Source organism: Oncorhynchus keta, chromosome 28, assembly GCF_023373465.1.
Source record: "Oncorhynchus keta strain PuntledgeMale-10-30-2019 chromosome 28, Oket_V2, whole genome shotgun sequence".
NCBI classification, from domain to species: Eukaryota; Metazoa; Chordata; class Actinopteri; order Salmoniformes; family Salmonidae; genus Oncorhynchus; species Oncorhynchus keta.
The window spans coordinates 33189646-33250670 of NC_068448.1; the positions used below are offsets into that span (position 1 = coordinate 33189646).

At 41.4% G+C, this 61025-nt stretch overlaps 2 protein-coding genes, 1 long non-coding RNA gene and 2 pseudogenes across 5 annotated transcripts; 1 reads left to right on the forward strand and 4 right to left on the reverse strand.

Moving 5' to 3' along the window:
• Positions 1 to 227: 227 nt before the first annotated feature.
• Positions 228 to 31576, forward strand: LOC118360581 (H(+)/Cl(-) exchange transporter 6-like; annotated as a pseudogene).
• LOC127912787 (uncharacterized) lies at positions 8389 to 13196 on the reverse strand. Its single transcript, XR_008083423.1, has 2 exons — positions 13017 to 13196; positions 8389 to 10409 (listed from the first exon to the last, which is right to left on the reverse strand). It is a non-coding gene; the product is annotated as an uncharacterized LOC127912787 (long non-coding RNA).
• Positions 31577 to 34583: 3007 nt separating the features above from the next.
• Positions 34584 to 35369, reverse strand: LOC127913025 (natriuretic peptides A-like; annotated as a pseudogene).
• A 1642-nt stretch (positions 35370 to 37011) lies between these two features.
• Positions 37012 to 38025, reverse strand: LOC118361068 (brain natriuretic peptide-like). Of its 2 annotated transcripts, none has more exons than XM_035740808.2 (3): positions 37846 to 38025; positions 37395 to 37689; positions 37012 to 37217 (listed from the first exon to the last, which is right to left on the reverse strand). In XM_035740808.2, exons 1-3 carry the CDS (start codon positions 37960 to 37962, stop codon positions 37201 to 37203), a joined length of 429 nt encoding a protein of 142 aa, XP_035596701.1. In that variant the 5' UTR covers positions 37963 to 38025; the 3' UTR covers positions 37012 to 37200. The 2 variants fall into 2 exon arrangements, with proteins under 2 accessions (XP_035596701.1, XP_052338798.1); XM_052482838.1 differs by having other exon boundaries at positions 37380 to 37689.
• Positions 38026 to 43362: 5337 nt separating this feature from the next.
• LOC118361066 (ventricular natriuretic peptide-like) lies at positions 43363 to 44724 on the reverse strand. Of its 2 annotated transcripts, none has more exons than XM_052482837.1 (3): positions 44504 to 44724; positions 44144 to 44287; positions 43363 to 43589 (listed from the first exon to the last, which is right to left on the reverse strand). In XM_052482837.1, exons 1-3 carry the CDS (start codon positions 44612 to 44614, stop codon positions 43377 to 43379), a joined length of 468 nt encoding a protein of 155 aa, XP_052338797.1. In that variant the 5' UTR covers positions 44615 to 44724; the 3' UTR covers positions 43363 to 43376. The 2 variants fall into 2 exon arrangements, with proteins under 2 accessions (XP_052338797.1, XP_035596700.1); XM_035740807.2 differs by having other exon boundaries at positions 43981 to 44287; positions 44504 to 44720.
• Positions 44725 to 61025: the final 16301 nt, after the last annotated feature.

Here is a 61025-nt window from a genome sequence, read left to right on the forward strand (position 1 = left end):
TTACTTGTGTCATGCACAAAGTAGATGTCCTAACCGACTTGCCAAAACTATAGTTTGTTAACAATACATTTGTGGAGTGGTTGAAAAACAAGTTTTAATGTATGTAAACTTCCAACTTCATCTGTACTTTCAATGTGTTTTCCCCAGAAGGTGCGTAAACTGTCGTGGGAAAAAAATTAAGATTTAATTGATTGGATACGGGAGCTATATGTTTTTGACAGTTTGTGATGGAACGCATGAAGAAAATGCATGTAGCGTACTTTCAGAATTGCTTGGTGAGCTACGCACAGGTAGGCTGTGAGCTACTGGTAACTCACAAACTACCTTTTGGACCTCTCGTGTAGATGAAGGGGAGGAGACAGGTTAAAGAAGGATGTTTAAGCCTTGGGATAATTGAGACATGGATTGTGTGTGTGTGCCATTCAGAGGGTGAATGGGCAAGACAAAAGATTTAAGTGCCTTTGAATGGGGTATGGTAGTAGGTGCCAGGCGCACCGGAGTGCGTTAAAAACTGCAACACTGCTGGGCTTTTCACAATTAAAAGTTTCCTGTGTGTATCAAGAATGGTCCACCACCCAAAGGACATCAAGCCAACTTGACACAACTGTGGGAAGCATTGGAGTCAACATGGCCCAGCATCCCTGTGGAACGCTTTCGACACCTTGTAGAGTCCATGCCCCGAGGAATTGAGGATTTTCTGAGGGCAAAAGAGGGTGCAACTCAATATTAGGAATTAGTTCCTTATGTTTGGTACTTTACTGTGATGTCTGTGATATTTTAACTAGTGTATTTTACTGTGATTACTGTCTTGAACCTCTCTAGGGGACCTTCTTCAATTACATCAAGAGGCTGGACAAGTACCACATGTGACATGTCCACCCCAAGGCCAAGTTTGTCAGGTAACTGCTGGGAAACACACCGTACCATACAAAAGCATGAACACACACCTTGTTATGCTCCTATGTCGTTGTAGTGTAAGTTGCTGCAGTTGTTGAAAATATTTTTTCCGAATTATTAATATGAAACGTATATATGTCGTGTAGTTTTCTACTTTTAGCCTAATTATCAAATAATTTCAGTCAATCAACATTCCCATCTGAGTGGAAAGGCATTTGTCTGAGTGGAACGGCATTCGTTTCAAAAAGGTTGTCATTTACCTTTCATCTCTAATTCTTCCTCTACTCCCTCTCTAGGGTCCTGGAGAGCCTGCTGGTCGCCATGGTGACGACGGTGGGGATATTCGTGGCGTCCATAACGTTGGCGAACGTCGCGACTTGGCCTCCCCCACAACCAACAACAACAGTACAGCGCCGGTACGTTTGGTAGAGCTGAACTTCGTTTAAAAAAAAAAAGTGAAGCATATAAAAAAGCAAGTTATAAACAAACACAAAACGATGTCATAATCATCCTGAAACAAGCACTGAAAGCATATTGGAACACAGCATGATCATAAAAACAACCTAGAATCAAACAAAAGCCATCCGTAAAAAGTTTGTCTTGTGTGTTTTCTATTGTCTCTCTGACATCTTTCGGCAGTTTAGTCGCCTGTTGTTGAATGACTTAAAATGTCATTGATCCCAACCCTGCTAACAAGGGGGGCGGTTCAGGAGGGTGCATTGTTTCAAACCAATGTAATTGTCTGTCATGTAGAATAGAGAATCCGGTTAGCTCGGCTCATTACATTTCTATCTGCAACGTCACTGAACATACCCGTTTCAACATTGAACATACCCAGTACCACTGCTCAGTTGGTTGAGCTGTGTAGCAACTTGCCTAGTGTAAATAAACCAATTCATCTGGCAGAACACACTCCCACTCCAGTATTACACAGTCACTGTGTTAATATTTCACGTTTCAACACTTTGGCTGTGATCTTTGGTATATTCCTTACCAGTCTCTCCAGGCCTCCAGTCTAGTGTACACTCAGGTCCTTCAGAAGTGGAATTTAGCATTTTTAATGGCTCCCACACTGGACAGATATTTTGCAGTGCATACATGTAAGAATAGATAGTTAATAGTTATTCTGTCCCAACAAGACGTACAACGACATGGCCACTCTGTTCTTCAACTCTCAGGAGGTGGCCATCCACCAACTTTTCCACCAGGACGGTGAGACAGGACCTGACCTAGGATCAGTTTGACATTTTAGATCAGGGTGTCCCAATAGGCGGCCTGCGGGCCAAATTCGTCCCATCGCTGAATGTAATTGGGGACCAATATTTTAGGTCATAACAAATGAGATTATGGACAAGCTCCCATTTGATCTGAAGGGCAAAACTTATCCCACTCCTGTACTAAACAGCATGCTCAATGAAGAATCTCCATGTAAAAGTACTTCTTAGTTCCAGGACCAGGCTTGATCTGTGTTTTCTTTGAACAAGGCTGTCTCTATTGGGTGCGTGTGCGTGCATTACATTGTTTATGGGCCTAATAATAAAGATGTAATCTAACCTTTTAATGTGGCAGTAACACAACCAGTCATGATGTTTTCAAAAAGTAGGCTACCTGTGCATGTTCGTCCACTCCAAAATAATTCCCGTGTCCAAACTGTCACTGCATGTACACTCTGATGAATGGAAATAGATATCTGTTTATAATTATTATTTTTTAAGTGGGCCTAATGCCTCCATTGATTAGGCCTCCATTGATTAGGCCTCCATTAATTGATGCGTCTTGTTGACAAATTGACCTTTTTTGTACCCTGAAAAGTCAGGACACCTGAAATGGGGCTAAAACAGGGATGGCCACCCTAACACACTCATGGTCAATTTACTAGACGAGGCTACAATGTGAATTACCATGAACCTGAAATAGGCCTACCAGTAGTCAGTGATGTAGTAGTAAAAAACACTAGGTGGGTAAACTCTGATTGCTGGTCGCGGTGAAAAAAGTAACTCTCCCTATACTTTCAATGCATTTTTCAGAAAAAGGTGGTCAACCTGCGTTTACCCACCACCAGTGCCAGTAGCCTACCCTCTTAGCCGATTAGGCAATTTTACACACATGAGCACACGCAGAACAGGTACAGAACCTACATTCAATTTAATAGACCTACATGAGATGAATCAAAACATGTGTACACCCTAGTTCATGAGTTGAATGCTTGGAATCTTCACATATGTGACGTAAAACTCTACCTTTCCTTACAGTGATGACATTTATGACTGTGTTATTTGTCATTATTAAGCATTTAACAATTTAATTAGAACATTGAACTTAAACCCTGTGTGAATCCTGGATCTTGGAGGTCTCAGAAAGTGCACTGTAAGTGTAACTATGCCTACACAATAGTTAATTGTGCTTTGCAATGAAAACTGTTGTCAAGGTTACACATATACAAAATAATGTAGGACTATGCCATTGCAAAATCGAATGCTTCTAACCCGAAAGTCAACTACTGTCATTAACATATACTTGTTGAATGGATTGGATGTGCATTGGTGTCGAGCTGAAGGCTAGTTGTCTAGTGTTATTGTAGACCATGATCAGCTGAGCCAGGAAAGAAAATATTAAATGATCTACTTCTTCTTGCCACGGACGGCACGGAGAACACGAATACCAGAAATACAAAGCAATGAGCGCTCTAAACAGCCGACTGACAAAAGCAAACAATTATAAGTCAACGGATAAATCTAATGCATTGGAATAAAGGCTATTTTATCAAGGACACATGGCAAACAAATGGCGCAAATGAGGAAGTGCAAAGGAAAATCTATGCGTTTTTAAAGGAGCTCAGCTGAGGCTGAAATTCAGCAATACTGAGTGGACAGTGCCACTGTCGAGCCAGCTATAGAATTATACAGTACCAGTCATGGACAGGGAGACAGTTTGTGCAGCCACGTAGAAATAAATCATTTAAACCATGACAGAGAAGTGGGGGTGTTCGTTTCATTTGAAAGCTTTTATTTTCATATTTACCACTGTAAGACATATTTATCCCTGGATCGTAAACACATAGGAGAATGGTTCAATTAGCGTTATTTAGAGACCACCCCAAAGTTTGACTTTTGTTGCATTAAGGGGAGCTAATGTCTCATTCAGGGGAGCTCCCGGGTAATTCGCACCCCGGCCCCTGGTCTCACTCCCTATACATATACAAACTGAAAGATATAAATGTGCTTGTTTCAATGTGATGGCTAGACTTTAGTCAATCATTATACTGAACATAATGAACACCTCTGTGGCCTGCTATATATTTATCCTCAGGAGCGAACAACTCTGCAGTTCTGCTAGCTTTTTTCTTCTTCTCCCTGGCACTTCCTGTTACTGCTGTGGTTGTTTTACGAGGTAGAACATCAGCAGGACTGAGGCCCCTGAGGACTCGGCTGGAGTTGTGCAGACCCCTGCTGTATTGACCCTCCTTGTCATGTGACGTGTCATTTACTGTGTTTCCGGTCTGCCTCTGTAGGTACTTTCAGCCCCGTGACGCTGACAGTGTTCTTTGTGCTGTGCTTCCTCTTAGCGTGCTGGACGTATGTCCAGTGGCCTCTTTGTGCCCTCACTGCTCTGTGGTGGCGCTTTCGGACACCTGGTGGCCAACCTTCTCAATATGTAAGGACAACGTTTTGATAATGTTCTAGAAATGCTAGGCCAACGTTCTCACAATCAAATGTTCTCGAAATGTAAACCCAGCATTCAGATAATCTGTATTCAAATACGGAAGGCCAACCGTCTCATAGCAAAAGGTCCATGAATGGTGATGGTGTATATCAGAGTCATATACATGTATAGACATGTAGCTATATACTGCTCTGGTTTATATGATTTGAAATCTGTTGGTTTGGAAATCTCTCACCTAGTTTCCCAACGCCAGTATTTATAAAGTATAGTTTTGGCTCTTCTCATGGAGTTTCTATCTCTTGGAAAGTGAAAAATGCTTACTAATGCAACTTTTTAGAGATGACATCCTCTGAGAGGGAATCTGCTGACCGGACATGTTCTCTCAGCGCCTCTCTCTCCCGCTCTATGAGTTTCTCTCTCTTCAGCCCACTTCTACTTCTTCCTCGGCTTTGTCAGACTTGGGTATTTTCAGTTATGCTCAACTGAGGGTAATGACTGCTATGTGTCACACTAGGATGTCTGTGGGAGAGTTATCTTAACTGGCTGCTTATTCCAAAAAGGTTATCTTTATAGTTATTGGTTAATGGATTAGTTTTGTGTTTTCTAGGAACAAGAAGATAATGTAATTTGAGTCGACACTGCTAGAAGTAAGCCTGAGAGTCTTCTGCATGCTTTTATGCTCACTTCCTGACACTGCTCTTCCTGATTGGCTTCTTTGGCTGTCCTGTTGCCACAGCAACCTGGGGATAGACATCTACTCCGGGACCTTTGCTCTACTTGGAGCAGCTGCCTTCCTGGGAGGCGTGGTCTGGATGACCATCAGCTTGACTGTCATTCTCATCGAATCAACCAATGAGATCACCTACAGCTTGCCCATTATGACAACCCTCATGGTAAAGTACACTTCATTGATTTGAACTTGCATTCACAATTTAGTGCACTTGTGTCAGTGTTGGTGCTTACAGGATGGCGTGTGTGCTCAGGTGGCCAAGTGGACAGGGGATTTCTGCAATAACGGCATCTATGACGTCCACATTCATCTGAGAAGAGTGCCAATGCTGGAGTGGGAAATGGAGATGGACAAGTAAGAAACACATACTACATTTATGATAGTAAAGATCAGTAGTCATTAAACAAGACACTTGTATCCAAATGAACTTCAAGCTAACACGTTTTTCTTCAGTATACACATACAGTATGCTGCGTGGCCCTTTTACAACTTTGGCCAACTGTGTAATCTGCTGCTGTGTTAAATTCCATTTCAAATCACTCATTTCAGGAAGGGATAAAAAAATATATATAAATAGCTTCTGCTTTTCAGTTTCTTGAAGACCTTGAAAATAGATTACCTTTTTTTCAATTAATGAATTTGGACCCTAACACGGGCACACGGGTATGTGTCTCTCGTTTGTCTCCCAGACGGACAGCCAGTGGCATCATGGAACCCAACCCGACGTACGTGTACCCCTACACGCACATCCAGTCCCTGGTGAGCATCCTGCGCACCACTGTCTACCACGTTTTCCCCGTGGTTACCGAGAACAGGGACAACGAGCACAAGTTCATGAAGGGCAACATCCTCATCAGCAACAACATTCGCTTCAAGGTAGGAGCCAGGGCCACGTGCAGATAGAAATGTCATGAATAGAGCCGACATGATTTCTTATTCTAGATGTTAGAGGTATTTTTGTTCCACTTGTTTCTATCTGAACCTTTCACAAAGTTTTGTCCTGGGCTGTAATCATAGTCGCAGACCGTAGCAAAATGTTTGGCCTTTTGCAAAAAACTCATTGCAATGGAAACCGTTTACTGAACCAAACGGAAGCAAATGGTGGGGGGGAACTACCTGAATTTGTCCAAAATAAACTAGTTTTCGTTGCAAAACGTTTTCCATTGTTCCCGTTTTTGCAACAGACCAAATGTTTTTGTTACTGTCTGCAACTAATGAACCCCCTTACTGAAGGTGCCCTAGCCATACCACAAGCTGCCACCAGGGGGAGTAAGAGCTCTGTTATACTGTATAATGCATGTATTGGTGCCATCTACAGTACCTTAAATATTCATACCTCTTGACTTATTCCACATTTTTTGTATTACAGCCTGAATTCACCATGGATTAGATGTTTTTTCTCTCACCCATCTACATACACAATACCCCATTTTGACAAAGTGACATGTTTTTTTTTATTTTTATGTTTGCAAATATATTGAAAATTAAATACAGACATGTAATTTACATAAGTATTCACACCCCTGAGTCAATACTTTGCAGAAGCACCTTTGGCGGCGATTACAGCTTTGAGTCATCTTTGGTATGTCTGTATCAGCTTTGCACATCTGGAATTGGGGATTTTCTCCCATTTTTCCTTGCAGATTTTCATTGTTCCCTCTATCCTTACCTGTCTCCCAGTCCCTGCCGCAGAAGATAAGATATTTCAAATCAAATCAAATTTATTTATATAGCCCTTCGTACATCAGCTGATATCTCAAAGTGCTGTACAGAAACTCAGCCAAAAACCCCAAACAGCAAGCAATGCAGGTGTAGAAGCACGGTGGCTAGGAAAAACTCCCTATTTCTGTATTTTATTTTCAATACATTTGCAAACATTTCTAAAAACATATTTTCACTCTGTCATGGGGTATTGTGTGTAGATGGGTGAGAAAAATATATTTGATACATTTTGAATTCAGACTGTAACACAAGAAAATGTGGAATAAGTCAAGGGGTGTGAATACTTTCTGAAGGCAGAGTATAAGCCTGTTAATTTGGCCCTATTTGTAGGTTATCGTTCCTTTCCTTCTTGTAGTGTTGTTACTGTAAAGCACGGTGTGACGTGTTGTTGATTTTAAAGGGCTGTGTAAATCACATGGGATTTACTGATTTGACACGATTGGATAGGCAACAACAAACATTCTATTTCTATGTCAGGGCAGTGGTTATATCAAGGGAATGTAGGAAACAGGGATGCACAGACAGTGAGGTGTTCATGGTCTCTTGCTGTAAGAACCTTTACACTAAAGGAACAGGAATGTGTGTGTGTGTGTGTGTGTGTGTGTGTGTGTGTGTGTGTATATACACGGGAGCTTAGTGGTTAGAGCATTGGTCCAGTAACCGAAAGGTCACTAGTTTAAATCCCCGAGCCGACAAGGTGAAATATGTTGACGTGTCCACGAGCAAGGCACTTAACCCTAATTGCTCCAGGGTCGCTGTTGATAATGGCTGACCCTGGCCATGACCCCACTGCCCAAGGATGTCTCGGGGAGAGTTGGGATATGCATAGAACACATTTCCATGTCACAAATGTGTATAATACACACTTGTACATGTGTGAAAAAGGACAAATATAAGCATCCACCAAATAATGTTTTATTATTTTCTATGCACACGTGTGTAACCCTGTCCCCCCCTCTCAGAACGCGAGCGTGCTGACGCGGGCAGGGGAACAGTGGCGGCGCTGCCAGTCCATGAAGCCGTATCCGTCCAGCGAGCTGCGCAAAGTGTGTGACGACCAAGCGGTGGCCGTGGTGCCTGTCGCGTAGGAGGGCCAGGACATGCTGCAGCAGATGCTGGAGAGGAGGTGAGACCCACATACACTCATACACACCCGTACGCACACACACCTTCATTCCCACCATCCCATATTTTACAATATCAACCATGTGACCATCCCTGTAACTTTGACTTGAATCAAATGTGGATTTTGAGTCCCTCATTCTTCTGAACTGTATTAGAATAAACATTGCACACATTGTAATCAATAGATTCAGTGTGCAGGATTCTGAGTTGTCATGGTAATGTAGATATTGAGAACAAACAACACGCTTGAATCCAATTCAAGGCTTTAATTAACGGCATACACGTAGCATACAATGTCAACATACATGAGTCTCAACCAGCCTTTTATACTTTCCACTTACATAACATTTGCATTCTCATTGGTCAGTAGAAAAACATCAGTTATATGATCAGCTTGGCTGCGTTTACACTGGCAGCCCAATACAAATATTTTTTTCCACCAATTGGTCTTTTGACCAATCACATGATCTTTTTCAGGGCTGATCTAATTGGAACAGAAGACCAATTAGTGAAAAAGATCAGAATTGGTCTGCCTGTGTAAACGCAGCCTTTGGAAACATATGTGGCCAATATGGAAACATATGGGGGCCTATTACAACCATCGATTAAAGTCGCAGTAGGTAGCTTTTGGGGCAACCTGGGCAAAGTCACGTAGAAATGTGAGTTAAAAGAAAGTCTGAGAAGCGGTATATCTGTTCTATGTGTGCTATTTATATTCATACTTTTTAATTATATTATGTGAGATACATGGATGACTGCTTCTTCTGGGGAGTGCCAATATGGCCCACTGGTGGCTTCAAAGCCTCTCATTGGACAATAGATAGTATCAGCGTTCCAGGGTTTATACATATCATTGGTAAACACAGTGGTATGTGCGAAGTTCAGCCTTTTTGTTGTAATGGACCCATAGCTTCTAGGTCTTAATATAGGTCAGGGTTCCCCAACTGGCAGCGATTGGTTTTATTTGGCCCTCAACGTTTTCTGAGCAAAAACAAAAAACATGTTTTATTTTTCAGTCTTTTTTTCCCCTTGTGGGACATAAAAGATGATGATAACCAGGAAATCACCTCCAAGTGATTTTTAATGTTGTAAATCTGTTCCCAAGTATTCCCACACATAATAGAGAGATGTTATCATTTACAAATGGTAGGTTTGAAATGATTGTTTTAGCCCAAAATACACGGAGTATACCAAACATTAAGAACATTTTCTGAATATTGAGTTACACCACCCCCTTTTGTTCTCAGAAAACCTTAAAATTGTCGGGCATTTACTCTACAAGGTGTCGAAAGCATTCTACAGGGATGCTGGCCCATGTTGACCCCAATGCTTCCCACAGTTGTCAAGTTGGCTGGATGTCCTTTGGGTGGTGAACCAATCTTGATACATATGGGTAACTGTTGAGGATGAAAAACCCAGCAGCCTTACTACCATACCCCATTCAAAGGCACTTAAATCTTTTGTCTTGTCCATTCACCCTCTGAATGGCACACATACACAATCCATGTCTGAATTGTCTCAAGGCTTAAACATCCTTCTTTAACCTGTCTCCTCCATGATCCCTGATGTAGGGCTTCAAATCAAATCAAATGTTATTGGTCACATACACATTTAGCAATGTTATTGCGGGTGTAGCGAAATGCTTGTGTTCCTAGCTCCAACAGTGCAGTATTATCTAACAATACACAACAACACACACATCTAAAAGTAAAAGATTGGAATGAAGAAATATATAAATATTAGGATGAGCAATGTCAGTGGTATTGTCTAGAATACAGTATATACGTATGAAATGAGTAAAGCAGTATGTAAACATTATTAAAGTGACTTGTGTTCCATGTCTATGTACATAGGGCAGCAGCCTCTAAGGTGCAGGGTTGAGTTACCGGGTGGTAGCCGGCTAGTGATTACTATTTAACAGTCTGATGGCCTTGAGATAGAAGCTGTTTTTCAGTCTCTCGGTCCCAGCTTTGATGCACCAGTTCTAACCTCGCCAACTGGATGATTGCGGGGTGAACAGGCTTAGGCTCGGGTGGTTGATGTCCTTGATCTTTTTGGCCTTCCTGTGACATCGGGTGCTGAAGGTGTCCTGGAGGACAGGCAGTGTGCCCCCGGTGTTGGGCAGACCGCACCAACCTCTGGAGAGCCCTGCGGAAGCGGGCGGTGCAGTTGCCGTACCAGGCGGTGATACAGCCCGACAGGATGCTCTCAATTGTGCATCTGTGAAAGTGTGAGGGTCTTAATGTATACATCGGTACATCTTCTTTGTTTCCTGTGAGAAGTGGAGAGATGCCCATTATTTTCTAAGAAGAGTGCAGAGTTACCAAGCAGACACAATGCTTGACGTGATGTGTCCAAACAGATACTATGGTATGTTCTAACCACTGAAGTCATAACCACATGTTAGCACTGATGTCTTTACCCCATTACTGCAGTCATAAACCAGGTAATGACTCATCCTCTATTTAATTAACAAGCATGTTTTGAAGGAGAAGCATGTGTAAGGGAATGTGTACAATTATTACTGTGAATTGGGGCACCAGTCTTATGGGACAGAAATTGTATTTTAAGGCGACCTGACTTATTTTAACAATACATTTATAAGACAACAATGAAAATACTAGGAATAATATGGATTCATCTGAAGGTATAAATTATTTTGAGGTCACATTTACCAAAATAAGAAGACCACACAATTCCTCTATACAATCAACATTTGAAGATGCTAATCAAAATATCTACAAAACATAATGAAAATTATCATGGAAATAGGTAGTATAGGGAATAGAATGAAATATGAAAAGCTTAAGTGTACTGCTTAGTGTATGGGCACTTCAGTTCCAATTCCTGTACCAGATCTTATTTAGGGGCTTCATAGCAAAGGGGGTGAATACATATCCGCGCACCACAGGGCGTGAAAGGGATAACGAATCCCGTTGTTTGTGTCGTCCATTTCGGGAAAGTTCCTGCGTAATTGCGCTAACTCAGGCGCTTCACTAAATCACATTTGACATTGTCCGTAAACTTGAGTTAATTTGTACACAAAAAATCATACAATGATGGAAAGACCTGTGTGTTGTCCTTGTTAATGCAGACAGAGCTCCAACTTCTTAACCATAGCCTCAATTTTATCCCGCACATTGAATATAGTTGTGGAGAGTCCCTGTAATAGATTCAAATCATTCAGGCAAGATAAAACATCATCCAGATAGGCCCGTCATGTGAGAAATTCATCATCATACAAGCAGTCAGACAAGTGAAAATGGTCAGTAAAGAAACGTTTAAGCTTGTCCCTCATTTTTTTTTAAATGTGTCAATACTTTGCCCCTTGATAACCAGCGCACGTCTGTATGTTGTAAAAGTGTTACATGGTCACTGCCCATTATCATTGCATAGTGCAGAAAATACACGAGAGTTCAGGGGCCTTGCTTTAATGAAGTTAACCAGTCTACTTGTCAGGGCTTTTGCACCATCAGTACAGATACCAACACATCTTGACCACCAATGTCCATTTGACGTCACAAAGCTGTCCAGCACTTTAAAAATATCCTCTCTTGTTGTCCTGGTTTCCAGAAGAGGATGTCTTCCTTAATCACCCCCCCCATAAACATAACAGACATGTATCTGGGCTGTGCCAGGCCCGCCACATCTGTTGACTCATCCAGTTGTATATAACGCATAAAATTCACAGGCTTGTATGCAAAGCAGTACCTGTTTCCAAACATCTCCTGCCATGTCACTAATACGTCATGAAACAATGTTATTTGATGAAGGCAATTTTTGGGCCTTTTCCCCCAGCATTGTCCCAGCCATATCCACGGGAGCAGGAGGAATTAAGTCCTCCACAATAGAATGGGGCTTGCCTGTTCTAGCCACTCGGTAGCTCCCATATAAAACTCCTCTAGCCCCTTCTTATTAATGGTATGTTGCCTTTATTCATGTCTTACTACTCAAATGTCTTAATTCTCAATCAAAAAACTTGTGTGGCATGTTTCGTTTCTAAATGGCTTCACAAGAGTGAAGGTTTCATTGAGTTGTGAGACCTTTGCACATATAACACACTGTGGCTGAGGAAAGGCACTACTCCCAATATAAGTGAACCCCAAATTAATGTAGTTCATTGTATTTGTGCCTCTTCGAGTGTCCAACGTCCCTGTCTGTTTGGTGCTTTCCCGAGTAAGGGGGCATTAGCTCATCAGATTCACAACTGTCAGTGTCCATGCTAGCTGGGTTAGCGATCTTTAAAAAAAAAATCCTTGTTAGGAAGGATTACCTACACATACTGTGCAGCTCATGTTATAGACAGATGCTACATGGCAGACCAATCTAATCTCATCTCTTGGAATGTCCAGCCCATCCATAATCTCAGCCAATCTTGGCTAGTGGGAAGGTTCCTGGCTTTTTCCATGGCTAAACCAACTACGCTCGTAATTTAACACTTATGTGTTCACAGATGGCATACACATTTGTAAAGCACATGAAAGTTCACATGTTCCAGAAGGCATTTCTGACAAAAAAAGCATTTTGATCAAAAAAAGTTAGTATACTGTAAATGAACAGAATGCTTTCAGTTGAGCGTACTAACTATTTGCCTGTCTACCGGAAGTTTATGCTGTTGCTGTGCAACCTCTTGCTAGCTAGTTAGCATAAATGACCAGTTAGACATTTTACGACTTCGGGTGTGTTCTTAAATTCGACGTGGAGTGCCAGAGTGAGCTCGTAAAGTTAAATCATTGTCAGATTGTCCGTTTGTAAATTCAGAGTGTTTCGCTCTCGGAGCACACACTGGACGAGGAGTAGGGTTGATTCGAGCGTTCTGACCTTACAACGGCATCCAAGCTAACGTTGGCTATGAGACCACTCTGACCATTTTACTCACCCTAGCAGAATTGGTTAGGCAGTTTGTTATCCAGAGCGTTGATGATTAACTGTGCTGCTGGCAAAACTTTTATGCCTTTTTGCCGACGTTACACCGGCCAAATTCAACCGGTGTTGAGCGCTCTGGTACACTCAGACAAGAAGATAGCCAGGGAGAATTTACGAAAGCACCCCATTTTCTTCAAACCTGAAAACGATGTGAAGCCACACCCATTTCCTAAATAATTGCATTATGGGCCCTAAAGTACAGAAATATTGTCCTCTGCGTGTATACTTCATATTTAGGCTAATTTAAATACGACATCCGGGAACTCTTGGCATACTAACTATAATCGATACTATGACCAATAAGCATACTATATACTCAATTCATGTCACAAATAGTACAGTTAGTATGCGTATTCGAACACAGCTTTTGTTTCCCTTATGCTTTCGTATTAATACCCTACTTGTTACTGAGATGTCTAACCTTTGAGTTAGCTTACTTGCACACTTTGAAATTATATGCAATAAAGTGCTGATTCTTTGAAGGTAAGTGTATTATTATTATTATTATTATTATTACTATTATTCAAGATTAACTAGTCAATGTTGATTCATCAAAGATCACAATCCTGCAATAAAGAGTGGAAGGAATATGTCTCATGTGTTTGTGTTGTATTCTCAAATGAACATTACCTTTTTGTTCAGTTGTAAGCTCTCCAATTAGTTTTGTCACTCAGGATGCCAGTCATGCCCATTTCACAGCTGATAATGGCACACGACGCCAATGCAGCAGTGGTTCCCAACTCTGGTCCTTGAGTCCCTTCAGCGGCATACATGTTATAGCCCCAGACAAACATACCCGATTCAACTAATCATCAGGCCCTCATTGGAGGGCCTGATGATTACTTGACACGTTCATTGGAGGGCCTGAGGATTACTTGACAAGTTCATTGGAGGGCCTGAGGATTACTTGACAAGTTCATTGGAGGGCCTGAGGATTACTTGACAAGTTCATTGGAGGGCCTGAGGATTACTTGACAAGTTAATTGGAGGGCCTGAGGATTACTTGACAAGTTCATTGGAGGGCCTGGGGATTACTTGACAAGTTCATTGGAGGGCCTGATGATTACTTGAAAGGTTCATTGGAGGGCCTGATGATTACTTGACAAGTTCATTGGAGGGCCTGAGGATTACTTGACAAGTTCATTGGAGGGCCTGATGATTACTTGAAAGGTTCATTGGAGGGCCTGATGATTACTTGAAAGGTTCATTGGAGGGCCTGATGATTACTTGACAACTTCATTGGAGGGCCTGATGATTACCTGACAACTTCATTGGAGGGCCTGATGATTACCTGACAACTTCATTGGAGGGCCTGATGATTACTTGACAACTTCATTGGAGGGCCTGATGATTACTTGACAACTTCATTGGAGGGCCTGATGATTACTTGACAACTTCATTGGAGGGCCTGATGGTTACTTGAAAGGTTCATTGGAGGGCCTGATGATTACTTGACAAGTTCATTGGAGGGCCTGATGATTACTTGACAACTTCATTGGAGGGCCTGATGATTACCTGACAACTTCATTGGAGGGCCTGATGATTACTTGACAACTTCATTGGAGGGCCTGATGATTACTTGAAAAGTTTATTGGAGGGCCTGATGATTACTTGAAAAGTTTATTGGAGGGCCTGATGATTACTTCACAAGTTGTATCAGGTGTGCTTATCCGGGGCTACAATCAAAATGTGTAGTGTTGGGGGTACTTGAATACCAGAGTCGGGAACCACTGGCCTACAGTCTGACGGCATTAGCCTTATGGGCATTTGCAATGCACCCCATGACATTATGCATCTGAAGCAGAAAATAGCTTACCTCACACATTGTTTACATAATAAGTTGTTGAGCTATATGTTTTCAATTAAAAAAACAATACCAGTAGACAATGTATATTAGGCTCATCATTATACTAGATCTTGTACATTCCTTACGCTGATATGAAATTGTTTAGTGCAAATCCATCCCCAGTGAAATGTCAAAGCAGGAGATTGGATCCTTAGCATAAAAACAGACACAACTACTTCTACAAAGTTCAATGCCAGATACTGTTCTCCCAGAAGGTCCGACTGGCACTTGGAGTTATCTGACCTCAGGATAAGACCCAGATGCAGACAGTTAAAATCACAGAAGTTTATAAACAAAATGGGGAAGGCAAAATGACAGGTCAATGGACTAACGCGAACCTGAGTACAGAAAAACACACTGGTTGGCTTGACAGGACAAACTGGCAACAGTAAAACTGAAAACACAGGTATAAATGCACAGGTGATAATGGGGAAAATGGGCGACACCTGGAGGGGGGTGGAGACAAGCAAAAGACAGGTGAAACAGATCAGGGTGTGACAGGAGGTGCCACTGATAATGAAGGTGGTGTGCCTAAGACTACCACAACAATTACATTGTTTGCTAATTGTGTTTAAAATGTAAAAGAAAGAAAGAATAGTTACGCTGTAAGAAATCCTTTTATTTAATAAGACAAGGTGCTCTCTCCTCATGGCACAACAGAATCATTCAGATTGACCAAGGCACAGCAAATGGAAACCATTTTGTCTAACTGAGGAATGTCTCCTTTCATATCTGGAAAAGGGCGAAATAGTAGAAGTGGAAACTGATGCTGCTGCAGCATTGCTCATCTTCACAGTGGGAATCTGGTCGACATGGGCTTCTTGATAGTGTGAAATGTGTTGATCAAAGGCCACATTTCCCTGTGCAAAGGAAAGAAAATAAACATATTTGATATAGCCTATAGGCCTATTTATTTATTTATTTATTTTAACCTTTTTTTATTTAACCTATGCCACTACACGCTCAGCCATGTACAAGGATTAGATTCAGTTATATTAATATCTGAATAAATCATGACTATGCAATCATCACATTAGGAATAGTAGGCATACATTTGTCTGCAAATGAATTGATAGATGCATGCAATGCTTTATTATAAAGGAACATTTTTATGGTGGAAAAAATAGCTTCCCAAAAACTTGAAACTCATGCGCAGCCTTTGAGAGAGACACATAATAATAGCTAGACTACACGCTATTAGGTAGCTAATGTTGGCTAACTTAGTCTCGATCAGACTAACCAGTGATGAAATGGTCTGAACAGATCCTGTGCTGACAGTTGTCTGGGTTCAGGTCTTGACTGACAAAAAGGTTTCTTGGTTTTTCAGACAGTTCTTGAGTCTTATCTTCTTGGTGTTTCATGATTACGGGTAATCTGTTTTTCCTGCCTTGTTAGAGAAGCCAATTACGGCACAGAAATTGACCATGGTGATGAATCAACAAGTTTTAGGCACTGTTATCATGCAGCTTGGGGTAACCACTCAGCTGTTGTTGTTGGAAGAATTGACGTGGTGATCTTCCAACATGGCTCCCAGGAGGCGTCATACGCAACCTGGCAACCCTCTATAAGAAAGCGTTCCAAATAACAGCTAGTTTTCAGTTTTCCCCTCCTAATCCCAGATAGTCCTACTGTAGCTAATTCTTTGCTTGAGAAATTGCTTTTTTGCTATGAAGCAATTATTCTATTTTTTTGACCACCACAACCACAGTAATGTACTTAATTGTTACCCAGAAATGATTTGCTATTTAGATAAAAACAACTGCGTTGAACCTTTACTTCATTTGGCACTTAATAGCCACCTACAACGAGCTTGTCGTGGAATACAAGAAATTGGGGGGTGCATACCCTCATCCTCATTGATGGGTCCACAGTGGAGAGGGTCAAGTTCCTTGGTGTCCTCATCACTGAGGAATTGGCACCAGCACAGTCGTGAAGAAGGCATGGCAGCACCTCTTTGCCTTCAGTAGGCTGAAACGATTTGGCATGCCCCCTCAGATCCTTAGGAACTTTTACAACTGCAGACTGGTTGTATAACTGTCTGTTATGGCAACTGCACCACTCTCGACTGGAAAAGAGTCGTGTGGATGACCCAGCGCATCACTGGTGGTGAGCTCCCAGCCATCCAGGACATACATTCCATGCGGTGTCTGAAAAAGACACAAACAAAATGCCTAAGCCTCCAGCCACCTCAGACAGACTGTTCTTCATGCTCCCTTCCGGCAGGTGGTACCAGCGCATCGAGGCTCAGACCAACAGACTCCAACTTATCTCCTGGCCATAAGACTTTTAAATGGATAACTACTGGCTCTCCCTCTCCCCCAGACTATCCACACGGACTCTATTCCCATCCACTGGTCTCTACCCACTCAAGACGCACACACCTTAGGGCTGTTGCGGTGACCGTATTACCGCCACACTGTCAGTCATGAGTCATGACCGCAGTAAAATTCTAAAAAAGCATGCCCAGGTTGCATGAAAGGAGATTACCGTGCGTACATACAGCCCTAGGCGATGCTGTTGGTTCATTGATTGTGCAGGGCGGCTTACAGGTAGTCTACAATTATAGTGAATTTGTATTTGATTTTGAATAGCCTATTAATAAGGATTTTTCTATATTTTCATAATTAATTGGGTGGCACATTGCCTTTAGCTATACAGAATATCTCACCACCATGTGTTTCCATCTCCTCTCCTTTATTCCTTTCTTGAGCCTGCAGAGGGGCTGTCAACAGTTCAGTGAAATATGTTTTGTTGAGATAAACATGTTACTATCGATGTTCCCAAACAGATTTCACTTGGTTTCCCAAATTAAGCGCTGGGTAGCTGCAGGAATAGGGTTGGAGAGTCCATGGCATAGAGAGTTTGGGCAGAATATCACCTGTCGGGCAGCGAGAGCATGCTCCTCAAACAGTGGTTGACGCGTGGAGTGAAATAAGTGTTGTTATATTTATTTCTCAGCTGCTCATATGAAGCACAGGTCTGCTATAAAACTGAAGTAGCCTACCCAGCATCATTGAAAAATGAACGGGTGGGAAAGCTCATGGCCTTCATTCGCCATTTGAGGAGATTCAGCTGACATGTATTCTTCCCCTGTTCCTGTCCATTTGATAATGGGCCATTCTAAATCAAAACTGATTTTACACGTTAGTAAAGTCCAGATTAAATTGAGGATAGTCTCAAGGGTGAAAATATGATCACTTGGTGAGAGAACAGTGTGTGCAGCCTTGGGCAAGGAACATAGTGCAAACTTTTTCTGCGACTTTCTCAAATCATCAATATCCTATAGTTGCATCATGTTGCCCATTTATGTTTGGATTTCTAAAACATTCTAAGGTTTGTATCAGTAACAACTACAGTTGCCAAATAACTCTAAATCTAGCATGTAGGACCTGTTTCAAATGATCACTTTTAGCTCAACATAGCCACCTCATATGCACACTCGCTCCAGAATGGGAAAAATAACCTTTCTATTTTATTCAGTTTCAAGTCATATTTATTCAAGTAAAATCATATAGTATCAAATAATGGCACGGGACTTATAAGCATATCTTGTCAGCGAAATGAACAAGCCTAGAGCCAATGGCATGGGCCATAGCCAGATCCTATACAGTAGGGAAAATACCATTTTTAGGATACATTTTTTGGGAAAATACATTTTCTTCATACTATAATGTTTCTTTAGACCTGACTAAAATAAACAATGGATTTATTGTGATGGTCTATATGAAATTGATTTATTACGCTTTTTTAAATGTAGATGTTCCAAAGGTGCGCATCAGCGGCTTGTATGTAGCTTGTATGTAGCTTGTATGCTTGAAGGCCTGGTGATGCTAAATGTGTGTTTATGTTAATTAACGGTCAATTACCTTGAAACCGGCATTCTTTTGCATGACAATAACCGTCTGACAAAATGTCATGACTGCCACAACTCTAACACACCTTCACTGTCACTCTTACTCACATGCACACACACATACTCACATGCGCACACTCACATACTGTACACCCTCAGTCACACACTCACCAACACGCACACACACACACAAACACACACACCCACCACTTATGCTGCTGCCATACGGTTTACTGTTATTATTATTGTTATTGATCCTGCTACCAGTCACTTTCTCCTAATCCCTGCCTACATGTACATAGCTATCTCAAACACTCCAGTGTTCCTGCACATTGTAAATGTGGTACTGGTCCTGGCCCTGTATATAGTCTAAATTGTAAATGTGGTACTGGTCCTGGCCCTGTATATAGTCTACATTGTAAATGTGGTACTGGTCCCTGGCCCTGTATATAGTCTACATTGTAAATGTGGTACTGGTCCTGGCCCTGTATATAGTCTACATTGTAAATGTGGTACTGGCCCTGGTCCTGTATATAGTCTACATTGTAAATGTGGTACTGGTCCTGGTACTGGTCCTGGCTCTGTATATAGTCTACATTGTAAATGTGGTACTGGTCCTGGCCCTGTCTATAGTCTACATTGTAAATATGGTACTGGTCCTGGCCCTGTATATAGTCTACATTGTAAATGTGGTACTGGTCCTGGCCCTGTATATAGTCTACATTGTAAATGTGGTCCTGGTCCTGTATATAGTCTACATTGTAAATGTGGTACTGGTCCTGTATATAGTCTACATTGTAAATATGGTACTGGTCCTGGCCCTGTATATCGTCTACATTGTAAATGTGGTACTGGTCCTGGTCCTGTATATAGTCTACATTGTAAATGTGGTACTGGTCCTGCATATAGTCTACATTGTAAATATGGTACCGGTCCTGGTCCTGTATATAGTCTACATTGTAAATGTGGTACTGGTCCTGGTCCTGTATATAGTCTACATTGTAAATGTGGTACTGGTCCTGGTCCTGTATATAGTCTACATTGTAAATGTGGTACTGGTCCTGCATATAGTCTACATTGTAAATATGGTACTGGTCCTGGCCCTGTATATAGTCTACATTGTAAATGTGGTACTGGTCCTGGTCCTGTATTATAGTCTACATTGTAAATATGGTACTGGTCCTGGTCCTGTATATAGTCTACATTGTAAATATGGTCCTGGTCCTGGTCCTGTATTATAGTCTACATTGTAAATATGGTACTGGTCCTGGCCCTGTATATAGTCTACATTGTAAATGTGGTACTGGTCCTGGCCCTGTATATAGTCTACATTGTAAATATGGTCCTGGTCCTGGTCCTGTATATAGTCTACATTGTAAAGGACCAGTACCATATTTACAATGTAGACTATATCCAGGACCAGTACCATATTTACAATGTAGACTATATACAGGGCCAGGGACCAGTACCATATTTACAATGTAGACTATATACAGGACCAGGACCAGTACCATATTTACAATGTAGACTATATACAGGGCCAGGACCAGTACCATATTTACAATGTAGACTATATACAGGGCCAGGACCAGGACCATATTTACAATGTAGACTATAATACAGGACCAGGACCAGTACCACATTTACAATGTAGACTATATACAGGGCCAGGACCAGTACCACATTTACAATGTAGACTATAATACAGGACCAGGACCAGTACCACATTTACAATGTAGACTATATACAGGGCCAGGACCAGTACCATATTTACAATGTAGACTATAATACAGGACCAGGACCAGTACCACATTTACAATGTAGACTATATACAGGGCCAGGACCAGTACCATATTTACAATGTAGACTATAATACAGGACCAGGACCAGTACCACATTTACAATGTAGACTATATACAGGGCCAGGACCAGTACCACATTTACAATGTAGACTATATACAGGGCCAGGACCAGTACCACATTTACAATATAGACTATAATACAGGACCAGGACCAGTACCACAATTACAATGTAGACTATATACAGGGCCAGGGACCAGGACCACATTTACAATGTAGACTATATACAGGACCAGGACCACATTTACAATGTAGACTATAATACAGGACCAGGACCAGTACCACATTTACAATGTAGACTATATACAGGGCCAGGACCAGTACCACATTTACAATGTAGACTATAATACAGGACCAGGACCAGTACCATATTTACAATGTAAACTATATACAGGACCAGGACCATATTTACAATGTAGACTATAATACAGGACCAGGACCAGTACCACATTTACAATGTAGACTATATACAGGGCCAGGACCAGTACCATATTTACAATGTAGACTATATACAGGACCAGGACCAGTACCATATACTGGTCTACATTGTAAATATGGTACTGGTCCTGGTACTGGTCCTGGTCCTGTATATAGTCTACATTGTAAATATGGTACTGGTCCTGGCCCTGTATATAGTCTACATTGTAAATATGGTACTGGTCCTGGTACTGGTCCTGGTCCTGTATATAGTCTACATTGCTTTTGTTTTTTTCTTCCTCTTATTTCTTCTGTTTTATTTTTGTTATACTATTTTGATATTGAATACTGCACTTTTGGGAAGGGCTTGAAAGTTAAGCATTTCACTGTACATGTGCATGTGACAAATTAAACTTGAAACTACTATAGTAATTTTGTAGATGGGAAAATGTGTTTTTCTTATGAAGTTGAACATGTGCTCTTTATGACAGAATGTTAAAATGAAGTGAAATCAAGTTAGATTTCGTTTATTTATTTTTTTCAAACTTCCAATTCTGAAAAGACACCAAATTGGTGGAACAAACCTTATATGATTATGTCTTGGTCAATATATGTCTTGGTCAATATGTAAACATATGGCTTCTAAGTCTTGATGTAGGTCTTAATGTATACATCGGTACATCTTCTTCGTTTCCCGTGAGAAGTGTGAAGATACCCATACCTTCCCGTTCCCAAGAAGAGTGCAGAGTTACCTACGTAGCAGACACACGATGCTTGACTACTAGGTGATGTGTCCAAACAGATACTATGGTATGTTCTAACCACTGAAGTCATAACCACATGTTAGCACTGATGTCTTTACCCCATTACTGCAGTCATAAACCAGGTAATGACCCATCCTCTATTGAATTAGCAAGCATGTTTAGAAGGAGAAGCAGGTAAAACATAGATAGTTCCCATTAACTGTGATGAGTCAGTCTGGTGTTTTTTATTTGGAGAAAATGTTGTGCTGACGTGTGTTTCTGTGTGTATCTTTCCAGACACGTGCCCTACCCTAATCTGTATCCACACCAGTCCACTAAGTGAGGAGTGGACCATGAAAGAGCGCTTCCGACCTCTGACCTTCCACAGCATCATCTTGCGGTCCCAGTTGGTCAACCTGCTCATCCGTGGCGTCTGCTACACAGAGAACCAGTCGGTTAGTGTTCCAATCCACTCCTCATGAGGGTCGTATTAGTTAGTGATGGGGAGGAAACATTGACACAAAAGATTATTGCGAGATTATCTTAACCTTATCTTGATTTTAATCTTCTTTTTATATGGTGAGCCAACATGTTTTCAGCACTTTCATTTCCATGACTGATCAAAACTTGTTTACTCATGGCTCTTTTGTTCCTCTGCAGCAGACATGTAGTGAGCAGTATGTTTGAACATCGAATCACAATAAAATCAGAGTATCGATTCGCAATATATAAAATAGTGTGACATAAAGAATCGCAATACATATAGTTTCTCACCTAAGTATTGTGATAATATCATATTGTGAGGTCCCTGGCAGTTCCCAGCCCTAGTGTTCATTAGGCACCAAATGGAAGAAACTGTGGAGGAACTACCTTCACTCTCATTCTTGTTCTCCGTTGCAAAACGTTTTGCTACGTTTTGCTACTTTGTGCTTTGCACTAATGAATATGACCCAGGAGTTAGTCAGTGTGTCTAGGGGAGAGAGTAAGTGAAGGAGTGTCTGTGTTTGTGCACTGCTCTCTATCACTGAATGTCTGTGCGTCCACATAGAGTGCCACGCAACCCAGACTGTCATACGCTGAGATGACTGAGGACTACCCCTGTTTCCCAGACATCCACAACTTGGACCTGGCCCTCCTCAACCCCCGCATGATAGTGGTACGACCCAGTCCATCACACAGGAGCTGTGTTGTTAGACTTCAATGCAGCTTCTTATATTATCGATCATAATCTGTTGCTGAAAAAACATATGTGTTATCTGCCATATCGTGGATTGAGAGCTACCTATCTAATAGAACACAGAGGGTTTTCTTTAATGGAATCCTCTCTAACGTAAACCAGATAGAGTGTGGTGTTCTTCAAGGCTGCTGTCTTGGCTCTCTACTGTTCTCCTTTTTTGCTAATGACCTACTACTAGCATTGAATATAGCCTGTGTGTCTATGTATGCCGATGACTCAACATTATACACATTATACACATACAACATTATAAGCTACCACGGGAAGTATATCACTTAAATCCCTAACAAAGAGCTGCAATCAATTTTAGAAGGGGTGGCTAGTAATAAGCTAGTCCTAAATATATCGAAAACTAAAAGCATTGTATTTGAGACAAATAATTTGTTAAACCCTGAACCTCATCTAAATCTAGTTGGGAATAATGTGATCAAACAGTCGTCCAGAAGAGCTGGTGCTCTCATGCATGTTTCAGTGTTGCTTGCCTCGAAGCGAGCATAGAAGTAATTTAGCTCATCTGGTAGGTTTGTGTCACTGGGCAGCTCATGGCTGTGCTTCCCTTTGTAGTCTGTAATAGTTTGCAAGCCGTGCCACATCCGACGAGTGTCGGAGCCGGTGTAGTACGGTTCAATCTTAGTCCTGTATTGACTCTTTACCTGTTTGATGGTTTGTCAGAGGGCATAGCGGGATTTCTTATACGTTTCCAGGTTAGAGTCCCACTCATTGAAAGTGGCAGCTCTACCCTTTAGCTCAGTACGGATGTTGCCTGTAATCCATGGCTTCTGGTTGGGGCACGTATGTACAGTTACTGTGGGGATGACGTCATCGATGCACATATTGATGAAGCCAGTGACAGATGTGGTGTACTCCTCGGTGCCATCGGAAGAATCCCGGAACATATTCCAGTCTGTGCTAGCAAAACAGTCCTGTAGTTTAGCATCTGCTTCATCTGACCACTTTCTTATTGACCAAGTCACTGGTGCCTCCTGCTTTAGTTTTTGCTTGTAAGAGGAATCAGGAGGATAGAATTATGGTCAAATTTGCCAAATGGAGGGCGAGGGAGAGCTTTGTACGCGTCTCTGTGTGTGGAGTAGAGGTGGTCTAGAGTTTTTTTCCCTCAGGTTGCACATAGAAATGAGGTAAAACTGATTTGAGTTTCTCTGCATTAAAGTCCCCGGCCACTAGGAGTGCCGCCTCTGGATGAGCGTTTTCCTGTTTGCTGATGGCCGTAAACAGCTCATTGAGTGTTGTCTAAGTGCCAGCATCGGTCTGCGGTGGTATATAGACAGCTAGAAAAAATATAGATGTAAACTCTCTGGGTGAATTGTGTGGGCTACAGCTTATCATGACATACTCTAACTCAGTTGATCAAAACCTTGAGACTTCCTTAGATTTCGTGCACCAGCTGTTGTTTACAAATATACATAGGCCGACGCCCCTTGTCTTACCAGGGGCTGCTGTTCTATCCTGCCGAATAAGCTTAAAACCCGCCAGCTGTATGTTAATTATGTTGTCGTTCAGCCACAACTCTGTGAAACATAAGATATTAAAGTTTTTAATGTCCCGTTGGTAGGATATACATGCTCGTAGTTTGTCTATTTTATTATCGATTGATTGTACGTTGGCTAATAGGACCGATGGTAAAGTTAGATTACCCTTTCGGCGACAGATCCTTACAAGGAACCCCGACCGTCGTCTTCTCCTCCTGCGAATGCCGGGGATGAAGGTTTTGTCAGGTGTCTGGAGTAAATCCTTCCTGTCCGACTCGTTGAAGGAGAAAAATGCCTCCAGTACGGGGTGAGTAATCGCTGTCCTGATATCAAGAAGCTCTTTTTGGTCATAAGACACAGTGGCAGAAACATTATATACAAAATAAGTTACAAATAACATGAAAAAATATACACAATAGCACAATTGGTTATGGGTTCGTAAAACGGCGTGCATCTCCTTCGACGCCATTATATGGTCAAGTGCTGCATAGAGGGACATAGGCAAATTACAGTTGACCCAGAACAGAGCAGAATGTCTGGCCCTTAAATGTACACAGAAGACTAATATCAACAACATGCATATGAATCTCTCATGGCTCAAAGTAGATGAGAGATTGACTACTGGTCTTTGTGAGAGGTATTGACGTGTTAAAAGTACTGAACTATCTGTTAAATCGGTTAACACACAGCTCAGACACTTATACATACCCCACAAGACATGCCACCAGAGATCTATTCACAGTCCACTAGCCCAAGCACAGAGGCTAGCAAACGCACAGTACTATATACAGTTGAAGTCAGAATTTTACATACACCTTACCCAAATACATTTAAACTGAGTTTTTCAAAATTCCCTGTCTTAGGTCAGGTAGGATCACCACTTTATTTTAAGAATGTATGAATGTCAGAATAATATAATTATTTATTTCAGCTTTTATTTCTTTCATCACATTCCCAATGGGTCAGAAGTTTACATACTCTCAATTAGTATTTGGTAGCATTGCCTTTAAATTGTTTAAGCCATTTTGCCACAACTTTGTAAGTATGCTTGGGGTCATTGTCCATTTGGAAGACCCATTTGCAACCAAGCTTTAACTTCCTGACTGATGTCTTGAGATGTTGCTTCAATATAACCACATAATTTTTCTACCTCATGATGCCATCTATTTTGTGAAGTGAACCAGTCCCTCCTGCAGCAAAGAACCCCCACAACATGATGTTGCCACCCCCGTGCTTCACGGTTGGGATGGTGTTCTTCGGCTTGCAAGCCTCCTCTTTTCCTCCAAACATAATGATGGTCATTATGACCAAACAGTTCTATTTTTGTTTCATCAGACCAGAGGACATTTCTCCAAAAAGTACGATATTTGTGCCTATGTGCAGTTGCAAACCGTAGTCTGGCTTTTTTATGGCTGTTTTGGAGCGGCGGCTTCTTCCCTGCTGAGCGGCTTTCAGGTTATGTCAATATAGGACTCATTTTTACTGTGGATATAGATACTTTTGTACCTGTTTCCATTAGGTACAATGTTTTGTTTGATATGTTTTATCTCTGTTTGGACCTCATTAAGGGTATTTGTTGCCTTGGCAACAGTTTATGGGGAACCACATTATAGTGGTATGACCCAGTTAATCATTATGGATGTGTGACATCTCTTTATCGAGTCAATACAATGGACAATGCGATTTAAAGGGACAATTATTTTTCATCTTTCCCTTTCAGGACGTCACCCCGTACATGAACCCGTGCCCCTACACAGTGTCCCCAAACACGCATGTGTCCCAAGTTTTTAACCTGTTCAGGACCTTGGGCCTCCAACACCTGCCTGTGGTCAATGCCGTAGGAGAGGTGAGTGTTACTGCAAAGGGTTCCTCAACTTCCTGTTTCTACTTCCTGTTTACTCTCTGTGGACAGGGTTGTATTCATCAGTGAACACCGTAGCCAAACGGCTTGCAATTGAAAAGCGAAAGGAGTGTTTCTTGTTGGACAGGTTCAAATAGTCCCCCCTTTGTTTCCTTCTGTTTGGTGCCTAGTGAATACAACCCAGATTTATAATAACAACCATTCACAACGCAACATGTCTCTGTTGGTCCATCATAAAGACAGACACACCATAGACTCATTTCAAGTACTTGACACAGTATGTATTAAATGTCCATATTGTTCAAATTTAAACCGGCATGAATTATCAACATTCTCTCTGACATAAACGCAGCTTCAAGCGAGTAACTCGACTTACTTTATCCGTCAAAACGAGCTCTAGAATTTTATTTTACCGGTACATAGAAAGCACTAAGCAGAGAAATTGTTTTCTCCATGAACTACTGTAGCTAATTAATTATTTTTGAGAGTCTATCTAGAGTAGAGGAAGCAATTTGCTCCATGATGTCCCTGTCTGTACCTTCTCTTTCAGATTGTGGGAATAATCACACGACACAATTTAACCCACGAGTTCCTTTTGGTGAAACTCAGACAGCACTACATCACCATTTGAGCTCCAGAGTCCAGTCTTTAAAGCCGACAAGAGCCGCCTGTGTCTTGCTGTCCTTGGGACACAATCCCCCCTGTAACTGGATCTGTACCATGCTTTTCCATGTCTTATCCATTACACACACCCAACCGCACGGCATCCATTCTCTGTATGAGATAATAGGCACACACCCCTTGTAATGAAAGCTGGTGACTTTTGTCTGCTGAAGAGCCTTCTATCACCCAAAGATGTCCTCCGTGTCCCAACACATTTTCATGCTTTACCAACCAACCAACCAACCAATATTCTTCATCATTATCACTGTAGCACTTTTGTTTAGATTTCTGACTGTATTTTTTTAAATGTTAGGTTTACTGTATATTTAAATGTTCTATTCTATATATTTGCCATTTCACTGTTCCGCCAGGGCTTCGATCAAAGTAGGCTCATCAAGAGATCGAGATTAGGGACCGTTTCTAATCAAGGGATATGTTTGGGTTAACACAAAAATATGTAAAGCTGAACAACAGACAGTTGTTCTCACAAATATTCAGCCAACAGGGTTATGAGAGTGGAATGGAATCGACAAAAGTTTATTCATTTTATTTTTGTTATTTTGACTAAATATGCTGGGCCAAGGAAGGCTCAGCATATTTTCTAGACAGAAAATGGTGGATGTCTGTTTGTCAGTATTAATCCTTAAGAGTCTATTGGCGTACCCGTGTGTCAATCTATGTAACATAACAAAAATACCCCCATCAAAATGTGTCAGGTTAAGCTAGAGATATCAGTGTTTTTGCATGGGCTGCGTAACAATCCACCACATCCGCCTATGTCAGGCATACCGCATCTGCGGTTGAAGGTGGCCGAGCTACAGCTGTGTTTGTCAGACCATGAAACATCTTGAAAATTGGTATTGTCACAAAAACGTCTATAGCGTCCGAATGGTTTGGCCTACAAACTCTCACAAACACTATTGTGTTCTCCGTTTTGCTCTACGACCCAACCACTAGTGTCACAGGAATCGTCTGAAGGTAACTCATACAAATGAATGGAAGTAGTTTTGTGCCAACAAAAAATGGTGGTAGTTTAAAGGTAGAATCTGTAATATGACATCATCACATAACTCAAGGGATGGTGTAGATTGGGATACGTCAGTAATGGCTGTCTTGTTAAATTGATGTGTGTAAGTAGGAAGTTGCCCGACTGTGTATGGCACTGGTACTTATTCCGCGGCCTGCGGACTGCATGCCCTTAATTTGCATCTCGCTGTGATTTTCTTATTTTCCATGCATAATACATAACAATGATACAATTTCAATTCAATGTATTTAATGCAGGCCTGAATCACTTCATTGAATAAATCTATTGTTCCCTGGGTGGCAGATAGATGGCAGTATAGCACAGCTGTTGGACAGAAAGGCCAAAATAGAATGTTTACCGAAATAGAACGCAGCTGCTCAGCTCCAGTGACCAATACATAACAGTTTGCTACTAGCTAATTTTTCAGACTGGTTGACATGGATCGATTTATTGGACGGACAAGTATTTTTTGGTACTGCATGATGGGACTAGCTCACTTTGTCTTATTTGCCAGAAGGCAGTCAATTGTTTTAAGTGAGCAAATTTAGAGTGACATTTCCAGTCACGCCATGCCCACCTTTAAAGTACCACCATTTTTTGTTGGCACAAAACATATCTGTCACAAAGCAACCTCAGAAACAACAAAATAGCTCAACTCAAAGGACAGCTCAAAGCACAACAATAAATGATGGACATATCTAGCACTGTTGCAGAGAAAACGACAGAGGCAACATATGAGATTGCTTGGATACTCGTGAGAAACAAGAAGGCCGTCACAGACGCGGAGATTGTCAAATAATGTTTTTGGGCCTCAGCCGCAATATTGTATGCTGATTTCACAAACAAGAAAGCTATTTTAATACAAATTAAGGGACTGCAACTCTCAGACTTGAGCATAACAAGACGCATAGAAGCGAGGACATCGGTAAGCAACTGATTACTGACATATCCGTGGCGCCATGTTTTAGTATTGCGCTTTACGAAAGCACTGATATAAGTGGCATTGCACAATTATGTGTTTGGGTCTGCTTCCCTCAAAATGAGTCGTTCAGAGAGGAACTTCTATGTTTACTGCCCCCTCAGGGCAAACACAAGGAGAGGATATTCTGAAAGCCCTTGTTACATTTGTTGCTGATAATAATATTGACTGGTCAAATCTGGCATCTGTGTGCACTGACGGCATCCCAAACATGCGAGGGAAGGAGAAGGGACTCATAGGCCTGATGAGAAAGTTAGAGGATATTCCCAAATGTGTTGCACTTCATTGAATCATTCATCAAGCACTTGTGGCTAAACTCAGAGACTGTGACTTACAGAATGTGATGCAGCAAGTCGTGCTCGTGGTGAACATTATTATTGCGAGGATTCTGAATCACCGGCAATTCTGCAAGTTGCTGGAGGAATACCTGACAATATGGCAATTTGATATTTTGCAATGAGATGAGATGGTAGTCTCATGGCAGTTTTAGAACCATTTCTCTCTCTCTTCCCTCAAATCTGTGAATTTGTTGTAAGCAAGGGGAGAGAGGAGCCAGAGCTGGATGATCCACAGTGGATATTAAAGCTGGCTTTTTTTAACTGACATCACCTGCCACCTGAACACGGTGAATCTCCAGCTTCAAGGGAAAGCTAAAACTCTGGGCAAAATGCTGCGTGTAGTCACAGCATTTCAAAATAAAATCACCACACTGTTCATATCTGACAGACAGTTTTTTCATTTCCCAAAACTCAGAGCAGTCACCACATCCAACCCAGACATACTGCAACATTTTTAGCTATGATGCATTTGTGTGTGTTGGAAGAGTTGAAGTTGGAGTTTGAGTCAAGATTCAAGGATATCATGGAGTACAATGAGTTTTCCAACTTCATTGAGAACCTCTTTCATGTGTCATCCAGTGTCATCTCTGACCCCAGTCATCACAGCCCTCTGTCCTGACCGTGCTGGAATAGAGAGTGAGATAGTGGAGCTGCAGTCAAATGACACATTGCAAGGTGAACTAAGATCAGGTGTTACCCACTTCTGGAGCCTTGTGTCAGACACAGAGTATCCACTTCCGAAGCAGTGCGTGCAAAAGGTGACATCAGTTTTTGTCAGCATTTATTCATGTGAAGCAACATTTTCAACAATGAACATTGTGAAACAAAATGGAGAAACAGACTGACCAATTCACACCTCGATTGCCTCAAAAGGATAGCAACAATAAACTATACATTTAGAATGAATTCAGTCAAGGAGCAGAAGGGACATTTTTGCTCATCCAACTACTGAGGTAACCCTTAATATGGGTCTTATACATGTGATGTAGCCTATTTGATGTGTGTATGTATATATTTGTGACGTGCTGTACATCAAATCAATTGCATGTGCTCTATTTCTCTGAATTTGCTCTCAATTGATAATTGATAATATTGGAAGAAAAAGTACAACACATTAAAGATCTGTGTGGCCCTCTGAATGATTGTCTCAACCCAAAGTGGCCCCCTTACAAAAAAAAAATGGTGAGTAACACGGGTGTATGGTGATGTCATATTGCAGAGTCTAACTTTAACATGTGACTAAACATGATGATGAGGCGAGTGCAGCTTTTCTATGCCTTCTAAACAGTGTGGATAGATGTAAAGATAAGCAATTATGACAAACCATGATGACATATATTTGTACACTAAGTATTCTTTGTTGTATTTGTGTGATATTTTTTGCTAAATGTTTTATTTAAGAAATGAACATTTTATTGTTTATGATTTGCTTCATGTACTATGAATGGATCGCATGAAATGGTGTTCAGTACATTTGGTCTATAACAAGACGGACCGATGTTACTCTGGGAAAAAAATACATTCTTATTCTTTGTGGTCATCGCCATAGCGTGGGTTTCAAAACGAAAGGGTAATTTTCCCAAAACTGGGGAATTTTGGGTAAGTTCCTGGAATTTTGCAACCCTAGCCATAACACACTTGTTATTTTAAATCAATGCTTTTGTCAGAGGAGGTTGGTGTGAGGAGCTGTAGGAGGATGGGCTCATTGTAATGGCTGGAAAATAATTAATGGAACGGAGTCAAACGTGGTTTCCATATGTTTAATGTGTTGGATACCATACCGATTTTTTTCCATTCCAGTCTGTACAATGAGCCCGTTCTCCTTTCGCTCCTCCCACCAGCCTCCTCTGGTTTTGTGTATCATGCCTTATATCCACACTAAATGTTGTGTCTCTGCATATGACATGCCATCAGATGAGGTTGTATGACGAATGGTAAATGCGCTACGCTTAGTTAGCGTTGGGACCAGAGGGATCCGTTTCTTTGCCAAAAAACATTATGGACACACCTGTGTTTAGTACGTCTGCTGTGGAGGTTTAGGCATTGCTCTGAGCTTGTTGAGAAGTTTGTGAAAGCTTGACAAATGTAGGAAAGCAAGCCCATGGCAAACACCATAGGTCCCTTGAAAAGAGCAAGCAGAGACCTCTATCTTGTGCCTTGACATTACTCTTCAAAATAAAGGTCTCTTTGTTTTGTAAATCATTCAAATGTATCCACATTATTTTTGTATAATTATCACTGTAGAAAATATGTTTTAGAAGATATAATACAAAAGTGTTGTGTTATTTCTAATGATAGCATATTATATATAGAGATATATTGTCATAGTGCACAACTTCACCTTTCCAATGCTTGAGTTGTCCAGACTCCCTGTTGCCTGGTACTAAAATGACATGCATGGTCAGGCTGGCTGTGTAAGGTGTTCTGATGTGTCGGATATGGAGGGATTGCACGAGGTCCTGGTCCCAGTTTTCCACATTTGACTGGCTCTGGGAACCTAGCCCACACTTATAAGCTACCAATTACCTATCCGGCAATTCTTCCACCACAGTGGGAAAATCCTCCCAGGGTTGTTATTCCATGGACCGTCGCACCTGTTCTTATCACTGGGATCACAGTCACTGAAAAGTCCAGGAGTCAGTTGCGGTGCCACTTTACAGTTTACAAGTGATCCTGACACCGTTAAGGAGAAGTCTCCAGGCACATCATTTGTGTTTGATTATTTCCTGCACGGCTCAGCTGCTCCTCCTGAAATTGTAGCACCTTCTCTCAATGGGTTGTTGCCATCTGTGGTGATCCTTCACTGTAACAGACTACCAGAGTCTAATTCATAAAGAGTAACCCACCTTGACATGAGTGAGACTGGAGTGACAGGGCTTCGCTTTAGCGTAACCAACACTGGCGTCCCATTCATGCTGCCTGTCAGAATACATCCCCACCAGACACTCCACACTGTAGCATTTTTTATTAGTTATGAATGAATCACATCTTTTATTTCAGGGTGAGATGGTTTGCCTAGAAGGCCAGCATCCCGGAGTCACCTCTTCACTGTTGACGTTGAGACTTTTTTTGCGGGTACTATTTAATGAAGCTGCCAGTTGAGGACTTCAGGCATCTGTTTCTCAAACCAGACACTCTAATGTACTTGTCCTCTTGCTCAGTTGTGCACTGGGGCCTCCCAGTCCTCTTTCTAATCTGGTTAGAGCCAGTTTACGCTGTTCTGTGAAGGGAGTAGTACACAGCGTTGTACGAGATCATCAGTTTATTGGCAATTTCTCTCATGGAATAGCCTTCATTTCTCAGAACAAGAATAGACTGACGAGTTTCAGAAGAAAGTGCTTTGTTTCTAGCCATTTTGAGCCTGTAATCGAACCCACAGATGCTGATGCTCCAGATACTCAGTCTAAAGAAAGCCAGTTTTATTGCTTCTTTAATCAGAACAACAAGGCTTTTCTAATGATCAATTAGCCTTTTAAAATTATAAACTTGGTTTAGCTAACACAACGTGCCATTGGAACACAGGAGTGATGGTAGCTGATAATGGGCCTCTGTACGCCTATGTAGATATTCCATAAAAAAATCTGCCGTTTCCAACTACAATAGTAATTTACAACATTGACAATGTCTACACTGTATTTCTGATCAATTTGATGTTATTTTAATGAGAGAAAAAAGTGATTTGATTTTTTTTTAAACAAGGATATTTCTAAGTGACCCCCAACTTTTGAAAGGTAGTGTGCTTCCTGTAAGTTATTCTACAGACATATAGTACCAGTCAAAAGTTTGGACACACCTACTCATTCAAGGGTTTTTCTTTATTTGTTATATTTTCTACATTGTAGAATAATAGTGAAGACATCAAAACTATGAAATAACACATATGGAATCATGTAGTATTCAAAAATGTGTTAAACAAATCAAAATATATGTGAGATTCTTCAAAGTAGCCACCCTTTGCCTTGGTGACAGCTTTGCACACTCTTGGCATTCTCTCAACCAGCTTCATGAGGTAGTCACCTGTAATGGATTTCAATTAACATGTGTGCCTTGTTAAAAGTTAATTTGTGTAATTTATTTTCTTAATGCATTTGAACCAAACAGTTGTGTCGTGACAAGGTAGGGGTGGTATACAGAAGATAGCCTTATTTGGCAAAAGACCAAGTCCATATTATGTCAATAACAGCTCAAATAAGCAAAGAGAAACAACAGTCCATCATTACTTTAAGACATGAAGGTCAGTCAATATGGAACATTTCAAGAACCTTGAAAGTTTCTTCAAGTGCAGTCGCAAAAACCATCAAGCGCTATGATGAAACTGGCTCTCATGAGGACCACCACAGGAAAGGAAGACCCAGAGTTACCTCTGCTGCAGAGTATAAGTTCATTAGAGTTAACTGCACCTCAGTTTGCTGCCCAAATAAATGCTTAGAGTTCAAGTGACAAACACATCTCAACATCAACTGTTCAGAGGAGACTGCGTGAATCAGGCCTTCATGGTTGAATTGCTTTGCTGGTGACACTGTGAGTGATTTATTTAGAACTCAAGGCACACTTAACCAGCATGGCTACCACAGCATTCTACAGCGATATGCCATCCCATCTGTTTTGGGCTTAGTGGGACTATCATTTGTTTTTCAACAGGACAATGTCCCAAAACACACATCCAGGCTGTGTAGGGTCTATTTGACCAAGAAGGAGAGTGATGGAGTGCTGCATCAGATGACCTGGCCTCCAAAATCACCCGACCTCAAACCAATTGAGATTGCCAAGAGTGTGCAAAGCTGTCATCAAGGCAAAATGTAAAATATCTTTAACACTTTTTTGGTTACTACATGATTCCACATGTGTAACTGCATAGTTTTGCTCTCTTCACTATTGTTCTACAATGTAGAAAATAGAAAAAATAAAGAAAAGCCCTTGAATGAGTAAGTGTGTCCCAACCTTTGACTGGTACTGTAGATGATAGTTGAAACTAAAATCTTGAGTCCACAAATATTTTCTGTTCTACTTACTCTAACAATAGCATATGTCATAATAGTATCACAAGTCATCACAAGAGTGGTTCACGACTTAAAAGAGTTGCCATGACTTCAAATGTCAAGTTGTCTCAACATGTATCTTATAATGCAACTAAGTTGACATAAGAAGGTAACTCATCCGTTGAAGTTAAATCGAGTACACATGTTTTTCTGTGTACTGTATACATCAACTAACTGCACTTCAGATTGCAGTAGCTATGTCTTTCAGGACGGCAGCCTAGGCCGCTCGAGTTCCCGATGCGGTCCATCCTGGCTCCGAAGCACCCTGTGAAAGCTTTACTCCTGGTGGCCATGACCAGGTCCTGCAGCCGGCTCCTCTGACTGCACCCCGCTGTAGCTCGCTGTAGCTCCCTTCTGCAGCTGTCTCCCGGACGTCTGAGAGCAGAAGCCTCTGTGGGGCCTCTGGGGCCACGTCTCACCCTGGGCTAGCCTGACTGTGTTCGTGCTCTGGGTTGGCGCCCTCGTAGTCCACCGCAGCCAAGGTCTCCTCGAATCGCTCCAGTAGATTCTGTACAACAGGGAATTTTATTTATTTATTTTTTATTTGACCTTTATTTTACTAGGCAAGTCAGTTAAGAACAAATTCTTACTTTCAATGACGGCCTAGGAACAGTGGGTTAACTAACTAAGTTCCTGAAGCCATTGACATGGAGGCAATTCAAAATGTATTTACCTTTAAATACAAGAAACCTTCATTCCAAAATAAATATTTTTTTTTTACTCAAAAACTTACTCAAAATATGGTTTTGAAGAGTGCATATTAGGTCAGACATTTTGTCTTTGACTAGCTGTTTTTAGATCACAAACGTTTCCAGGCCATTTGTCAAACAACCATCCATCAATCTAATTCAACACAACTTTATTATCAATTCTATCAGGGGCAAAGAATCAGTGTGCATCATCAACTGACTGGACTAGTAGCTACATATCTCCAATTGGGCCAAATTGCTAGCAGGGTAGGGTCAGCCCAACACATGGACTGCCACATGGAGTCCCCATGAGGTGCCTTCCTCGCCATGCCTGATTTCGTTTAGGTTCTGGTTTGTTAGTGCTAAGGCAGGTTGTTAGCCAAGCACGCTCTTATATAGGCACTTAGACATAAACACACACACACACCCACAGAGGAGACGATCTGGTGTCAGTGGCTCATCATTTTGTGCATTGTCTGAAGTGCATTCTGACACCTCTGTCTGATAAGGCTGCTGGTAAAATGTAATTTTAAGTGGCGGCTGGCTGGTGACCGATGTGTGTGTGTGTTCGTGTGTGTGAGAGGATACTCATGGTAGGGCCCGGTCACACAAACAGCAGTCTTTTTGGCCTGCGCTCAGACATGGCCGTGCGTTGCCGGGAATCCATCCGCTACACAAATACTTGGCATTGCTCTCGCTACAAACCCTAAATATCCATAGTGGGTTAAAAGCATGCTCTGCTAGTCTATATATAGTGGGGGTTTATTCATGAAGCATTTCTCCAGGTTAGAATATGTGTTAGGGAATGTTGATTGCATCATACTGGCTTACTTGGCAAACATAACATATATAAAGACATTACAAGACATAATGGCAAGGGAAAATACACAATTAGTAAGTGTTAGGTATGGTCCTAGGAAGCCTGTAGGTACCTCATTGAACATTCAATAACCTTTAGCTCTGTCTAAATGGTGTGTCATCCACACCTTTATCTGGACAAACACTTACATTGGCCTAGTTTAGAATGGTTAAAGCATCCTTAAAAGAAGCAGAATATCTTCCTTTGAGTGTGTGGACCCACTTTATAGTGTTTTCTCTTGGAGGAGTTTCCTAATTGTCTTGCATGGCCCAAGAGAGAGAGAGAGACCTATGAGAGGCAATGTATGACTTAATTCATCTTGAGTGGTGGTATTTACGAGTCATCAATAATAAATAGTCGACTTGTGTTGTGGCAATAGTTACCAGGCCCTCCTATCAGTATTATGGTAAAGCATGTGAATTGTCTGCTAAGGGGACTGTTGTTGGGCATTCACTGATATATGGATGAGAATCTTGAGTGCTAAATATCAGACTACATATCTCATGTCCTATCCATGTCTGGCCAGAGTCATGGGTTTGTCAACGTTGTGAAATCATGGAACTATTGAACCAAAGTATAAAGTTACACGTCAAAAATACGTCTGGATGAGTCAGAGGGGTAGCCGAAGACTATTTCCCGAGCGTTCTCTCTCCATGGTGCTGAAATAACAATAGCAGTGCCGAGGACGGCGTTGAAGCAAACCTCGAATTTGAGGTTTATTCCTTGTGATTTTATTTAGAACCAAGTTGTCACTTCTTTATTGTATTGTATTGTTCTGTGTGTTTTTATTGTTTTGTGAGGGTCACCCTGCTAGGTCTTTTGTGAGTTAGTGGGCTATGGTCAGGTCATCCCAATTGATAATCACCGGACTCAGTTTGGCTTATGATAGGCCTATGAATAGGATCCCAAGGTGTTTAGGCAAACTTCACATCTTATTATTTTCTCATTGATTATTCAGCCTGAACCTATGACTTCTGGCATTCTGTCATTTTGAATAATTCATTTTTCCTAATGGATGGTATAGAAAGTAATCAGACAAAACATTTCATGAGCAATTGTAAACATTTATTGTACACCAATGACACCATATAAAGAGAACATCTTGCATTGGTTCAAATAAATATATTGGCAATAAACAAAAATGTAATAAATTGAAAATAAATAGGTAGCCTACAGACTATAAATAAGAATAACCCTTGGTAAGTATTGCCTTTGCTGTTCCAGGTAATGTGTAAGACTTCATCTTCTCTTTGGATCTGAAAATAGAGAAACAAGAAATTAGCCAACACAATTTTGTCTCTCAACATAAGTCTCCCAATGGATATTAGTCAAGTTAACCACGCGGTTTTGGAATCGACTACTTGGACCCTATTTGATTAAGAGATTTTGTCTGATGCACAGTAGTCTATGATATTAACCTTAACTATACCCACTGTATTTGCCAACCGTGTTGCATCCAAGAGAGCTCATTGAGCCGATTCGGTCTAGCCTTCGCCCGAAGCAGCCCGAGTATCTCTTCGATGTTGAGTCGTTTCGGACAGTTTTCAGGTCCCGAGCGGAGAGGAACTCTCTTATTGCGGATTTGTCGAGTCGGTTTTGTTGTTGCTCACGCTCATCCTCTGCAACCATTGCGATGGCTTCGAGAGTCATGTCGTCCAACTTTTCTGTGGCGACCCGCTCGACCTCGCTCCGCTCAGGAATGGACTCTCCAAGTCGATGGAGAAGTACCTAAAATGCCAAAAGCAAGTTTCAACAAACGTTTTCAATGGTGTCTATCCTTGGGCTTTAACGTATAGGAAATATGAACTACATGTTCTATCCACAACCATATCTCTCAAAGGTGTAAGAATGAGCCTATAGGCCTATAGCCTTAAAGGGACTCACCTTTAAGACATCCATGTCGTCATTGGTCAGCAACCCGTTGTAGACAGGATATGCGCTGAACAGCGGCAGAGTTAAGAACAGGATAAGGCCAAAAAGAGGAATGTTGGAGAGCTGCATTATTCTCTTTCTTCTTCAGTGAAGGTGAAGTGGTGTGTGAAGCTTATTGATTTTCTTCGCAGTTGTCGTTGTTTCGACACACCTACCGCATGGTCTTTTATATCTAGTCTGACACGCACAGTTATGCGAGGAATTGGAGTTGCATGCCAACACCTGATTGTGATAACAGTAGCTGTCGGAAGCAACTCCTTTTAAAGCGTTGTCTTCCTAGATAATGGGGCATACCCATGACATAGGCCTAGTCAGTTCAATCCTTTCTTTAGAAACACACGTTCATACATTTTATTGTAAGAGATTGTCGACTTGGAGTAGGCCTACAGGAAGTCATAGGCTTAACACGGGCTTTGCCAACAGTGTGCCGCTGTCTAGCATTGAGGACAGACCTCGCGGCTTGTTTATTGTTACTAAATGTGGCGATATTGATGATTAAGTCTGTTCTTAGTAAACCTCAATGATTCAATGACTATATGTCATAAGGCTAAATGGGTTTTTGGTCAACTATATGCATAAAAGTGAGTTTAATGAGATATACCCAGGGGTGGACTGGGACAAAAATGCAGCCCTGGCATTTCAGCCACATCTGCCCGTATCACTGCATGCGCCCACACAGTCAGTAACGCTACTGACACATAACATAGGCAACTATAGTACACCTTTTCTCAACTTTTACTGTACCAGTGACCGGTGAAACATAGTCATCCTTTTTTAACCAGCTCATGTTTTAAGACAAATACAACATGTAAAAGCACCACTACAACTCACCACTATAACTGTGTCGCTCTGTCTCTGTCTGTCTGTCACTCTGTCTCTGTCTCTGTCTTTGCGCTCCTCTGTCTGTCTGTCTGTCTGTCTGTCTGTCTGTCTGTCTGTCTGTCTGTCTGTCTGTCTGTCTGTCTGTCTGTCTGTCTGTCTGTCTGTCTGTCTGTGACTCCTAAGTGTTAATTACTATTACATACACTATAGAGTCAACATATTAAGGAACTGGCAGTGCATCTGTGTCTCTTTGTTTTCTTCCTACCTCCACTGCACTCACCTCTGAGTTGTCTCTGCTAAGCCTAGCATCCTTTCCCACAGCGCTGGCACCAGAAGACCAGGGGACCACACTGCCTGTGCTGGGCAAGCAACATCCTAGTTGTGAATGAATAAACACATTTCTTAGATACACATTTCTTAGATACAAAGTAATAAAGATTACTGAATAAATGCCAAATAGATGACCATTGGCTCATAATACCTTATGAAAGTATATAAGTGCCTGGCTGTCATACATGTTCTCCCCTAATTACTGTTACATATATACTATAGAGCCAAAATATCAATAAATGGACAGTACATGTGTCAGTGTGTGTCTCTCTCTCTCTGTCTGTCTGTGCAGTAACACTTTATTTTAAGGGTCCATAACAAACAAAATATAAGACAATTTACAAACCGTTTGCTCACCATTTATTAATCATTATTCCCACATTTGTAAATGTTTGTAAGCTAGTTATTCACACATGTAAATACACTTCCTTTAACATCCTGTGGTGTGTGCTTGTTATTTTACCAGGTACTGCAGGAATGTCTACCAATGGCATGCCCATATGTTTGTGAGAAATTACACTGGTCAGTCAAAACATTTAGCAAGTACTTATAAAGTATAAATACCACTCACCTTAGATTAGGCACGGCAAAAATACTTCAGTATACATACAGTACATTAGACAAAGAAGAAAATCACTGAATCAATCCCTTATAGATGACCATTGGCTTATATAATAGCTTATAACAGCCTGACTACATATTTCAATTAGTGCATGTCAAGTGTTAACCCCTGTACACTTAGTTAATGTGTGCTGGGATGAATCGGACACAGAATCTCTTGTCAGAAACACACTTTATTGAATTACCCTTGTAAATTGTTTAGTGCCTTCATGTTTCCTCATATATCTAGTCATTCATTTCTCCTAATGGCACGCCCTGACCATAGAGAGCGTTTTATTCTCTATGTTGGTTAGGTCGGGGTGTGACTAGGGTGGGTCATCTAGGTGATTATATTTCTATGTTGGCCTGGTATGGTTTCCAATCAGAGGCAGCTGTTTATCATTGTCTCTGATTGGGGTTCATATTTAGGCAGCCATTTCCCCTTTGTGCTATATGGGATCTTGTCTAGGTATAGTTGCCTGTGAGCACTACTTTGAGCTTCATGTTTTGTTTTTTCGCTTTGAAGTCTCCCCAGTGCCTCGACTAGCGCAACCGGGGTTACCTCTACCCGTCCCGTCCAGAGCCAGTCCCAGTGGGATGCGTCTCTCCCTTCCCAGGGAGCATGATGGGACGGAAGCACAGTGCCAGGGATTCCTGTTACAACTGGACCTCTACCTGGCCACTGTGCACCCAGCTCCCTCAGGAAGGGAGTGTCTGCTGGGAATTGTATCGACAGAGCGTTAGCCCTTAGTTTAGGGATCCCTATTATTCCTGTAGTTAGACCTTTCCAGGTTCACACTCTGGATAGTCGACCATTAGAGTCCGGGCTAATCAGGGAAGCGACCATCTCCATTACCATGGAGACGCAGGGGGGTCACGAGGAGATATTCAGTCTTTTTCTCATTGACTGTCCTGCGTTTCCCGTGGTACTAGGGGGTTACCTTCCCTGGTTGGCTCAGCATAACCCCACTATTTCCTGGCAACAGAGGGCTCTCACGGGGTGGTCGCGAGAGTTCTCGGGGTGTTGTGTAGGAGTTTCCATTGGTGCTACTACGGTGGAAAGTCCGGACCAGGTCTCCACCATGCGCATCCCCCCAGATTATGCCAATTTGACTCTCGCCTTCTGTAAAAAGAAAAGACTCAATTACCACCTCATCGACTGGGGGATTGTGCGATAAATCTCCTGGCAGATGCTGCGCTTCCCAGGGGTCACGTGTATCCCTTGTTGCAAGCGGAAACGGTGGCTGTGGAGACATATGTTTCCGAATTGTCCTTTGGTCTGGAGTCCAAATTTGAGATTTTTGGTTCCGACTGCCGTGTCTTTGTGATAGGCGGTGTGGGTGAACGGATGATCTCTGCATGTATATTTCCCACCGTGAAGCATGGAGGAGGTGTTATGGTGTGGGGGTGCTTTGCTGGTGACACTGTCTGTGATTTATTTAGAATTCAAGGCACACTTAACCAGCATGGCTACCACAGCATTCTGCCGCGATACGCCATCCCATCTGGTTTGGGCTTAATGGGGCTATCATTTGTTTTTCAACAGGACAATGACCCAACACACCTCCAGGCTGCGTAGGGTCTATTTGATCAAGAATGAGATTGATGGAGTGCTGCATCAAATGACCTGGCCTCCACAATCCCCTGACCTTAACCAAATTGAGATGGTTTTGGATGAGTCTGACCGCAGAATGAAGAAATACCAGCCAACAAGTGCTCAGCATATGTGGGAACTCCTTCAAGACGGTTGGAAAAGCATTCCAGGTGAAGCTGGTTGAGAGAATGCCAAGAGTCTGCAAAGCTGTCATCAAGGCAAAGGGTGGCTATTTGAAGAATCTCAAATATAAAATATATTTTGATTTGTTTAAGACTTATTTTGGTTACTACATGATTCCATATGTGTAATTTCATAGTGTTGATGTCTTCACTATTATTCTGCAATGTAGAAAATAGTACAAATAAAGAAAAACCCTTGAATGAGTAGGTGTTCTAAAACTTTTGACCGGTAGCGTATAGTGTTGTTCTTTTCCTCTTTTGCCAGTGTCATGAGTATTTACTGTGAGCAAGGTTAATTATGTGTCTAGGAATTATTGGTCAAGTTGCATTGTAGCACATTTCAGTTTCATATTGAAATGCAGTAATTGATCCTTTTGCAATGCTCCAAGTGGATGCGATGTTCAGGTGCACATGAACACTTGCCACACTGACGAGAACGAAGTTGTTTATTTCCTTGTTGTAATGCATCCAGTGTTTGAAGTTCAAAAGTCTGTGAACTCCATATCTTGTCTGTCATGTATGTGCTTAATGGGAGCACGGGTGGGTGCTCGGCTCCATAAGTAATACGTTTTGCTGCTGCATGTTGACCTGCAGGACTATCATTATTAAATATGTATTCATTCATTGAAATTATTCCTGTTTTGATGATAAGCCAGGAATGTTTAAGATGCTTATTAGGACAGAATATGTAAATGATGAAAATGCCTCTTACGTGATTTAATGCCATATTTGGGTAAAGAGCTCCGTGGTTAATGGTATGGGCCATAGGAAGGGGCCATGGGTGTAAAGCTATACCTGTTTCACCTGAGGGTTTCAGTTATGTTCAAGCTCTGGTATGTGAGCTGTGTGGGGAGGCTGTCCCTAGCCTCTATAATCCAATCTGTTATAGTTGGTTTGGCAGGATAGGCCTGATTTGAGGCTTAGGTTTTTGATTTGTATTCAAACCTGTATTTTGAGTGTTTATTTTGTAAATACCTTTTGTAGATGATTTAAATATGAATTGGATTTCTCCATTCACCTGGAACCATCTTTCACTGATAATAAACTGGACACTGTTTTGCACCTGATCCTGCTGCCCCCTGCTAATAACTGTGATTAAGGCTGCTCCAACATCCGGTCCCTTTCGCATGTGCATTTTAGTACATTTGAATCATTTAGACATAATTTAGCTAATGTGTGTGTCTAAGGTGTGGTGTGTCCTGGGCCCTGGGCAGGTGCTCTCTCTACAGACCTACCATATAGATTTTGAAGTTGGACTTCCGTTGCGTTATTAAATGGTGTCATACCGATGTGGAATAATAGGCTACTGCGTCTGTCACATTCTTGTATCTGAACTTGCATGAATTTTTTTTAGTGTCAGTAACTTTACTTTTTTCAATTTTCTGGTCCAACAGCAATAGATGGGATTATAATGAGAACAAATCCATGAACTGTGTCATACTACTTGACGACAAGAATGCGATATATTGTTGATAAATCGTTTTATCATAATAATCCTCCGATTATTTGGACCTCGTGTGCTTTCATTGCAGCGCATAAACTATTCCTTGTATTGCAGTAAGTAGTTCATTAGAAGGTATGACTTGAATTGATCTCATTATCTTTCTCTCTGTATGACAACTAATGTGACCAACTATGGAAGGCTGAAATGTGTTTCATTCATAAGAAATATATAATTGGATAATTGATATGATACATAAGAAAGGTTCCATATCTAATAATGTAATACAAATAATGTCCTCTCACAACACGAACAAACATATACATCGATTTGATACACACAAGTGAACAATACTGTACAGGCGTCCAACACATAACAAAGGCGTTGTATTAGGCATTTCTGGAGAGTGCGATTGGGAATCAAATGGTCCTTTTCGTGGCAGAAATACAATATGCATGTCCAATTGTCACTGACAGTCTAGAAACCAAACAACACAGAAATTAAGAGATTTAATTTAGCATGTTTTAATATCGAAATGATTTAGTATAAATTCGTTTATGAAATATATATTTCTCAGTTTAGGACTATTGTTTGAAGGGGGAAAAATGCATTCCCCAGAATGCCAGGGAGAGTTCCACAGAGGCCAGACATTACGCAGTTTTTTTGACGTCCATGAATGGGTAGGCCTACGTTGTTCTTCAGTTCCCAGATATTCTCTTCTTGTTACCTACAAATACAAATTCAAATGATATAATAATCAACTGATTAATTTCATTTTTTGTGGTTATATTGTTGTCGAACATCACTATGCAGAAGTTCAAGTCATAGTCCTAATTTATATCAATGAATAATTCATATACAGCACTTTCTTGATTATAATAATGTAATGGAGTTAATATCGATGTGTGTGTGATCTTGCAACAACCTTTATGTTATGTCTTACAATAAACAGAGCTATGCGTAAAATCAATTCGTGCGTAAAGCCAATACATTTTACGCATACCTTTTAGCCCCAAAGTATGGACTTTTTGCACACACATTGACATGATACTACATTCTTGTGCTTATTTGTACGTTTTTTAAAGGCATTCAACTCAAATAATTGCCTTCAAATATACCAGTCTTGACGTTATTGCACCCCAGTCCGCTCCACGAGCCGATTCTCTCAATCCGGTTACCGAAACAGCTGTTGAACGATTTGGCCGTCCTCAAACCGATTAGATATTTCAGGCGTGACACCACAGGGCTTTCGGGGGCAATTATTTTGGATGCGTTGATTACCATTCTCTCCTTCTGCCCCCGGATCGCCGCGGGCGAGTTCTCAATGTCCTCCATATGGGCTGCGACCACGTCCTCAGACTCTGACGGATAAACGTCATTTTCCTCGTTAACCGTCAACTTGTCCTCGAGCCGCTGGATCAGGTCCTATAAGTGAACAAATGGCGCGTATTAGTGTCACATAGTCATAACGTATTACTTTGAAAGGTGATTTTAATATAGAACGTAGGCCTGTGCAAATATAATGTATGCTGATGTCACCAGTTACACTTTGTCTGCCGAAATTACACAATTCTAAGAACTTAAATTAACTTGATTGCCTTATTTGTATGTTATTGTACTGCTTGTAACTGTATGTCCTACCTTCATATTTTCCAACTCTTGAACATTCCTACTGGCATATAGATTTCCCCAGCTCACACTGTGCGTCATTATTAATACGATATATCCAAGGAAAATATGGAATTTTGCCATTCCGATAACAATCCCCTGTGGTCTTTTTGAGGTGTTCCAGATATCCCGTTCAGTGTTTTAATGACGGGATGACTAGGGGCCCGTTTTATGTCGACCCCTTGCTTCAGATAGTAGCTTACTTATCAAGGACTGCATGTTGTGACATAATTCAGCTTGACATTCCGTCGCCTTGACAGTGACAAGGGAGCAGGATTGTGTGCGACGCCCGGACCAACTGCCTTTTAAGATAATATTTTTTGTGGACCATTATTTGGACTGGATAGGCTTATTTTCTGTAGAGTCGATGGTAGCTGTTGATGCGTCATGTTTATAGTTTGTCTTTGGGGTCAGAGGAGGAGGAGGATGGGAGAATAGGTCAGGTGGAGGATGGAGAGGTGAGAAGGAAGTTGCGATAGGCTACTGACCGCTGTTGGCAGTTATGATGATGATATTGGCAAGTCAGAAACAGATGCTTCACTTGCTTGAGTGAGGAGAGCGTAAGTCTCGGTATGCCAGACCATGATTGTAAAAAAAAGACGGAGACAATAAAACTCACAACAAAGTAATTTATTATGCAAAATATTTATTTCAACGCATTAGGCTACAATCTATCGCAAGTCTGCACGTTCGTTTTCTTACAAGAAAATAAATAGATAAATACATACAACAATAGTATATTATAGCAAGAGACAAAAATGAAAATTCATCAGTATACAGTTCTAAAATAATAACCATTTAAATATTCCAAATGCGAACCACAAATGTAAATACATCTCATCACAAACGCCATTGTAAACTCTCAGTCGAGACTTTCTGAGGTGAAGAGGTTCATCCTTGTTGAAGAGTTCAAGTAAGGGTCGTTTCTTGTGCTCTGATCAACACCCCAAACCCTGCAGAAACAACACGAAACATAGAGCTGGTCTTGAGAAACAATACTACATTTATTTGATAGTTCAAATAAAGCCATTATAATATAAATTCAACTCCAACATACTGTAGCGACAGCTTGAATGGATAATCCCATTCGGTTAGATTGAAGCAGAGGATAACTATACCTGTCATTTAGCATCCAAGCCCACTGAATGACCCAATTCGCTCTAGCCTGACGCCGAAGCAGCTTCTCAGTCCACCCTTCTTGAACCGGCTCCACGAGCGCTTTGGGGTCGTCATAATGTCATTGAGAAGACGCGCAATTACGTCCTCCTTTCCCGTCAGCGCAGAATTCCTTGCGTCTTCGGAGTCCCAAGGAGGCATCTCTTCCGCGATGTTCTCTGTATTCAAGTCTTTCCCATCCACCCCCATCTCCTCCGACGCGTAATATGGTAAACGACTCTCCTCCTCCAGAAGCTGTTTCAAGCTCTAACGGAGAGAAACCATGGAATTATTAACCTCAATGTCACTTAAAGCCACTTGAAACAGTCTTTCATCAATTACAATAATATATATCACATCATATATATATATATGAATTGGTGGAATAAGAAGAACAGAAAAATAGCAATGATCAAGAGAGTTTGGCACATGACGCACCAGCTTACCTGTAGGTTTGACATTGGGTTGGCTCCGACCAAGTTCAGAAGTACAAGCGCAGTTAAACAGAAAAATTGGATATTTGAAATCATTTTCATGTAGTTCAGTCTTCTCCCCTTCGCTCTGTAGGTAGACCAAATCCTTCCTCTTGCCTGTTCGCCTTTGGCAACTAAACGTCACCAGGTGCGCTTTTATACCTGTGCGTTTCGTCACGGAGGCCCAAGAAAACATGAACCGTGATTAATCTAGAGAGGAGCAGACAATGCTGTGTAGCTAATTCGACTGGATCTCCACCTCAATTGACATGTGCCTAAAACTGTGACGCCAAGAGGGCTCTACCCAATTACCCCTGTCTCCATACCCGTGTCAAGAGATGCATAAAGGGGACTATACCTCCAGCTAAACGTTTTATATGTCTCTGTGGTTCATTTGAGATCATGCTGTTGTGTGATGCTTTCACAAGGAGAGACAGTGAGACAGACATACTAACAGACAGACAGCCCTCTGGGCAAAAACTGGTTGAATCAATGTTGTCATTTCAACCCCCCAAATCTATGTGATGACAGACAGACAGACATACTAACAGACAGACAGACAGACAGACAGACAGACAGACAGACAGACAGACAGACAGACAGACAGACAGACAATCTGATATGTCTTGGACAGTGTTTTAAAGATGTCTCTCTTGGCCTTCAGATACCAACCTTACATTTAATACTTGGCCAAAAAGGCAGACATTTGCTGGTCTACTGTTCAGTAATCCTGTCTCATGCAAAAGATACTGTTGAAAACAAATCAAATCATGATGGCCCTTGTATCCATGGATACAGAAATGGATCTAGCCTCCATAACAACAATGCCTTAAGGCTGCTTCTACTTTACATTATTGAAACATAAAGTACCAAAACTGGAGAAAGCATCTATGCTATTATGATATTCCATAATATAATAATTTTCTATACTGTTTGAACTGACTTTTTTGGCCCTTATTGCTGCAATGTCCAATATAGAGAAGAGTTGAGAGTTCACATGTTACCAGTGATTTGTCATTTCAAAATGGGAAATCTGATGATGAATGTAACTGTATGGATCTGTGATGATGCTGAATGCTTGCAGTCCATGTTCATGAAAAGAACACAATAGAAATACATGTGCATATGTTTTCATGCAACTTTATACATACACTACCATTCAAAAGTTTGGGGTCACTAAGAAATGTCCTTATTTTCCATGAAAACCTACATGGTTAGAGTGGTTAGAGCGTTGGACTAGTAACCGAAAGGTTTCAAGTTCAAATCTCTGTGCTGACAAGGTACACATCTGTCGTTCTGCCCCTGAACAGGCAGTTAACCCACTGTTCCTAGGCTGTCATTGAAAATAAGAATTTGTTCATTAACTGACTTGCTTAGTTAAATAAAGGTAAAATAAAAAATAGGAAATATAGTCAAGACGTTGACAAGGTTATAAATAATGATTTTTAATTGAAATAATAACTGTGTCCTTCAAACTTGGCTTTTGTCAAAGAATCCTCCATTTGCAGAAATTACAGCCCTGCAGACCTTTAGCATTCTAGTTGTCAACTTTTTGAGGTAATCTGAAGAGATTTCACTCCATGCATCCTGAAGCACCTCCCACAAGTTGGATTGTCTTGACGGGCACTTCTTTTATGTACCATACGGTCAAGCTGCTCCCACAACAGCTCAATCATGTTGAGAGCCGGTGACTGTGCTGGACATTCCATTATAGACAGAGTACCAGCTGACTGCTTCTTCCCTAAATAGTTCTTGCATCGTTTGGAACTGTGCTTTGGGTCATTGTCCTGTTGTAGGAGGAAATTGGCACCAATTAAGCACCGTCCACAGGGTATGGCATGGTGTTGCCAAATGGAGTGATAGCCTTCCTTCTTCAAGACCCCTTTTACCCTGTACAAATATCCCACTTTACCACCACCAAAGCACCCCCAGACCATCACATTGCCTCCAACATGCTTGACAGATGGTGTCAAGCATTCCACCAGCATCCATCTGAACATCTCAAACTTCATCAGTCCATAACACTTTTTTCCAATCTTCATCTGTCCAGTGTCTGTGTTTTTTGCCCATTTGAATCTTTTCTTTTTATTGGCCAGTCTGAGATATGGCTTTTTCTTTGCAACTCTGCCTAGAAGGCCAGCATCCCGGAGTCGCCTTTTCACTGTTGACGTTGAGACTGGTGCTTAATGAAGCTGCCAGTTGAGGACTTGTGAGGCGTCTGTTTCTCAAACTAGACACTCTAATACACTTGCCCTCTTGCAAAGGGTTTTCTAATGATCAACTAGTCTTTTAAAATGATAAACTTGGATTAGCTAACAACGAGCCACTGGATGGATGGTTGCTATAATGGGCCTCTGTACGCCTATGTAGATATTCAATAAAACAATCTGCCGTTTCCAGTTACAAAATTCATTTGCCACAATAACATTGTCTACACTGTATTTCGGATCAATTTGATGTTATTTTAATGGACAAAAAAAAAAATCTTTTTTTTTTCTTTCAAAAACAAGGACATTTCTAAGTGACCCCAAACCTTTGAACGGTAGTGTGTATTAGATGCTAGTATCTGTATATCCACCACATAATAGTACAGAACAACCCTAAACATTAGCAAACACAAAATACAATATTTGTGCTAAGGCTACTGTAGCTGTGTTTAATCAAGGCTACTGCATGCACCTATTGTTCATTATTCACACACACACACACACACACACACACACACACACACACACACACACACACACACACACACACACACACACACACACACACACACACACACACACACACACACACACAGTACCAGGTTCAGATCCATTAGTGCTGTGCATTGTTTATATGATGAAGCACTGATGTGCTAATTAAACACGTTAATGAGGGGGAACCCCCGTTAGCTGGAACAGACACATTCTTCATCGGAGTGACAGTGTATTGTCTTAAATGTCACACAACGTAACTAGCTCTGGGGTAGTTATGTCGCTCATGTTCCGCTATAGGTTAATGTGGTTCAAAAGCTGTAGTGATTAAGAAAAGGCAAATGAAACACATGGTTTGATAAAACTGGATTGTATCCTCTATGGTCCGCATTGTATTGCCATTTGAGAGTTGACACATCTTTGTTTCCAACTGTGATGAAACGTTGACATCATTCATTTTGATTCATAATTACACTGAGTATAGAAAACATTAAGAACACCTGCTCTTTCCATGACATAGACTGACCAGGTGAACCCAGGTGAAAGCTATGATTTCTTATTGATGTCACTTGTGAAATCCACTGTAATCAGTGTAGATGAAGGGGAGGAAGGAGACAGGGTAAAGAACGATTTTTAAGTCTTGAGACAATTGAGACATGGTTTGTGTAAGTGTGCCATTCAGAAGGTGAACAGGCTAGACAAAATATTTAATTACCACACCAACGGGTATGGTGGTAGGTTTAAGGCACACCGATTTGTGTCAAGGAATGGAAAACGTTCCTGGGTTTTTCACGCTCAACAGTTTCCCGTGTGTATCAAGAATGGTCCACCACCCAAAGGACATTCAGCCAACTTGACACAACTGTGTGAACCATTGGAGTCAACATGGGCCAGCATTCCTGTGGAATGCTTTCGACACCTTATATTCCACGCCAGAACTAATTGAGGCCGTTCTGAGGGCAAAAGGATTGTTCAACTCAATATTAGGAAGGTGTTCCTAATATTTGGTATACTCAGTGCCTTCAAACTATTAGCACCCCTTTTATTTTTCCGCATTTTGTATTACAGTGGGATTCAAATGGATTTAATTGTCAATTTTTGTCAATGATCTACACAAAACACCATGTAATGTCAAAGTGGATGAACAAATTCTAACTTTTCTTTAAAAATGTATGAAAAATAAAACACTAATATAACTTGGGGGGTGAGTGCAATTCAATACTGAGAAAGGTGTTCTTAATGTTTTATACACAGTGTATAATTGTATTATATTTTAGCTTAGAGAGAGAGAGGGCGGGAGACAGAGACACAGAGAGAGAAACATTTCAACCTGACCTCGTATTTTTCAACAAATAAAAAATGTGAGTGTTTGGCCTGCCAGGTGCAACTTTTGAAAAAGTTGAGTCTGATGAACGGTCTTGGTGTTTCAAACCCCTGAAAAGCACATTATCGGCAGATGCCCTGAGACCTAAGTCAATTTGGCATGATAGCTCCTTGTGCCAAGAGGCTGGTGAATTGTCAATTAGTCCCCCTCCACCTCCAAACTGTGTGCCCCACATCCGAGGCGGCGGGAGGTGGTGGTAATCGGGCTAATCGCTCATAATTTGCCCTTGGTCTCTCTTCTCACTAGGGTAGTGTGTGAGTGTGCGCTAGGTTGTGGGGTTGTTTGGAACAAGCTTCTAGTCTACACACATGCATGCGCACACTTACACATATAGGCACACACATTCATACCACACCAACACACGCACACACACGCAAACACGCATTCACACGTGCACACTATTTCCAATAGAAGTGAAACTTCAAAACAGGAATGTGATTTACAGTAGACGGATTCATTTGTCATTTCCCCCCATGTTCTATTACAATCCTCTAGCCTAAGCTTTCACACAACAATGTCAGTAAACTCCTTAGCACAAACTGGGAGAAACAGTATCAGTAAGAAAGTTCAAAATGCTGATTTGTGACAAAACGTTGGAGATTAGGGCCAGGATTCAATATGACTGCATGAATGTTGTCAGCTACTCACCTTTTAAAAAGGCAATGTTCCCGAGTTCGTGGAGACCACTTATGTCAGCTCAATTGGAAATTACCTTTAAATGTCAAGTGCGCTATAACATGGATCTACCACTGATCGGATTGAATCCCAGCCTAAATTGTATTTTACAGCAAAATACAATACATATTTTGCTGTACAGCCATGTCAATATATAGCTAGCTACTAATTCTTTTTGTAATAATATACAGTGTAAGATATTATAGCTAATGAACATTAATAACAAATCATTGATGATGATTACTATGACAACGATGCTAATGATCCCCCCCCCGCTCCGACACTTGAATTAAAAATATGACAGGACGAGAATGGGTCGAGAATTTGTCACCTGATTAGGAACAGAAAGAGGCGGACGAGAGACAGCCACTGAACCACGGATGTTCTCAACTAACGCAGTCTGTCAGCACTGTCCTCTCACTCTTCCGACACACACTGATTATCATAGAGACATTGCTAAAGCGCAGCGGGAAGAACACTCATTATCCCCGATTCACTGGATGTGTACCAAATGAGACCCTATTCCCACTACTGTTGACCAGAGCCCATACGGATGAGGAATAGGGTGCCATTTAGGATGTAACTACTGTCTTTCTGAGAAAGGCTTTGTTTGAATCCCTGTCCACCCCCACACAGGAAATTGTCCAGTTGAATTTTCATTGTAACATTTCTAGTGTCGATTCAGGAGTTAAATTCACTCTGTAATTCACTCAGTGGAGTAAAATAACACCCAGTGTTGGTGTTAATAACTCAAGTTATTGTTTTACACTGTGGAGAGTAAAACAGCCACATCAAAACCACGCCCATCATTATCATATTTACCAGCATGCTCTATTGCAGGTAAAAACAATTGTATTGTTTTTTATATCTGTGTCTTTGCATATACAGTTGAAGTCAGAAGTTTACGTACACTTAGGTTGGAGTCATTAAAACTCATTTTTCAACCACTCCAGAAATGTATTGTTAACAAACTATAGTTTTGGCAAGTCGGTTAGGACATCTACTTTGTGATTATTATTTACAGACATATTATTTAACTTATAATTGACTGTATCACAATTCCAGTGGGTCAGAAGTTTACATACACTAAGTTGACTGTGCATTTAAACAGCTTGGAAAATTCCAGAAAATTATGTGATGGCTTTAGAAGCTTCTGATAGGCTAATTGACATAATTTGAGTCAATTGGAGGTGTACCTGTGGATGTGTTTCAAGGCCTACTTTCAAACTCGGTGCCTCTTTGCTTGACATCATGGAAAATCAAAAGAAATCAGCCAAGACCTCAGAAGAAAATTGTAGACTTCCACAAGTCTTGTTCATCATTGGGAGCAATTTCCAATCACCTGAAGGTACCACGTTCATCTGTACAAACAATAGTACGCAAGTATAAACACCATGGGACCACGCAGCCGTCATACTGCTCAGGAAGGAGACGCAATCTGTCTCCTAGAGATGAACGTACTTTGGTGCGAAAAGTGCAAATCAATCCCAGAATAACAGCAATAGGCCTTGTGAAGATGCTGGAGGAAACAGGTTCAAAAGTATCTATATCCACTGTAAAACGAGCAGTAGCGTGCCGTGGTTCTGGGGCCTGGGCCTTCAGTGAAGTCCTACACAGTCCCACCCGAATTAATCCACCTCTTATTACCATCATTATGATGCCATGGCTCTAGACACTATACATTTAGACAGAAACGCAGTATAACCAGGCGTTGCGTCACCTTGAAATTGACATTTTTATTCAGAGAATTGCAGGGGAAGAGTACAATAACTTTTCATTGTGCAGCTTCGTTGCCCTGCGCGCTTGTTCGTTGAGCTGTAGATCCACTCGGGTGTCCCCAAAAGTGCCCAGCCGTACTTTGGTGTCTCGTTGCTGCCTTGGTTAGACAACTCAGGTTTACAAAGCCAGTGTGGCTCCAAACACCAAATCGATCACTTGCAAATAATAGGCATTCCCAGCAGTACAGTTTGCAGTGCTTCTCGGAGCCTGTGAGTCATTCATAGTTGAAAGTGGCGAACGAACCCCTTTCCCGCCTGTGACAGGCTTTGTAGCGTCGGCGTCTACCTCTCCTGACAATGTCTAACTTTTCTTGAAAAGTTTGTCTTGAGAATGGCGTTATAATTATATCCTCGACCAAATTGATATCTTCTCCTTCCGCCATTGTGGGTTGAAAAAACAGCTTAGTAGTACGCGAATTAAGTCGTTGATCAATTTCAGTTTCCTAGTTCTGAGACCTGCCCATATAGGACCTGCCTCTCAATATTGGTAATCCAATCAAAAGACGTGCACGCACTACGCCTGCTAGCTGGCTCCTGTGTAACACTGGAGCCAGCCAGCAGGCGTACAATAGCCAACTCTAAAGCTGATTGGTTGACACTAAATTTTGATTTCCATTCACTTTAAGCTACAAGCGCCCGCACTGTTGATTCTGAAGGCCTGAGGGCAGATTTTAGACCCCTGGCAACACATGATGGCTGAATATGATTGGATAAAAGATCTAATATAAAGACCAGCCCTCCAAATCTCAACCTGGGGCTGGAAGCAGTGCAACCAAGAGGAACGCTATGAAATGAAGAGTGTAACTCTTACTCTGGGGAATAATTTAATACATATTTGTGGGAAAATATATTTTAAAAAAAATTATATTCTGATGATGTTTAGGCCAGCAGAGAAGGCCTTGCTGGCCCTGACGGCCCACCACTGACAACGAGTCCTATATCAACATAACCTGAAAGGCCACTCAGCAGGGAAGAAGCCATTGCTCCAAACCCGTCATAAAAAAGCCAGACTACGGTTTGCAACTGCACATGGGGACAAAGATCGTACTTTTTGGAGAAATGTCCTCTGGTCTGATGAAACAAAAATAGAAGTGTTTGGCCATAATGACCATTGTTATGTTTGGAGAATATGTAGGCTTGTAAGCCAAAGATCACCATCCCAACCGTGAAGCACGGAGTGGCAGCAGCATGTTGTGGGGGTGCTTTGCTGCAGGAGGGACTGGTGCACTTCACAAAATAGATGGCATCATGAGGGGGGGAAATGATGTGGATATTTTGAAGGCATCAGTCAGGAAGTTAGAGCTTGGTCACAAATGGGTTTTCCAAATGAACAATGACCCCAAGCACATTGTAATTATTCACTCCTATGGCCTATTTATTGCCTACCTCCTCATGCCTTTTCCATACACTGTATATAGACTTTATTTTTTCTACTGTGTTATTGGCTTGTTCATTGTTTACTCCATGTGTAACTCTGTGTTGTTGTCTGTGTCACACTGCTTTGCTTTATCTTGGCCAGGTTGCAGTTGTAAATGAGAACTTGTTCTCAACTAGCTTACCTGGTCAAATAAAGGTGAAATAAAAAAATGAAAGTGTGGGGTTTTGTGTACAGTATGTGTGTGTGTGTGTGTGTGTGTGTGTGTGTGTGTGTGTGGCTAGCCTCTGAAAGGCCAGGGAGAGAGAGGTGTGTGCACTGACCTCATAATGGAATGGCATTTGCAGGGCAGGAGATATGACAGGACTCAAAAGACAGGCATTTGTTGGACATATCACCTCAATATCAAAGACGCAGAAATGCAAACATATCCCCTAGAACATGAATATATGTGATTAAATACTCCCAGGGCAAGGAGTTTTTCCTCACCATGTGACTCATGTCATCTCATTGTTTCTGAGTTGGCCAGAATGTGTCAGCGGTTAGTGCCTCTGACCCCAGCACATATGCCAGTTGGCATTGGTTCGAATCCGGCCCACTGCCCTTTGCATGTCTTAAACCCATCTTTCCAGCCTTTATCCTAGCCTGCACAGTTACATCACACCCCGTGGATTAACATAGATAAGGCTATTTTAATGTCAGAGACCTCCTATTTTTTTTATTGTGTGTTGCTTAAACAAGCCCAGTACAGTTTTCGTTATGGCAAAAACTTTGTTGTAAGGTTAAATATATGCTAGATTTGGATGCGTAGATTCGAATTTCCTAGTCCTCAGATAATTCCCGTTTTTTTGCTGAGAAAATGTCACACGCAATCTGAATTCCATTGGGGATTTCCACAAATACACCAGCTGAATATTGGCAGGTCCACTTTATACACGTTGCTTCACCACACAACAACAACATAAAAGATCCATTTCAATGTACCACTTTTACAGTCAATGACTAAATGTGCCTCCAAGACATTCTGCGCTGGCACACGAATCCAAAAAGAGCTATTTTTTCAAGATCATTAAAATCTCTTTAATGCCTCTTCTTCCCAACACTGACCCCCTGTAGCTCACTGACATATATCAATGACGTTACCCCGGGCCACACGCACCCCTGCCGTGGCTAATGTCAGAGGAACCATGCGCAGTAATGATGAAAACACTGTGTCCACTCTACATAAGCCCCTGGCTACTTTCAGACTTTTCAGAGGTTGCCAGCTTTCTCCTCAGAGAGGGGAGTCAGGCACGGTTGGCACAATGTACATAGAATTTTTGTAAAGGTGTAATGTGAAATTGTTTTTTTAATGGCTTAAAAAAACTCACCTGAAAGACATTCAGTGTGTCCCTGTGGTAACGCATTGGCTCGTTATCAAAGCCCAGTCCACAGGGTTTCAAACTCATGAGTAATTAGCTATGAATTCTGGCTTTTGCTGTTGACATGACCTACTATGTCTCGGCTGGTGGCTTTGCATGAAACCCACCTGCGACATCATCCCGTACAAATCTTTGAAATTATATTTTATAATTTTATATTGTGCACCAATATTGCATTCTAAAAGCCTGTTCTATTAAGTGACCTTTAATATAAACCACATGGAGAATTCAATACATCAGATTTGTAGTAATAATAATATCTCGCTGATATGAAAGATAAGGTCCTTATGCTTCCGAAACTGTACCACAAGTGAAGCGTGCTAATGTTCAGACTGACCATCGGGGCTCTTAACAAAACTGTACAGAAGACACCTTTGTCCAATGACTATTATGTGTAATGTAATGGAACTGAGAGCCATGATCAAGGGCTACCCTCAAGTCTGCCCCGCTCATTAAGCAGGATTAGTGTTGGTCCCATGGTTCATGAGCTGAAATAAAAGATCCCAGAAAGTTTCCATACGCACAAAAAGCTTATTTCTCTCAAACTTTGTGTACAAATTGGTTTATATCCCTGTTAGTGACAATTTCTTATTTGCCAAGATAATCCTTCCACCTGACAGGTGTGACAAGCTGATTAAACAGCATGATCATTACATAGGTGCACCTTGTGCTGGGGACAATAAAAGGCCACTTTAAAATGTGCAGTTCTGTCACACAACACAATAACACAGATGTCTCAAGTTTTTATGGAGCGCGAAATTGGCATGCTGACTGTAGGAATGTCCACCAGAGCTGTTGCCGTAGAATTTAATGTTAATTTCTCTACCATAAGCCGTCGCAGAGAAATTGGCAGTACGTCCAACTGGCCTCACAACTGCAGACAACGTGTAACCACGCCAGCCCAGGACCTCCACATCTGGCATATTTTCTGTAGCGTACAGGCTGGAGATAAAATGAATGACAATGTAATGAGACAGACACATTTTACATCATGCAGGTTTCTCCAAAAAAAACGAAATGGCAATCAAATAAAAAATGAGCTGTCATGTTAACAAACAACGTATCCTACAAACAGGACAGCTCAAAGTAAAATGGACAATGTGGAATGGACAATCACAACTGTTTTCAAGGGGTTTCACCCCATTGTCATAATCAGTGGTTTCAAGTGTGTATCCGTCCAAGCTGATCATAGCAACAAAACAAAAATACTTCTGCATTTCCGCTGTGTAAACACATTGCCAATAGGCCCACAATAACTCCTGATAAAGTTGGGTAGCTGATATTCAGAGCTTAGTCAAATTTATTAGTCACAGGAATCAGGACTAATAAAGCCAATGCAATGGCCTGTTTTACAAATGATGGGCCTACCACATGGATGGGCATTCATAAAATTCCTTTGGGGAGACATGGTAGGCTAAACCCCAGTAAACATGAGCTGTTGTCTTTTGGACGTCTTTTTGTTGGTGTTTTACAAACGGTAGGCTTAACACAACAATTTCAGGCAACATTCTTTGCTCCCACCTAGTGTGGCAGAGAGTAATGTCAACTGGACCTTGCTCATTTCAAGGAGACAGAACACGAATCCTTCCTGAGCAGTATGATGGCTGCATGGTCCCATGGTGTTTATACTTACGTACTATTGTTTGTACAGATGAACATGGTACCTTCAGGCGTTTGGCAATTTCTCCCAAGGTTGAACCAGACTGGTGGAGGTCTACAATTTTTTCTGAGGTCTTGGCTGATTTCTTTTGATTTTCCAATGATGTCGAGCAAAGAGACACTGAATTTGAAGGTAGGCCTTGAAATACATCCACAGGTACACCTCCAACTGACTCAAATGACGTCAATTAGCCTATCAGAAGCTTCTAAAGCTATCACACCATTTTCTGGAATTTTCCAAGCTGTTTAAAGGCAGTCAACTTAGTGTATGTAAACTTCTGACCCACTGGAATTGTGATACAGTGAGTTATAAGTGAAATAATCTGTCTATAAACAATTGTTGGAAAAATGACTTGTGTCTTGCACAAAGTAGATGTCCTAACCGACTTGCCAAAACTATAGTTTGTTAACAATACATTTGTGGAGGGGTTGAAAAACGAGTTTTAATCACTCCAACCTAAGTGTATGTAAACTTCTGACTTCAACTGTATATGCAAAGACACAGATATGAAAAACAATCCAAAAACATTTACCTGCAATAGAGCATGCTGGGAAATATGATAATGATGGGCATGGTTTTGATGTGGCTGTTTTACTCTCCACAGTGTAAAACAATAACTCTAGTTATTAACACCAACACTGGGTGTTATTTTACACCATTGAGTGTTAATTTCACTCTTACAGGGTGAATTTAACTCCTGAATCAACACTAGAAATTTTACCTAAGCTATAGTTTGTTAACAAGAAATTCGTGGAGTGGTTGAAAAACGAGTTTTAATGACTCCAACCTAAGTGTATGCAAACGTTCTACTTCAACTGTACGTACAGTCACTGTGGGGACGTCGTCAATGCACTAATTGATGAAGCCAGAGACTGATGTGGTGTACTCCTCAATGCCATCGGACGAATCCCGGAACATATTCCGAGGGAGAGTTTGTACGCGTCTCTCTGTGTGGAGTAAAGGTGGTCTAGAGTTTTTTTCTCCCTCTGGTTGCACATGTAACATGCTGGTAGAAATGAGGTAAAATGGATTTAAGTTTCCCTGTATTAAAGTCCCCGGCCACTAGGAGCGCCGCCTCTGGATCACCGTTTTCTTGTTTGCTTATGGCGGTATACATCTCATTGTGTGCGGTTTTAGTGCAAGCATCGGTCTGTGGTGGTGTGTAAAAAGCTGTTAAAAAATACAGATGAAAACTCCCTAGGTAGATAGAGTATCTCATGATAAGCTGTAGACCACACTAACTCAGGCGAGCAAAACCTTGAGACTTCCTTAATATTAGATTTTGTGCACCAGCTGTTTCGAAATATGTGACTCACCACCTGGATTTGGTCTTATGTAGCAAGATTTGAAAGTGTGTTTTTTACATTGGATAAAAGTAGAGACCCAGAGCTACAAAATTGTATATCATACACTACAGTGGAGGAACAATGGGAAAGTAATTATGCTTTGAAAGTTGGTAAACTTGTAAACTCACATTTGAGAAAATGGCCTTTGAATGTTTTGGTATCTAGTGAAGAGCTCTTCTTTGTCTACACCAGGGGTGTCAAAGTCAAATGGACGGAGGGCCAAATAAAAATTTAGCTACAAGCCGAGGGCCGGACTGTTCGAATGTTCATTGAAAAATGTTAAATGACGCATATAGTCTAGTGAACCTAATTGAACCTACTGAAAACCTAACAAATATATTCCAATATGATCAGATAAATAAAGCAATATTTTCTTATGGCTCTGTCAGTAATCTTTAATTTTCAACAGACACAAAAGACAAATTTCCTTTATATAAAAATCCCCATAACATGAACATTAAATGAAAGAAACCGGTATTCAAGGCACCATCAGTAGCCTATATTTTCTATTTTAGCAAAAGTGGGCTAAATTTACTTCAAAGAAAAAAACAATAATAGCAATTTTCTATCATCCACTCAACTGAAATATTTTTAAAATATAATTGGATTGAAATACAATAAAATAAAGTGCAAAAATCTATTAATCAAAAACAACACTTTGTTTAAGGAGAAGTAACATGCAGTGAAAACAAATATTAAACTTTAACTTTTAAACTTGAACTGAGTAAAAACTCTAAATATGTGATTGCACAGTAATGTTCACTTGTTTGAGGTTGAGGGTGATACTTGGTGGTGTCCCATCTTTTCCACAAGTTCATCAATGTTCGGGGTAAGGCTCTGAGCTGAGGAAATCCTCAGAATTGAGTGGAGGTGTTCAGCAGTAAGTCGACTTCTGTGTGATGTTTTGTTCAAGTTCATCAAAGAAAACAGTTGTTCACACAGGTATGTGCTGCCAAACATAGACAACGTTTGAGCAGCCTGGATGCGCAGCTGGGGCATTGTGTCGGGAGGAAACGGGCGAACTCCGCAGCACCCACTGCCGCATATTTTGCCCTCAGTGCATCATTGCATTGGAGGTCAATCAACTCCATTTGGAGGTTTGGTGGTGAGCTTTCCACGTCAACAGCAAATGGGTTACCGAGCAGTTCCAACCTGCTTTTTGTGCTTCAAAGTCAGCAAATCGGCGTCGAAAGTCAGCGGCAAGCATACCTATTTTATCAGCCAACTGTGCGCTCGGGAACGCACTGGTAGAGAGCTTCTCTTTCATGGTCTGGCAGCTGGGAAAGTGGCTCAAATTTTCTTTCCGCATCTGCGTCTCCCACAGAGTCAGTTTGGTTTTAAATGCCTTCACTGTACTGTACATATCAGAGATGACACGATCCCGACCCTGCAGCTGCAAGTTCATTGCATTCAGATGACTCGTAATGTCACACAGAAAAGCCATTTCACACAGAAACATTTCGTCTCGGAGTTGTGTTGTGTCTTTCCCTTTGCTGTCCAAGAACAGACAAATCTCCTCACGAAGCTCGAAACATCTTTGAAGCACCTTTCCCTGGCTTAGCCATCGCACCTCTGTGTGATAAGGCAAATCACCATGCTCCGTTTCTAACTCCGTCAGAAATGCCTTGAACTGGCGGTGATTCAAACCTTTGGCTCTGATAAAGTTAACTGTGCGCGTGATGATGCTCATTACATGCTCCATTTTCAAGGCTTTACCGCACAACGCTTCCTGGTGTATGATACAATGATAAGCTGTCAGCTCACCTGTCGCGTTTTCCTCTTGCATCTTTTCCCGTATCTTCGCCACCAGTCCGCTCCTGTGTCCACACATCGCAGGTGCTCCGTCGGTTGTCAAACCCACGAGTTTTTCCCAAGGCAGCTCCATCTCATTTACACATCTTGACACCTCTTCATACAAATCATGCCCCGTAGTTGTGCCATGCATAGGACGTAAAGCCAAAAACTCCTCTGTCACGCTTAGGCTGGAGTCCACTCCGCGGATGAAAATTGACAACTGGGCAATGTCAGAAATGTCGGTGCTCTCATCCACAGCCAAGGAATATGCAATGAAATCTTTTCCCTTTTTCACAAGCTGCTCTTTTAGATTGATGGACAACTGGTCTACTCTCTCGGCAATGGTGTTTCTGCTCAGACTCACATTTAAAAAGAGTTGCCTTTTTTCTGGGCAAACTTCGTCACAAACTTTAATCATGCAGTTTTTGATGAAATCCCCTCCGTAAATGGCCGGGCTGATTTAGCGATCTCTTCTGCCAAAATAAAACTGGCCTTGACAGCAGCCTGGCCTTGTGATTTGGCTTTTTTGAACAGAGCCTGTCGAGATTTGAGGCCTCGTTTTAATTCCTCTGCCTTTTGTAGCCTTTGTTCCATGTCCATATTCTTGTTTTTGTCCGCGTGTTTCGTTTCATAATGTCGTCTCAGATTATACTCTTTCAGTACCGCCACACTTTCTCCACACAGAAGACACACAGGTTTTCCAGCTACCTCCGTGAACAAATACTCCGACTCCCA

Coding starts and splice junctions, on each gene's coding strand:
- LOC118361068 (XM_035740808.2), bottom strand. CDS start 37,962: ATGCAGCTCTCCAACATTCCTCTTTTTGGCCTTATCCTGTTCTTAACT. Junction 37,690..37,845: donor ACGACATGGATGTCTTAAAG/GTGAGTCCCTTT, acceptor TTGGCATTTTAG/GTACTTCTCCATCGACTTGG.
- LOC118361066 (XM_052482837.1), bottom strand. CDS start 44,614: ATGGCAAAATTCCATATTTTCCTTGGATATATCGTATTAATAATGACG. Junction 44,288..44,503: donor AAGAGTTGGAAAATATGAAG/GTAGGACATACA, acceptor GTTCACTTATAG/GACCTGATCCAGCGGCTCGA. Junction 43,590..44,143: donor GGGGGCAGAAGGAGAGAATG/GTAATCAACGCA, acceptor TTGTATTTGTAG/GTAACAAGAAGAGAATATCT.